The sequence below is a fragment of the Vigna unguiculata genome, chromosome 7, assembly GCF_004118075.2.
Source record: "Vigna unguiculata cultivar IT97K-499-35 chromosome 7, ASM411807v1, whole genome shotgun sequence".
NCBI lineage: Eukaryota > Viridiplantae > Streptophyta > Magnoliopsida > Fabales > Fabaceae > Vigna > Vigna unguiculata.
Window position 1 is genome coordinate 3306080 of NC_040285.1, and position 60394 is coordinate 3366473.

Below are 60394 nucleotides of genomic sequence, written 5' to 3' on the forward strand. Positions count from 1 at the left end.
CCGGGTACCTATTTGACACACTAGCCCCAAACTGGGTACTATACGATTAATTAAACCTAAAAAATATTTTATACCAAATATTTTACAAAATAATTGACAATAATTTCCTGCAATCTTTTTTCATAATAACAAATTGTACAAGTATTTCTTAAAAAAAAATTTAAAATAAAATTGGCATGAAATATTAATTTTTTAGTAGTGAATTTAGTTTGGCTTCCATATGTTTTTTTTTGTCTTTTTACAATAAATTTTTATATAATAATAAATAATAGATATCACTTATAATAAACATGTCATGTCAAAGTATATAATAATACTTAACATAAATTTTATAAAAGTAAAATAAATTAAAAGTTTAAACTTAGGTTTAAATAGAATAAACCTAATACGAATTAATAATAAAATAAAATGTAAGACTTTGGATTTGTTGATATCTGAACACAAAAAGCTAAGAATAAGGGAATATATCTACTGTAACCCTATTTCATATTTCATAGTGAAGCTGCATTCTCTTGTTGATGTCGACATGTTATAGTTGAACAATGCAAATTGTGTTGTTCTTGGTTATTTTGGTGTCTTGTCTCCTTGTATTTAGTTCCTGTTTTCTTCATTTGTTTTTGTTCAATTCAAGGTTGTTTTGGTTCAACCTTATTTTTCCTCTTCCCTCGTGATTCCGTCATTGTCAACTCTCAAAATTTGTGATTATCTTTGTTATATATTTCATTATACCTTTTATTTTGGTTCTTCACATTTATTTAGTTCACTGTGTTCTAAAGAAAATTTACGCTAATACAATTTAGACTAAGATAACATTCTTTTGATTTTAGCATTTTGTTTAAATTACTTGTATTTATTTAGTGAGCCAAGTCACCGGTTAAGGTGCCAATTTTGGATAGTTTTTAGCTGTTAAAATATTTAAAAACTTATACTTTTTTAATTTTAGAAAATGAGATTTTAGTTTAAGATGGTTTTTGTTTCAAAATAAATTATTTTAAAGATTTTTATCATGTTAAAATTAGTTCAAAGATAAACTTTTATGGTGGTGGGGCGTTGAAAATAATGACACGATTGAATGTGGTAATTGCAGCAATGATTATCTTTATATATAGTCATGATAGTGTTTCAATATATTTTCTTACATTGAGATCAAATATTTCAAACTAAGAAGAATATGATAACACGTGATAGAGGATCCAATAATTTTGACTTGGATTTATTCGGTCTACACTCACCGATATACTTATTAAGAATTTAACATTAAGTAAATATAACAATATTTAATATCTTATAAAAGTAGAATATCCATATATTTTGCTTTAAAATTTTAGATTTTGCTTTAAAATTTAATGTTAAAAATAATGTCAATATTTTATATAAATTAGACGAAGATATTGAAGTAGAAACACATGTTGTTTGGGACAATGTCTTATCTTGCGAAAAGCTAGTGAATCTTGTTATTAATAGCTTATGGTCATACCAAACTTCTAAAAATTAGGTCAGAGATTGGGTTTAAGTCTGTCTCTGGACCAAGTAAGATTTTACTAGCAAATATTATTATAATTTTTTTTGATATTTTAGTTATTATCTTTTTATTTTATTATTATTTTTATAATTGATATAATCTCTTATTTTTCATATAATAAACAAACTCGTAATTAATTTGTTTAAAAGTAAAATGTTAATTTTCATTATTACTAAGGAAAGAAAATATTTTGACCTTAGTAATATTTTAACTTTGAGTATAGAGTTCATCGTATTTTTGTTCTCGAGGCTTATAACTTTTTACCAGAATAACAACCGTATCAGATTAAAAAAGAAGAAGACTAAATTAATTAAAAAAATATAGAACCAAAATAAACGAAAAACGTAAATATAGAAACAAATTATTTAATTAAATTATAATTTTTCATCGAAAGGTTCATAAATATTTATTTTTACTTTTAATAAACTTTTCAAAAGATACAATAAAAATAATGAAGATACTAATATAATAATAATTGAAAAATATATATTCGTTCTAAACCAGAACCAAATTTATAAAAAGCTTTCTTAAAGTTTAAATTAAACCAAGAAATTGACTTCAAAACTAGCATATTTTCTTTTCAAAATTACATTTAAAAAAATTAAAATTTTCCAACCAATTGATTTTTAGATTAACGTTTAATGTGATTGAGTCTAATTTTTAACTGATTGGAGAAGTTTTATTAACTTTGCTTAATTTTTAACTATTTTTTTAAAGTTAAATTTGTAACTTTCTCCGAATAAAAAAATCACCGAATGATTATGATGGTATAAAGTTTTGATGCTCTTCCTTCTGCTTTGACAGACACCATTTTTCAGATTTTCTGCTGCCGAACTCAATTTTGTTTGTGTCCTGCCCTTGGATACCCCACTCTTCACATCTTCACTCAATTTTCCTTTTCTGTCAGGTTTTGTTTGTTTGAATTGAGTCATAGATGAACTTGACAGAGAGGATGAAATAAAAAGATAAAAGTTTAAATTGTTTAAATTAAGAGAAAAAGACAATAAAAATTGATATAATAAATTAATTGATGCGATGATTTAATTATGAAATTAATTGATGCGCAGGGTTTTGATGCGATGATTTAATTGATATAATAAATTTTATAAAATAATATTATTAATTAATATTTAATTAAATAATAAATTATAGTTTTATTATTATTATTATTGAAAATTATAATTTATTATTATTTGTTATTTTATATTTATAATTATCTTATTATTATCATTATTTTCTAAATTTATTATTAACCTTTTATTTTTTTAATATGTTATTATTATTTTTAAATTTTACCATTATTATTATTATAATAATAACTTCCAATTTTCTTTTACTATTTATCCATTCTAATAATATTTTCAAAAAATTACACAGGAAAAAAAATCCAAAATTAAAATAGGTTTAATTAATCGTAAGGTACCCAATTTGGTGCTAGTGTGTCAAATTGGTACCCGGTTTTAAAAAAGTATCAATTGCGTACCCAAATACGTTTATGTGCATCAATTGGGTCCAATAATTTGACGCCATTACAGTGGTTAACGTTGACTGATTTAAGTTGGTCTGAGAAGCAATTTTATAACACGTGGCTATCATAGAATTAGTGACGTGGATATTGTTGGTGTGAGAAGCAATTTTACGTTAATTAATTGTACAAGGCAAAAATTAAAAACAAAATTTGGTAAAGTTAATGCTGGAGTTCGAAGAACAAAGATAGAGGGGATAAGACGAGGGTCAGGCAAATCGACTCGTGCAGGCTTTCACTACCATTCAGTAGATTATCGGAAGCATCGTTGACAGCGACGTGGGTTGAGCGGTGGAAGAAAGGTATGTGTTCCTGCCATTCAGTAGACGAACCACTCACGCAGGCTTTCACTGCCATTTAGGGTTTTTTGTTTTATCTGAGATTGTGATAATTTTTGGGGTTCTGTTCAATGTATTTGTTGTTTTGTGTGCTTTGATTGTTTTGTTTTTGTTATTTGTAATGCGGTGTCGGTGTTGGTCCCCCACTTTCAGATTTCTTTATTCATTTGGTCCCCCACTACATGTGACGGTGACGGTGACGGTGTTGAGTATACTGTGTGGTCCCCCCTTTGTTCATTTTGTTGCTGTCTTTGTGTGTTGGTGGTATGGTTTGTAATTTGTGTTTGATTTTTTAGGCATTTTCATATGTGACAGAGATATATAGATAGGAATATAGTACTTCAGATGGACGAAAATTTCGAAGTTGTTTTTCACCACGGGGAAGGTTTGTTAATGATGGGTCACTGAAATACATTGGAGAGAGTAGTATTTTGTCATGTGACCCAGACAGATGGAGTTACTTTGAGATAATGTCAATTTTGAGGGAAATGGGTTACGTGAATGTCAAAGAATTGTGGTATTCAGTAGGTGGAGGTGTTGTATTGGATGGAAGGCTGGAATTACTGACCGATGATAGAGATGCATGTCACATGGTCAACATCACCACACTAAATGGTTAAGTGCACCTTTATGTGGTGCACTTCGTCTGTGAGCCTATAGTAGTACATATGATAGAGGGTGGGATTGAGGCAGAAGTTGCTGTGAATGGTACAGTTGAGGGTGAGGTTGATGTGGAGACTCAGACTGATGAAGAACATGTTGTGGTGGGTGGGGTTGAGGTGGAAGTTGGAGTGGATGTTGCAGGTCAAGGTGAGGGTGATGATCATATGGAGGCTGCAGTTGATGAAGAACATGTTAGGGTGGAAGTTGGTGTAGGTTGTGCAAATAAGGGCGAGGGTGATGTGGAGGTAGAGGTTCAGGCTAATGAAGAAGTTATAGTGATGAGTGGGGTTGAGGTGGAAGTTGAAATGGATGGTGCAGGTGAGGGTGAAATGGAGGGTGAGCCTGATGAAGAACCTGTTGAAGTGGGTGGTGCAGGTGAGAATGAGGGTGAAGTGGAGGTTGAAGCAACTGAACAACCCGATATGGATGTGGAGGTTGAGGATGATGAAGAAGATGCTGTGGAGGGTGAGGAAACAGACTATGAGGGTGATGATGACTATGAGGTGAGGAGTTGGACTGATTCTAAAGAGGAAGTAATAGGTAAGGATGAGTTGTATGATGTTAGAATTGAAACCGAGGAATTGGAGGATGATCTGTTTGATGTTACTATTGAAGGAGCAAGTGGTTCGTCTAGAACAAACCCAAAGGGTAAAAATGTGTTTGACAGGGGGTTGTCTGATAATGAATGAGAGTCTGAGACATTAGATAGTTGTGGAAATAGTGATGCAAGTGATGACGATAGAGATAGGTATGGTAACTTTGGGATATTCTCCATGCCCAAAAGTATGGAAGACTATAATTAGGAAGTTGGGACGTACTTTACTGAGAAGGAAGAATTCACTAAGGCTATTAGAACTTATGGTGTCCAAAGTGGCAGAAAGTTAAAAATTTTTAGAAATGACAAAAGGAGAATTTGTGTGAAGTGTTTGAGTGTGAAGGGTAATGTAAGTGGTATGCATATTGTGCTTATAAAGCAGCATAAAGTACATGGCAGTTAAGGAGAATTATCAACACTCACACATGTAGTAGGGAATTCAATGTGCGTTTAATGACTTCAAAGTGGTTAAATGAGAGGCTGGAAAAAACACTAAGAGAGAACCCAAATATCAAGTTGACTGATTTGAAAAACAAAATTGGGAGAAAATGGAACATTGGTGTTTCAAGATCAATGGCCTTTAGGGCTAGGACTATGGCATACAACAACATTGATGGGTCATTCCAAGAACAATATAAACGTGTTTATGACTATGCACATGGACATGGTTTCTTGATTTGATGATAGAAGACCTAGGAGGAGCTGAAATTTGTTCCAAAATCACTTTCATGTCAGACCAACAAAAAATAAGTAACTATATCCCTCTGCTATTTTATGTTTAATTGTGATTCCTAAATATTTGACAAATCACTTGTTATGCTCTCAAAATTGTAGGGACTGCTTCCAGCATTGCAAGAATTGTTGCCTGGTGTGGACCAAAGATTATGTGTACGTCATATATACTCCAACTTCCGCAAAAAATTCCCAGGAAAAAAAAAATCTGAAGAGACTACTCTAGAAAGCAGCATATGCTACACACCCGCAAGCATGGGAGGCTGTGATGAGGGACATTAAAGAGTTGAATGTTGATGCTTTTAAGCATCTGATACAAATTCCCCCAAGGCATGTTTTAATTATTGTTTTTAAAAAATTGTTTTTGTCTTGTAAACTGATTTGGATTTAAACTGATTTCAATTTAAAATGGTTTTTTGCCCTGCAATCAGATTCTGGTCCAGTCCATATTTACATCAAGGCCAGCATCTGACATTGTTGTCAACAACATGTCCGAGGGTTTCAATAGCACTATAGTGGATTCCAGGAGTAAACCCATCATAACCATGATGGAAGAAATTCGAATGTATCTGATGCGGAGATGGGCTTCCAATAGAAAGAAGGTAAATGCATTTCATGGTTCTATTTGCCCAAAAATTAAAGACAGACTAGAGAAGGAAGTAGAGAAGACCAAATATTGGTTACCAAGGTAAATGTATTTGATGGAACTAATTGCAATATTGTTTGATTAAATCTGATTCTCTTATGGCTGTTATTTAATTATATTTTGTATTCATTGCAGCTGGTCTGGACAACAACTATTTGAGGTCAGCCATACTTCTATGATTGGGGAGAAATTTGTGGTGGATTTAGACAAACAGGAGTGTAGCTGCAGGAAGTGGACCATAACAACAATTCCCTGCTGTCATGCAATCACTGCCATCCGATTTCTGAATTTGAATGCAGAGGATTATCTCCCACACTAGTTTTTGAAGTCAACATACGAGGAGATTTATTTGTCAATGATATATCCTGTGAATGGACTTCATCTGTGGGAAATGACATCTTATACTGATGTGTTACCTTCTGCTAAAAGAGTGATGCCTGGAAGAACAAAAAAGAAACGAAGGTTGGAGTCGTGGGAATTGAGGAAGGATGACACATAAGTCAGGCAAGGTGGAACACGTAAAAGATGTGCCATTTGCAGAGCACTTGGACACAAAAGAAATACTTGTCCCCAAGCATCTCCACCAAAGCAGCAACCAACTCCAATAGTTACACAAGAAGGAACAACAACTACTGAACAAACACAAGCAAATCAACCAACTCAGGCAACTGATATCAATGGTGCTCAGCAAAGTCAGATTACTGCAATTGAACCAGTTGTGCCAGCAGCAACAAATCAGCAGCAAAGTCACCCTACTCAGCCAACCCAAAATTCTTCATGCCAACAGACTCAAGTGCCTCAACCAAGTCAGATTATTTTAAGCAATCAAATTCAACCAACAACAACAACCACTTTTAGAGAAAAATTGTCATTTAGGAGGGGACCAATCACGAAGTCATGAAGAAATTATGGAACACTTGTTTTATTTTGGGAAATCAATATGTAATTGCTGTTATTTGACAAACTCAGTGCTGTTATTTTAGAATGTAGTAGTGTTATTTTGGAAGCACCTTACTAAGTGCTGTTATTTACAAACTCAGTACATGTATTTTGAAGAACAATATTATGTAGTGAAATGGCATTCTGAACCACTTTAATATTATCTGTTTTCTCATATGCCCAGTTTATCTTCATTATAAAATATTGTTAAATGCGAATAAATAAAAAACAGAGTCAGTTTACTCAAACTTCTCATTCATTCATCAACAATTCGTTACAACATTATATTGATACTTACTAAAACAGTCACTCTAACAACAGTTCAGCAACTCTTTTGTACTAACTTACAAACTCAAATTACATTAACGAAAAGCAAAAACATTATTATTACACTTAAAATTTTAACCCATCTATCAGAAATCACAACTGCTTTTTCCAGAGTATAAATCTTTCTCCTTTGTCTCCCAATGGTAGCATCTTTTTTATCTCCATTATCTTCATTCAACCATTTGAAGTAATTGCACCCTTTAAATATCTCATTCCCACCACTCCGCTGTTTGCAAGAACAAAGAATCGAACATTAATAAAAAACAGAAATTGCTAATTAAAGATTCAATCAAAATTAAATTAAAATCATACATCTACTCCGACCTTATAATTAGGACACCCCCAAAATTGTTTTCCAGCATTCCTAATTGTTTTAGCCACTCTCAACACAGTGCTCTCCCCACAAAACCAAAGAGGGGATTCACCCAACACCCTATACGAACCACCAGTGGAGGAGACACTTTGCTTCTGCGAACCCCACGAAGAACATGAACACCCTTCATTGCGAGACATTGCAGATTCACCAAAAATGACCTCTTCCAATCAAGAACGAAGTGCAAAATGATTGAAGAAAGAAGGCAAAAGAGATGAAGCAGAGGAAGAAATATACCACACTGATAGCAAAAACCCAATTCCTCAATTAGGGCACAACACACTCTGATTTTTAAATATACCACACCACGTCACTGTACAATTATTTTTTCAGCCACCACTGCTTTTTAAATTGACACGTATATGTTCATAATTGCCACATCATCTCATTTTTAACGTCGTTTGTCACAATTTAACGGGATGGACCTAATTGATGCACATAAACGTATTTGGGTACGCAATTGACACTTTTTTTACAATCGGATACCAATTTCACACACTAGCACCAAACTGGGTACCTTACGACTAATTAAACCATTAAAATACTACTTTCAGATACAATTTCTATCTCACCTAAAAATATTTTACCAACTTAAAATGAAATTTTAATATTTTTTCTAAAAGCAACTCAAGAAATAAAAATAGGTTTAATGAATAATTTAGTGTCTATATTTAAATCTATTGTTTATTTTAATCAATATTTTCTAAATAGAGTCAAATTATTTCATTTTTACTAATTAAGCGTTAACTATTTGAAAGATAAAAATCTAAACTAATTTTTGTTTTGAGATCTTATCTGAATGTGGACACTTTTAAAATTTTAACTTTCATAATTTTAAGATTCAATATCTTTCAAAATATATAAATGTCAGTCTAATGAAAATATTAAATTATATTTACTTAAAAACTATTGAAATTCAAATAAATAAAAGAATCAAATATAAAATTAAATTAATAATTAATCTTTATCAATAACTTGTCACAATTTAATTTATATGTTATAAGCCTAAAATATAATTTATATATTTAGATATATTTATTTTACCTAAAATATTATTGCTGGAAAACTAAGTGATTACATATCTAACTTATCATTGATGATAGAAGTATTGTGTTCCTTGTGTCTGTCCTTTAATACTGGGTTCTATAAATGTGTGGACATACAACCTTAGTAACACAAGGCACAGATACTTTGAAATACGTTGTTAAAGTTGAGTAACAGTTTCTCTAAGCTCTCGATCATGGCTTCCAATGGAGAAAATCTTGCTCAGAAAACCCAAGTGGTGGTGGTGCTGATTGCTTTCCCTGCACAAGGCCATCTGAATCAGCTTCTGCATCTCTCAAACCTTATCTCATCACACAACATACCAGTTCATTATGTTTCCACCGTCACTCACATTCGCCAAGCCACACTTCGTCACCACAAATCCATTTCTAACATCCATTTCCATGCCTTTGAAGTTCCACCCTTTGTTTCTCCTCCTCCCAACTCAAACACTTCAGAAACTGATTTCCCATCTCATCTAATTCCTTCCTTTGAAGCCTCTATGCATCTTCGAGACCCTGTGAGAAAACTTCTTCAATCCCTCTCTGCCCAAGGCAAAAGGGTCGTAGTCATCTATGACTCCCTCATGGGTTCAGTGGCACAAGATGCCACAAACATGCCAAATTCTGAGAATTACACTTTCCACAGCACATGTGCCTTTACCAACTTCCTTTATTTTTGGGAGGAAAAGGGGAAGCCTTCGGTTAATGGAGTCCGTCTCCCGGAATTTCCTTCTCTCGAAGGATGCTTTCCGACCGAGTTCATTGATTTCATTTCTGAAAAAATTGAATTCCTCAAATTCAGCGATGGAAACATCTACAACACAAGCAGGGCCATTGAAGATCCTTATATTAAGTTGGTGGAGAATATCGAGGGCGGCAAGAAGGTCTGGGCACTGGGGCCGTTGAACCCTTTGGCCGTTGAGAAGAAAGAATCAAAAGTATGGCACCCATGCTTGGAGTGGCTTGATAAACAAGAGCCAGATTCAGTGATATATGTGTCCTTTGGGACCACAACAGCTTTGAGAGAGGAACAGATCCAAGAGGTTGCAACTGGGTTGGAACAAAGCAAGCAGAAGTTCATCTGGGTGCTGAGAGATGCTGATAAAGGGAACATCTTTGATGAAAAAGAAGCAAAAAGACACGATCTTCCAAATGGGTTTGAGGAGAGAGTGAAAGGAATGGGGGTGGTTGTGAGGGATTGGGCACCCCAATTGGAAATTCTGAGCCACCCTTCGACAGGGGGGTTTATGAGTCATTGTGGATGGAACTCGTGCTTGGAGAGCTTATCCATGGGGGTGCCAATGGCAACATGGCCCATGCACTCTGACCAGCCGAGAAACGCAGTTTTGGTTACAGAGGTTCTGAAGGTTGGTTTGGTTGTGAAGGAATGGTCACAGAGGAAGTCCTTGGTGAGTGCTTCAGTTGTTGAGAGTGGTGTGAGAAGGTTGATGGGCACAAGGGAAGGTGATGAGATGAGAGAGAGAGCATTGAGGCTTAAAAATGCCATCCAGAGATCAAAGGATGAAGGTGGAGATTCTCGCATGGAGATGGAATCTTTCATTGCCCATATCACTAAATAGTCTCTAGTTGTTGTAGTTCCCAGTTTTCTGTTTGTTGAGACATTGTCTGGAAACTTATATGGGATGAATTTGATTGTAAGATACAACTTTACAACACTTGTACTTTGATGTCAAAATGAAAATGAAAATGATGAATTTATGTATATAGTCCAGGACTTCAGACAAAATAATATGAAAATATAATATAATATAATATAAAACAAAATAATATGATGGTTTCCTCCATCATTGCGTTTTCCATTTGACGTTGTTCCTCAACCATGTTTTGTTGTCGCGTCTCGTGAGTGGTCCAGTCTATTCCGTGCTTTTCTCGGTGTTGGGCTTTGAAGAGTGACCACCGTTAGTCTTTGCTGCTGGTGGGCATTGGAGGGTCGCCGCCACAGCTCCTTTTCGTCGTGGCTGCTCAGAAGCTCTCTGCTCCGACGACAACATGAAGTTCCCCTTTACTGCCGCAGAGTCCCCTACGGCTGTCTCCTACGACTCCTTCCACGACATTGGTCCTTGTTCTCTCCAACGAGAAGCCCTACCGTGAGCCATCGTGCTGCCACAACATCGTCCTAACCACACCACAAGTTAGTACTTTTTTTTGTCCGGTTGTTATATAGTTTTACATCTTGTAAATTTAATATTAAAATTAAGATTAGATTTTAAAATACAAATTATTTTTTTAATAAAATTTCATATTAATATTAGAAATAAAATTTGTAATTTATTATGAAAATTAATGCTTAACTTTTTTATATCATGGAAATTGTATATTGTCCACGAATTCAATAAATTCGTGATAGCAAATATTTGTCACTAAGTCGAATTTATTCAAGTTTATTGATAGACTATAAAAAAAACAAAAATCCATCAATTAAGTGGTTGTTAATAAACTTCACCAATGGATGATGGAAGATGATAAATTCGTGAATAAATATCTATATATAATTATCTATAGATTCTAATGGATGTTGATATCCATTGTTAAAATATTCGATTGAGTGTTTTTTTTTTTTCATCCAGGTTGTGTTTTTTGTGTGGATGGATAGGAGAGATTTGAGTGGATGAATATGTTTGTTATTTTGAATGAATTAGAAGATAAAGTAAGTGGATTTAGATATAAGTTTTATGGAAGTTAGTGAAAAATTTGATTAATATGATTAATAAAATAAATTATGAAAATAGATAATATTTAAAAGTTACCAAAATACCCTTGATGAAAAAAGAGAATGATTTTATAATTTAACGTTATAAAAATAATTAATATGAATTAAAAAATTAAAAATTATAAGAAATTTAAAAAAATATATATATATTAAAATAAAAAAAAAAATCAACACATACAACACCAGTTACGGTTACTCTTCCAGTGCGCATCCCCTCACTCAACACCCAACTATCTTCCGGCACTCACACACCAACATTGGTTCATTCACTCACATTGGTGCAAAAAGCCATTAAATAACACCACTACACCACTGCTTGACTTTACTCACACACCACTGTTGTTCTTCCGAAATAAGACCACCACTCACCTTCGAATAGGGTTAATTTGATAATGTTACCTATAATACACTCAAATCAGGGTTATATATGCGAGAATGAAATATGAATTGCATCTCGCATATTCGCTCTTGCAAATCACTGTAAATTCGTTGAAAAGAACACACGATTGCCACAAATTTGTCCGTATAAATACACACAAATAGTGTCATCTAGTCAAGAACACTGTGTTGAGTATCGAGGTGTATATTAAGATCGGTCAAAAACTGAATTTTTTTGAAGTTTTAAAGCTCCTTTTCGCTTCTTTTTTTTTTCGCTTTGTTACTTTGAGTAACAATATAATCTAAATCGAGTTCTAAAAAAAGAAACATAATATTTAAGAGTAGTAATGTACATAGTTGGTGTTAGTTTTGGTGACTTTATTGTTGGTTATTTTGTTGCAAACATAATGTTTCCCGTTTGCTCCTCCTTTTGTTTATTGAATTATATCTGTTTGACAGGAAGTGTTGGAGAAATTAACAATGCTACTTTCAAATTTGTTGTGGGATGATATGGTAAGTGGCTCTGACACAGCAGAGAATACCTATTCCTTACGTTTAGTGGACCTACAACAACTTTCTTAATTTTATGCAGGATGTTCTAGTTGCAGAGATCTACCAAGAGGTTTCTATTTGTATTGCTTTATGTATTATAAGTATGAAAACTGAAGTGAAGCTGCAGCTATTTCCTGCTACACAAAAGATTTACGTAGCAGATAAATAGTTCTTGAACTGTTTCACACTTTTGTATTGTACTGATACAATAAAAATTAAAATAGGAATAATAATAAAAGTACTAAAAAGACTCTGCACTACTTTGTGGCATAATCACTTGACTTTGATTTTTCCCACATCTTCCACATACTTCTGTTGTGTTCATGCATTTCTTTTCTCCATTGTTTAATCTTATTTCAAATGCCTTCAGATATGAATCAAACGCAAAATGTGTAAGATTTGAATTAAACAAGGTCAAAAGAAAAAGAGCTAGACAAATAGTAGTCCACTTTTAAATTAATTAGTTAATTGATGGAATTTGTTTGCATGATTTTTTTAGACCTGTGAAAACGGATAACTCGATCCGATCCGGCTCGATTCATCACCGGTTGATCATTTAGTAAACCAATCTAACTCGGCTCACTTATTAGTAAACTAACAAAATTTGAACTCGACCTGCTCCACCAAGGGTTGGTGGGTTAAACAGGTTGACTCACGAGTTTACTTAATTAAAACAAATAAAATTTTATAATTTTCTTTTCAGTCAAAACTAAATTATAATTCTAATTAAAATCTAAATAAACTTTAATACAATCCAAATACAAACCAAAATCACAAAAATACAAATTATTTATATGTTGACTAAAAAAATAACCTAACATGATCCAAATGCAAAGCTCAACTTAATAAAAAATACTTGTGTAATTCTTTATTTGCAGGTTGGCTCATCAACTCGACTCACCACGGATTCAACCCAGTTGAGCCGGATAAAAATCAATTCATATTAAAATTTATAAAAAATTTTAACTCAACCCAGTTCGAACCCGTAGTGAGCCAAATAGACCTATTTTGACAGCTCTAAGATTATTTTTAATAAATGTTATTGTTTGATAGCTGATTGTTAAAATTCCTATGGTACTAGTGCTCTTGGCACATATTTATATTGAAATCATTTACTGATACAGACAAAAGTAAAATAAAAATGGTGTTTGACTCCATTATCAAGAGTGACGCAAAGGTTTTATTTGACAAATGGGAAACTGTAGACAAGGAGGACATGTCTACTCTTCCATTTACCCGAGTCAAAATAAGCAACTTGTTCTTTCTTTGGACCGAGTATCTCTAAATTACTTTGTTTATAGAAAAAGTTAACTAATCATTATTTTTAAATAAAAGTTATATGTTTTTGGTTTTTCTTGTTTCGTAACAGGTTTATCTTTTTCATGTTTTATTTATTTATTTTCTTTGTTTTATAATTTTTGGAGGTTATGCTAGTTTGTAGTCATCCATAACTACTCATAACTTTTCTCTTGATGATCCATCATAGTAAATTCTGGTTCTAGTTCCCTCCCAATGCCCTACCACATTTTTCTAACTAGAAATTGGTTAATTCCAACTATCTCCACCGAAAGCAACAAAATGAACTTGTCATTAAGGTCCACAAATCTAACTTGTCTGGTTCTTTTTTTAAGGGTGTCTTTTTTTTTTTTTTGTTATTGGTGTCATTCACTCTTATCAGATCTCAGAGCATATTGATGAATATTTCTATACCCAAACTAAAGCCAGTGTCTTCAACTTTGTACTGATCTTCGCAATCTGTCCCTTGACAACTACATCATGCATGACTACTTAAATAGCATCAAGTCCATTGTCGATGAATTGGCTGACATTGATTGCAATTCGTCTTGCTGAATACGTTGATGCTATATTTCAGTGTCTTTCTTTTGATTATGTTACTATCATTTCTGTGATTGAAAATAAATTTGAAACACCTTCTTTTACTTAAGTGAGGCTTTTTTTAACTAGATTTTAGAAAGAAATTAACATGTCCCGTCATGATAGAATTTGCTAAATTTACTGTTTAGTACCGTTCTAATTTGCTCGACACTAGTATTTAGAAGCTAAATGATCTTTTCTTTAAGTATTATATTTCACCTTTATAATTATTTTGATAATTTTCTAATATTTTAATTAATGATTTTAGTTTACTTGTTCCGATATTCAATAAATCTCATTTAGGAGTCGAGGTTCAATAAATTTAAATATTTTTTTTTTCTTTATTCTTTTATGTGTTTTTTAAAAACAAAACCATGATAGAGTTCTACGTTTTAAAATGGACAATATATCAAAAAACACAGTGATTGTTTCTAACAATACTGTCAGACGGATTTGGATCAGATCAAAACATTGATGTTGTTTGTCAGGATGACAACTCCCTTTATCCTCGATTGAAGGATTTGTTCTGTTATATCCACTAAATATCACATCACTTAGAATTGAGTTAAATATATCTAGTTGATCATATCAATGTTGCATAATTTAAATACTCCTTGAATCGAGTCAGAATCGAGTCAGAACAATTATGATAATACGTAAATAAAAATTTAAATGTTTTGAAAAAGGTATTTAGTGTAATAACATTAAAAATGAATTTTACTATTTTGCAAGAATAATTAACTACAAAAAATGATTTTTTACTAATTCTCCAATAATTTGCAAAAAAATGACAAAAAAAAGATAAATTTATGATTTTTTCATAACAAAAGAGTTACATATTTACTAAATTATACGTTTGTTGATTGAATATATAATAAATAAATAAATAGAATTACTGTTTATTTAAATATTTTAAAATTATTTTTTATTTAACCTCAACAATTTAGTATTAAGTCATTTAATATTAATTTTTTTCTTGAATAAATTTTCAAATTTGAATCTATGTAAAAGATATTACTGACGGCAAAGAAAAATTACTCGAAGAAAATACCTTTAAATTTCTAGATATTTATCTAAAATATATAATTAAAATTAAAAGTTTTTTATATTTAACAGCGATATATATATATATATATATATATATATATAATGAATTATAACTTTATTAATTTCAATTTTATTAATTTTAATATTAATTTATATTTAACTAGTTCTCTTTCTAAAAATTACACAATAAAAAATTATTAAATACTAATTAAACTTAAAAATAAAAAATAATTTATCATTATATTAACTATATTATATATCATTTTAAAAATTAAAAATTATTATTTAAAATAATCTATATTATTAATAAAAATATTGATTAATTCATAAATTAAAGTCTAATTTAATCTCTAACAAGAACACAAAAATTTTAACTATTTATTATTATTAATTTTAAATTAGTCCCTCAAATTCGTTATTTTTTTTATATTTTGTTACCGATATATGTTTTGTTGTAAATGTTGAAAGGAAAAAAATATAGTAATTTTAGAGATTATATTCAGTGAAACGGTTTCTCATCATTCTTCACTGTTATAATCTATTACTCATATTTTTTACTATCCACCAACCCATTCCTAATATGATTTTAAAATTGTAGAATTCAACAAAACAATTCAAACACGAAACTACATTTTATAATTTTTAAATACTATTAAAAAGACTAAAAGCTATCTTTTGTTCAAACCTATCTAAATAACTGTTTTATGTTAAAATCTAAATGGTCAGAAGTGACAAACCAAAACAAATTTAGAAGACAAAATAAATAGATTGAATTATTAAAAAAAGAAAAGAAAAACTAAACCGAGTTTAAAAAATGAGATAAATGACAAAAATTACTGCCAGCTCAGGTTCATAAATACATAAAAAAGTTAGTTCCAGTCAACAGAGTTCCTCTAAATACTTCACATGTGATGTAACCCAACCACCCAATCTTTTCTTGCTGAATCCGTTGCCAAAGTTGAATAACAGTTTCTCTAAGTTCCTGATCATGGCGTCCAATGGAGAAAATCTTGCTCAGAAAAACCAAGTGGTGGTGGTTCTGATACCTTTCCCTGCACAAGGCCATCTGAATCAGCTTATGCACCTCTCAAACCTTATCTCATCACACAACATACCAGTTCATTATGTTTCCACCGTCACTCACATCCGCCAAGCCACACTTCGACATCACCAATCCTTTTCTAACATTCATTTCCATGCCTTTGATGTTCCACCCTTCGATTCCCCTTCTCCCGACCCAGAAAGCGGTTTCCCATCTCATCTAATTCCCTCCCTTGAGGCCTCTATGCATCTTCGAGACCCTGTGAGGAACCTCCTTCAATCCCTCTCCGCTGAAGCCAAAAGGATTATAGTCATCCGTGACTCTGCCATGGCTTCAGTGGCACAAGATGCCACAAACATGCCTAATGTTGAGAATTACTCTTTTCAATGCACATGCGCCTTTAGCGTCTACGTTTACCATTGGGACAGAATGGGAAGGCCTCCGGTTGAAGCCATGCACGCCCTTAAAATTCCTTCTCTGGAAGGATGCTTCCCAACCCAATTCTTGGATTTCCTTATTGCACAAAGAGATCTCCTCAAATTCAGTGACGGAACCATCTACAACACAAGCAGAGAGATTGATGGTGATTACATTGAGTTGATGGAGGGTATCACTGGTAAGAAGATTTGGGCACTGGGACCGTTCAACCCTTTAGCCGTTGAGAAGAAAGATTCAAAAGGAAGGCACTTATGCATGGAGTGGCTTGATAAACAAGAGCCAAATTCAGTGATATATGTGTCTTTTGGGACAACAACAACTTTCAAAGTGGAACAGATCCAAGAGGTTGCAACTGGGTTGGAACAAAGCAAGCAGAAGTTCATCTGGGTGTTGAGAGATGCTGATAAAGGGGACATCTTTGATGAAAAAGAAGCAAAAAGACATGATCTTCCAAATGGGTTCGAGGAGAGAGTGAAAGGAATGGGGGTGGTTGTGAGGGATTGGGCACCCCAATTGGAAATTCTGAGCCACCCTTCAACAGGGGGGTTTATGAGTCACTGTGGATGGAACTCGTGCTTGGAGAGCATAACCATGGGAGTGCCAATAGCAACATGGCCCATGCACTCTGACCAACCAAGAAACGCAGCTTTGATAACAGAGGTTCTGAAGGTTGGTTTGGTTGTGAAGGATTGGTCACAGAGGAATTCGGTGGTGAGTGCTTCAGATGTTGAGAATGGTGTGAGAAGGTTGATGCAAACAAAGGAAGGTGATGAAATGAGAGAGAGAGCAGCGAGGCTTAAAAATGGCATCCGTAACTCCACTGAAGAAGGTGGAGTTTCTCGCATGGAAATGGAATCTTTCATTGCTCACATCACCAAATAATCTTATCAGTTTCTATTTGTGTGATTCGTACTTCAATGTATCAGAATTTTACAAACAGTCGATGAAGATAACCCAAACTAAGTTTGGCATGAATATTTCTCTTTCTCAAGACATTACCTAGCAATGTTTTAGGATGAATATGCATACTTGTTGTAGAGTAATTCCAGTTTTATAGAAACAATACTGTTTTTGTTCATGAGTTTGCAAGTTCTGTTTCTTAATTATTGATTGAAAGGGTCATTTCTTAGTTATTGATTGAAAAGAAGGATGCAATAAGTATTAATTTAAAATGAAGAAATATCTAAAATACCTATTGAATTTCTCGAGGGAAGATCTAGAAAGTTTTTATCATTGATGGGTGGAAAAAATTATATAGTGGAGTTTTAATTAAAGAAATTAGACAAGTTCCTAGATCTTTCTTTTACTTCTCACCTTATTGTACTTGATTTTAACTCGAGAGTTTTTGTCTAAAAATGATAGAGTTCAGAGATAAAAAGCAATGAATATATTATCTTCTAATTTTTCTTTCTTGCACAAAAAAAATAGTGCCTTTGTATGAAAGCATTGTTTGGCTTTGAAGGTGTTTAGGAGATTGTTCAAAAAGGTTGTGAAGAGCCTCGAGATGAACATAAACTATGGATGAGATGGAGACTTTGTTAAAAACATGAAAAATGGATCAATAAGTCCTTATTCTCATTCATTAATGTTTGGATAACTACATGTTTGAGAAGATTGTTTCTACTACTTGAAAGGAAGCTTGAGAGATTGTCAAAAACTCATCAAGAAGATAAGGTTTGAATCATTAAAAAGTGACTTTTAAGCTTTGAAGATGACGAAATCTGAATCAATTTCAGATTATTGCTTAATAGTAAAGGCGATTGTTAATCAATTGATCAAGAATGGTGATGAAATAGAAGATATTCGAGTGATAGAGAATATCCTTTGTTCCTTGACTCCAAAGTTCAATTATGTGGTATGTGCGATTGAAGAATCAAAAAGATATTGACTTCATGATTCTTGAAGAATTGGAAGGTTCTTGAATGGCTCATGAAGAAAGAATGAAAAGGAGACAAGAATATCAATTTGAGCAAGCCCTAACCTTGTGTTTAGATGAAGCATTTCAACAATGCTTAGAAATTGAAATGCTTTACATTTGAATTGCTTGTAATTAAATTCCATTCATTTTTTAAATAATTTGTTTGGATAAGGAAATTAAAATACCTTACATTTCAATTTCTTGCTTGGAAGAAAAAATTGAATTTATTGTGAGATAAAATTTAATTTTAACAATAATTATTTTAGACTTGATTATGTTTTGAGTTCATGATAAATTTGGAAACTCGACGATCAAGAAGGGCCCGACGACACGGACGAGTCCGACGACCTAGACGGGCTGACGACCTGGACGGGTTTGACGACTTGGATGGGCCTTCCAAACCGTCGGGCTCGTTTGGGTCGTCGGGCTCGTCCGGATAGTTTGACCTGTCCGAGTCGTCAGGCCCGTCTATGTCGTTGGGACCGTCCATGTCGTTGGGTTCGTCTGGATCGTCGTGGTTGACGGTTTGGAAGGGTACATCCGGGTCGTCGGGCCCGAAGGTTTGGAAGGGCCTGTCCGGGTCGTCAAGCTTATTTGGGTCGTCGGACCCATTTGGATCGTCGGGCCCGTTCTGGTCGTCGGACTTGTTTGGATTGTCGGGCCCGTTAGATCATTGGTCTTGTCCGGATAGTTTGTCCTGTTCGAGTCATCGGGCCATTCTGGTAATAAGGCTCGTTCAGGTCATCGGGTCCGTCCGGGTCGACGGACAGGCCGTCTGGATCACGAGCCCATTCAGGTCGTCAAACCCATCTGGGTCTTCCGGCCCGTTTGACCCGTCTGGATTGTCGAGCTCATTCGGGTCGTCAGACCCTTCTGAATCGTCAGCCCCGTTTGTGTCATCGGGCCTACCAAAGAGTTTAGAATGTGAGGTTGAGTGAGAAGAATTTCAAATTCCACCTATTTTGAGGGTATTTGAATTTCTACTAATTTAACTAATTGAAATCCCTCAAAAAAAATGCTTGCATTTGAAATGCTTTTTAATTTGTGTATCCAAACAAAGCTTTTCATTACAAAGCAATCTAATTTCTTCAAGAAAAATGAATTACTTCATTAAAATACTCTATCCAAACACACTCTAAGTGTCTTTGAAGAATAATGGAGGATTTAGAAGTCAATGAGGACATGGACGAGGAAGAGGATGGTCGTGGAAAATGGTGAAAAAAAAATGCTCATGCACATGGAGAAAGAAGAAATGCAAACAATGATTCAAATAATGAAGAAAAAAGTTATTCATCATCAAGAGTTTGTGGAAGAGTAAGAGGAAGAAGTTATGGTTATTTTCAAGATGAAATAATGTATGTGAGCAGTCAAGTCTATCTAATTTGTACATGCCAATATATATGGACTAATCTACCCACTTTCGTTCAATTAAAATTTTTTTACTATCCATTGATGATTTCAGTAGAAAAACAATGGTATACTTTCTTGGACAAAAGTAAGATTTTTTTTCTTTCAAGAATTTTTAGGCTCTAGTTGAAAAAGAGAGTGACTCTGAAATCAAAGCTTTGAAAATTGATCGAGAAGGAGAATTCATTTTAAGGGATTTCAATATTTTTGTACAACTCATGAAATTTGTCATTCATTGATTGTTCACAACAAAATGAAGTAGTCGAGAGAAAAAATAGAATCATTCTCAACAAAGCTAGAAACATGTTAAAATATAAAAATATGCAGAAAGATTTTTAGGCTGAAGTTGTTTCCCGTGTGGTCTATTTTTCTAATCATTCCCCAACATTTAATCTCAAAAGACAAACTCATCAAGAAGCATGGAGTGGAAGGAAGTCTAGTGTTAATTATTTATGCATCTTTGAGAGCATAGCATATCCCATGTACCGATACAAGAAAGATCTAAGCTTGATTACCGAAGTGTCAAGCATGTCTTCATTAATGTTACAAATAATACACTTCGAGCAATGGTAAAGTAGTGGTAAGTCGTGATGTTGAGTTTGATGAAGAAGCTACGTGGAATTGGGAGGGTCAAGAGGAAAAGGCTTACAAATTTCTTCCATATCTTGGAGAAGGACTTGATCGAGAAACTACAATTCAAGATGTCACTCCTTCTCGTTCACCCCTCCATCACCTACATCTCATGCATAAGAAGAAAATATGGGTGAAAGACCAAGAAGGACACGAGATATATGTGAAATCTATGAAAGGTATGATGAAGTCATTGTAATCTTGAAGAATTATATTTTCTTCAAATGGATTGTAAGGAATTGGATTTTGAGGAAGATGTGAAAGATAAAAGGTGGGCATGGAAGAAGAGATCAATTCAATCAAGAAAAATGATAATTGAGAATTGACAACTCTTCCAAAAAGAAATGAAGAAATTAGAGTAAAATGGATGTACAAGGCAAAGAAGAAGAATATCGATAGAGAGGTGGAAAGACACAAAGCACAACTTTATTGTAAAAGGCTACAAGCAAAAGCATGGAGTAGACTATGATAAAGTTTATGCACTTATCAATCACATACTTAATAAGTCCATAAAACACTAGCAAAAAATTCTATATTTTATTATCGAAGCAAACATATAAGCATGAAATATAATTTTATAAGTGAATCAATTACTACAAAGGAAATAGAGATTAAGTATGTCAAGAATCAATTTTATATATTTCCATAAAATCACTAAAGTTTGAGGAGATTCAAATATTAAGAACAAATATTTATGTAAAAAAAGAAAAATTTAAATTAAGCGGGAAAAATGTTATTAAAATTTAAAATAAAGAAATATTTTTAAATTTTTTCATGTTTAAATTTGAATCTTTTAATTAATTTTTTCTATGATTCTTGTTTAAACGATGAAGAGATACAAATTGTAAAACTAAAAAAATATAAAAAATATTGTATCAGTATAGATTAAATAGACATTAACTTAAATAAATGTTAAAAATAAATTACACCAGTATCTATTATTGAAAATAAATAAAATTAAAATTAACTTATAAATGTTAACTCTAATTTGCATAAATATAAATATTAGAATTAAACAATGAACACTAACGCAAGCTTTGATAAATATTATTATAAACTAAAATTCAAATAAATATTAAAATAAATTACATTAACATGAACTAAATCAAAATTAACTAGAAATATTAAAATTAAATTAGATTGACATGAGTCTAAAAGATTCTAACTTCATCATAATTATTTTGATTAAAAACATTATTTCGATTTAAAATTAGAATTAGGTAATTGGTGGAATTTGTTTGCGTGGTTGTTGTAATCGATGTTATTGTTTGATAGCTGATTGTTAATATTCCTGTGATGTCAGTGGTGGAACATATTTAAATTGAAATAATTTCAGTGAGAAAGACAAAAATAAAATAAAAAAGGTGTTAGTCTCCATTATCAACAGTGACGCAAATGTTTTATTTGGAAAGTGGGAAGCAGTAGCCAAGAAGGATAAGGGTTGAAAGTGATGCCAAACATTTGAGATTTTTTTTTACATTTCATTTGATACAAAATTTTGATTAATTTCAAAGTAATTCCAAGATGATTTTTTCGTTTAATAAGATTTTTTAATTTTTCATTTATTGAAAGGAATTTATTTTTCTTAACTGAAATCCAAACACATTATAAGTCTTTTCTCTCATTGACCCGAGTAAAAAATTCAATTTATTTGGCTGAGACAAAATTTTAATAAAAGTAGTATTAATTAAAATTCAAAACCAATTAATGGTAAAGTAATTAATTTATAAAATTGAAAATAATATTTAAATTTTTTATTGATAACATTTCCAACAAAATACATTAAATCTGAATATAATTTTATTTATTTACTTATTATTCATTTTACAAAAAAGAAAAGACAAAACATCGTTGATATCAAATTAAGCAGAATGATTAAACAAAATAAATAACATTAATATTAAATTAAAAAGTGTGATTGAAAATATTATAAAATAACTTTAAATCAGAAAGGACACAATACTTTTAATACTTTTGATGTAACGTGATTACTAAGTATGAATTCCTCGAGTAATTAACAAATATTTCAACATTAACTATCATGTTTTATAAGTAATCAACTATATTGACACTACTTTTGTAGATTAAGCAAAGCTTTTATCCGCCAATTGTTCAAAATTCATGGTTTAAAATAAGAGTAAGTTACGATTTTTTATTATTGATTATATACCGAATTTTATTTGCTTTTAACTAATAGTATAAAAAGAATGTGTCTTTATTTTAAACAATATCTTATAAATGTAGATATTTATAGGTAACATTATCAAACCTGCATAGTTTTGACTACATTTTTCAAATTACGAGCGGTTTAGATCACGTGTTTAAAAATGTGGATAATTTAAATTACATATTTAACCTTGTAGATAATTTAACTTTAAATATTTTATATTATCATCCATAATATTAAGTGTTACATCAATTAACTATAAATTTTATACTAGTGATAAACAATTTATCCAACGATTAGAAAGAGTCAAAACCACCAAATTGTTACATGACAATGAAATAATTATAGTCTAAAAGTGTGACTTTTGTTTTTATTTAAGACAACGCTTTTTTTACCTAGTAACAATTTTTAAATGTGTAATCTAAGATTCATGTCTGAAAAAAATTGTTAGTTTTAGATAGGAGAAATTTGAACAGAACTTAATTTGATATCAGAATTCTTGCAAAAGTTGTTTTTATAAACCAAATCCTCGCTAGAAAGGATAGAAAAAACAATAATACTTTAAATATTAATTGAATAAAGATGAATCAATATCTCTTAAAAAGTCTTATAATACTCCACGTTCACAAACAGTAGAAAGTTAATAACAGCATATATAAAACATCTTAAAAAATTGTTTCATATTTTTGTAATCATCTAAATTTTCTCCATTAAAAGGGTTTAGTAGTTCTGATATACATACATGAGATGCTGAAAACAAATTTTAATATCAAAATTTACAACTTAAATTTTAATGAAATTATCAAACTACAACTCTGATATATATCAACAAATTAGTACCTGCCACATGTGACGTGAATAGATAAGATCAAGAGGAAATCATAATTAAATAAAAAGAAAGTTTGTTTGAAACCAATTTGTGTGAAAGTAAAATAGTTTTAACAAAAATTAATTTTTATAATAAAAAAAAATAATATCAAAATACCAGTGTCCTAATTAAATTATGCTATTAACTAAATAATTATTAAACCAACTAAATAAATACCATAGATGCGACAACTTCCATCAGCAATAGCCCACACTTGCTCATAAAATAGAACTGAAAAACATAGGGCCGGCCGGTTGGGGGGACATAGATGGCGAAGGTGAACAAAAGTTATAGGAATTTAATATGATAATTCTTTTTCTTCTTTTAATCATCATTCAACTTCTTCTTTTCTTATTTCTCCAAAACTATTAAAGTTGCATTTAACATATGTAAACATTATAAAATAAAATTTAATTTTAACAAAAAGAATTGAGCTTTTGTCATTCCTATGAATGATCATATCATTTTCCTATTATTTATTGTAGTTTTTGAGACCTCTAACCTAACCATACCACATGTGTCTGCTCTTACAGGCCCCCTCATAGTTCTTGTCTCTTGTAAATCATAAGTCTAACATTCTCTTACACGTGCATTATGTTGTAAATGTCTTATTTTTTTAATTTATTTCTGTCACGATGATGGTAAGGTTGTCTGATTTAAAGAATCATGTAATAAAAAAATTTATCTACAAAACAAATACATTTGTTTAAATTTACCTAACACCCGGTTGCCCGTGAATAATTAACTGACACTGACACATTACCCTAAATATAAGCATCTTTCCTCGTTATGTAAATGTCCAGTTGAACCATAACATCTAGCCATCCAAATTTTCTCAATGGCTTCCAATGGAAAAATTCTTCCTCTTCAAACCCAAGTCTTGGTGGTTCTGATACCTTTCCCTGCACAAGGCCATCTCAATCAGCTTCTGCATCTCTCACACCTTATCTCATCACACGACATACCAGTTCATTATGTTGGCACTGTCACACACATTCGCCAAGCAACACTTCGACACCAAAACTCAACTTCAAACATCCATTTCCATGCCTTTCAAGTTCCACCCTTTGTGTCACCTCCTCCCAACCCTAACAATCAAGAAACTGATTTCCCATCTCATCTCATTCCTTCCTTTGAGGCCTCCACGCACCTTCGAGAGACTGTGGGAAAACTTCTTCAATCTCTTTCATCTAAAGCCAAAAGGGTCATAGTCATCCATGATTCCCTCATGGCATCAGTGGCACAAGATGCCACAAACATGCCTAATGTTGAAAACTACACTTTCCACAGCACATGTGCCTTTACCGTCTTTGTTTTCTTCTGGGAGAGAATGGGAAGGCCTCCGCTTGAAGGTTTCCGTGTCCCAGAAATTCCTGTTTTTGAAGGATGCTTCGCGACCCAATTCATTGGTTTCATCATTGCACAATATGAATTACACAAATTCAACGATGGAAACGTGTACAACACAAGTAGGGTGATCGAAGATCCTTTTCTTGAGTTGCTGGAGCGTATCGGTGGCGACAAGAAGGTTTGGGCGCTTGGTCCATTCAACCCTTTATCCATTGAGAAGAAAGATTCAATAGGATTCAGGCACTCATGCATGGAGTGGCTTGATAAACAAGAGCAAAGTTCAGTCATATACATATCCTTTGGGACCACAACAACTTTGACGGATGAACAAATCCAAGAGATTGCAATTGGGTTGGAACAAAGCGAGCAGAAGTTCATCTGGGTGCTGAGAGATGCTGATAAAGGAGACATCTTTGATGAAAAAGAAGCAAAAATACATGATCTTCTAAATGGGTTTGAGGAGAGAGTGAAAGGCATGGGGGTGGTTGTGAGGGATTGGGCACCCCAATTGGAAATTCTGAGGCACCCTTCAACAGGGGGGTTTATGAGTCACTGCGGATGGAACTCGTGCTTGGAGAGCATAACCATGGGAGTGCCAATAGCAGCATGGCCTATGCACTCTGACCAGCCAAAAAACGCAGTTCTCATCACAGAAGTGCTGAAGGTTGGTTTGGTTGTGAAGGATTGGGCACGAAGGAAGGCATTGGTGAGTGCATCAGATGTTGAGAATGGTGTGAGAAGGTTGATGGAAACAAAGGAAGGTGATGAGATGCGAGAGAGAGCAGCGAGACTTAAAAATGACATACATAGGTCCATGGAAGAAGGTGGAGTTTCTCGCATAGAAATGGATTCTTTCATTGCTCATATCACTAAATAGTCTTGTATATCATTCGATGTTGTGTTTCCTTCATTTATATTTTATAGATATTAGATTGATTTCAGTTAATAAAGGTTGAAGTTTTTAAATATTCATTTATTTTAAGTGATAGAAATGATTTTAACCATTATCTCAACAAATGCTAACGGTTAGTTTTTGTAATTAATTGAACCTACAATCTTTCTTATCTCTTTCATCTGACCACTAATTCATTTTGTTACCCAAAAATCATTTTAACCATTTCATCTCAATAGTTTACAGATAAATATACTTTGTCTTTTTTCTTTTACTTCTTACATTTTATTTACTTTAATAATTTACTTAAAACACTTTATATTTTTTTTATCCCTTTTATAGTTTATTTATCTAATCATTTTATTATTCATCATTTATTTCAATTACTTTACTTATTTCTATTATAACTTTTTTTTACAAGATTACTATATTGATCACTATTTTATTATGCATGACGAAGATTTTTATTTATTTGTAGACATCATAAATAATACCATTGTGATGATTTGCTTACAAATCTTTTGTTCTCATGCACAAAACTTACAAATTTGTGTAAATTAAGTAAACTACAATATTTGCACATATTTGCATAAACAGTTTGGAACGTAAACCTCCAATGTTGTGGTCTAGACTTTATTCCATGTTTCTTTCATTTCATTCATAATTTTGGAATGTATTCTCTTTTATTTTCGATTTGGAACGTGCTTTTCCATTCCTTTTTTATAGACAACAAGAAACTACCATAATTTAAGGGCATGCAAGGGACAAACATGCTTTGTCATCCATAAAATTGGAACTCATCAATAATTAACAAAAGTCAAAACTTAATTGAAACGAAGAGAGGACATATCAACTCTTAGAGTTGGTTAATAAGATACAATTCATATCTAGAAGTAATAGAAAATAATTGAGAAGTGTTTCATGTGGATACCTTTTACAAGTACATTTCGACTTTATAAGAACATTTATATTGTTATATACAAATAATACTACTATGAATGAAGAAAAACTGAAAAAAAAAATACTTATTATGTCAGGTTTACGAATACCTGTCATGTTTAAGAATATTTGTCGTAATCAATTGAACTTATTATGATAAGTATTTGTAGACCTATCATAGTAACTTGAATATACTATGTCAAGTCTATGAACACATGTCAAATTAAGTAATTTATTATGATACGTCTTCAAATAGATATTATAGTAAGTTGAATTTGTTATGACAAGTCTAGGAATATATGTGTCATAATAATTTAGATTTATTATGTGAGGTTTATCATGTTTGTCATAATATGTTGAACTTCCTATGTCAAGTATTCTTAATTGACATAAAAAGTATAAAATTTCTATATCATCCACATTCATAACAATAAAATAATCATCATAAAAAATTGTGTAATGGTCATAAAAAATCTCATCTCTAGTAGTGTTTCTATAGTAATAAGAAAAAATATTTTCATATTCTTATTATTTCTTTCGGTATGTTTTTATTTCACATTTAAATGTTTTGGTTATTACAAATAGAGATCATGAAAATGTAATTGGCGTGATTCATATCAATAAAAAATAATTTATTTTCTTACATAGTTCTAGCCATTACAATAAAGAGTGATGGATGATACTCAAATGTGCCTCTAATTACATGTAAAGGAGAGAGTTACAGAATCTACTCATACTTAGCCAAAAGTTCGAAAAAGAAAAGGATAGAAAATTTAAATTAATTTTTTTTTTAAATAACAATGAAAGAAATTCTCTCATTGGTAAAAAATTTATTCATGCTCTCCTTGTCCTTAGGTGGACTCTTATTGGCCAAGAATTCCTTGTGTATATGCCTCCAATTTAGATTTTGACTTGTTTTTCTACTTGCACTTCTTATTTTAATCTTTGTCACTCTTCTTTTTCTTCCACGTTACCTATATCCCCTTATTCTTCACCTTCTTCTAAAAATATATTTCAAAGTGTACAATATAAAATACATTTATTTTTTTATTCTGAAAGATACAATTCAAAATACAAAATATGTATTCTAGATTGTGGATTCTAAAATACAAAATAAAACCTATATTTTAAATTACAAAATTCAAAATACAAATTTATATTTTAAAATATGAGTTTTGTATTTTAGTTTATGTGTCTCGAAACATCTTCACATTGTTTACTCTAGAACTTAAAATAAAAATATTAAATTAGAGGATAAAATTGAAACTTAAAATATATAGAGTGGGGAATGAAATTTATGGAGGTGTAAGAAGAATCAGCCTAGAAAAGAAAATCAAATGATGGTGCCATTTCAAAATTCTATTTGGTGTCATTAAAGATTTTTTTTTTTTACATTAATAACCATAATGAATTTTTTATATCTAAACAATAAATGTATGTATTATTTAATTATCAAATCACGATAATGTGTGATTCCCTTTTTCATCTTCCACAAAATTCCTATTATAAACAGAGTATGTTTGAATACAGGACAAATTGTTTTGTCCCATTAAAAAAAATACTTAATAATAAATTAGGTTATTATTTTAATTTATATATATATATATATATATATATATATATATATATATATATGAGATTGTAAAATAGTTCTTTAAAAAGTATAAATATATTGTAAACTTTCCTTCACTTGAAAGTGTGGTGTTCATAAATAATATTTAGCGGTCATGACATTTATAGAAGTTGCAGTAAAACTTGTGGAAGATAAATATAAATTAAGTGGGAAATAAATGTGCATGCCTATTTTATGTTTTGTATTAATACTTTATATTTCAAAATACATATTTATACTTTATATTTTTGTTTTTTACACCTTATATTTAATACTCTGAGACTTTTGCTTTACATTATACATCTGAACATTCCGCATTAATTACTGATATTAAATAAAGAATTATGATATGTTAACAATGTATTTTTAACAAAATTTTGATAAACTTTTTTATTTACGTAAAAAATATTATTTTATTATTTTATTTTAATTAAAAAATAAAAAATTAATCAACTTTAATTCTATTTTTAAAAACTTTGTTAAGTTTGTCAAAATGTAATTTTCCTTAAATAAAACACTCTTCTATACATCATGAGTTGTATATATAAAAGCTTACCTACTCATATTTCTAACATCCAAAGCAGAGCAAAACATAAGCTACCATTCCATCTTGGTACCCAAATTCCCCAATGGCTTTGAATGACCAAAACATTCCTCATCAAGATGAAACCAAAGTGGTGGTGCTCATGATACCTTTCCCTGCACAAGCTCACCTCAACCAGCTTCTGCACCTCTCGCGCCTAATCGTCGCACAAAACATACCAGTCCATTATGTTGGCACTGTCACACACATTCGCCAAGCAACACTTCGACACCAAAACTCAACTTCAAACATCCATTTCCATGCCTTTCAAGTTCCACCCTTCGTTTCTCCTCCTCCCAACCCTAACGATCAAGAAACTGATTTCCCATCTCATCTCATTCCTTCCTTTGAGGCCTCCACACACCTTCGAGAGCCTGTGGGGAAACTTCTTCAATCCCTCTCATCTCAAGCCAAAAGGGTCATAGTCATCCATGACTCCCTCATGGCATCAGTGGCACAAGATGCCATAAACATGCCCAATGTTGAAAACTACACTTTTCACATCTTCTCTGCCTTTAATAACGCCGTTTATCTCTGGCAGGAAAAAGGAAGGCCTCGTGTTGGAGACATCCATTTCCCAGAAATTCCTTCTGATGAAGGATGCATCGCAACCCAATTCATGGGTTTTCTTTCTGCACAATACGAGTTCCTCAACTTCAGCCATGGTGACATTTACAACACGAGCAGGGCAATTGACGGTCCTTACGTTGAGTTTCTGGAGCGTCTCAGTGGCGGCAAGAAGGTTTGGGCACCGGGGCCACTCCACCTTTTAGACGCTGAGAAGAATGATTCAACTGGATTTAGGCACCCATGCATGGAGTGGCTTGATAAACAAGAGCCAAATTCAGTGATATATGTGTCTTTTGGGACCACAACAACTTTAAAAGAGGAACAAATCAAACAGATTGCAACTGGGTTGGAGCAAAGCAAACAGAAGTTCATCTGGGTGCTGAGAGATGCAGATAAAGGGAACATCTTTGATGAAAAAGAAGCAAAAAGACATGATCTTCCAAATGGGTTCGAGGAGAGAGTGAAAGGAATGGGGGTGGTTGTGAGGGATTGGGCACCCCAATGGGAAATTCTGAGGCACCCTTCAACAGGGGGGTTTATGAGTCACTGTGGATGGAACTCGTGCTTGGAGAGCTTATCCATGGGGGTTCCAATGGCGACATGGCCCATGCACTCTGACCAACCAAGAAATGCAACTTTGATCACGGAAGTTCTGAAGGTTGGTTTGGTTGTGAAGGATTGGTCGCAGAGGAATGCGTTGGTGAGTGCATCAGATATTGAGAATGGCGTGAGAAGGTTGATGCAAACAAAGGAAGGTGAGGAGATGCGAGAGAGAGCAATGGAGCTTAAAAATGGGATCCGTAGGTCCATGGAAGAAGGTGGAGTTTCTCGCATGGAAATGGAATCTTTCATTTCTCACATCACTCAATAGTGATATATACCATTAGTATGGTTCTTATGGCAGAATAGGGCAGAAGTTAGTTGTCATGAGGCTAATGCAAAATATTTTCCTGCAACATTATCAGAAATAAAGCTTCTCTTTAGTTATATCTCTTCTAATCCATTTTGCAGAATTACTATTTACATATTTCATGAGAGAGTTCACTATTTTCACATCTAACAAAATTTGTATACTCACTTTACATGTTTTTTTTTTTAAATGTATTTTTTGTCCTAATTTTCGATAAATCCGGTCATATCAGTTCTAGTTTTATTTTTGTACTTAAATAGGTTTTAATTTTTGTCAATTTTTGTTCAATTCGGTCCATTTTTTGTTAACACCGTAAATCATTGACGGTAACCATCACATGTCACTTTGTGGATTTCTTTTACTTTTTTCAATATCTTTTTTGATTTTTTAAATTTTTATTTAATTTTTTTAAATGTCTATGTGTCAACCCAGTAACATGTGAGAGTTAATGTTTTATATTCAATTCAGTCCCTATATTTTTTATTTTTGTTCAATTTAGTCCTAATTTTGTTTAAAATTGAACAATTTTATCCTTTTGAAATTAGTACCAGATTTAATTTGTATATAAAATTTATAATGATGTAAATTTTATTATATTTCATAAAAAATATGAATTTTAATATAAAATTAAATTTGGTCTCAATTTGGAAAGAGACATGTAAAAAAAATAGAATTAAATTGAACAAAAATAATAAGTATATTTTAAAATGTAAAACATTTCAAGTTTAAAAAATTACAAAGTAAAAATGTAAAAAATAAAATAATTTGAGTATTTAAAGGTGGAGTGGTTGGATATATATATATATATATATATATATATATATATATATATATATATATATATATATTCAAAAAAATTATTCTAACATGTATATATAAGTTATAATTAAACTTATTTACTAATTTGGTATAAGTTAGAAAGGACAAGATTATATCGTTTTAAAGAATAGGATACTAAATTGAACAAAATATTTAAATTGAGAATTAAATTGAAAACAACTATTACTACTGTCACGTGTTAATACTGTAAACTGTCACGTGTCAATACTCTAAACTGCCACATGGTAACCTGACATATGATAGTTTATAAATTTTTAGAAAAAAAATTAAAAAAAATTAAAAATTTCAAGCTTGACACTTGTTCTGTACAGACACAATGTTAACTCTAACTTAATATAGAGGACCAAATTGAACCTTTGTACATAATTTGGGGACTAAATTGAACCAACCAATAATAAGGAAACCAAATTGAACTAAACCAAAAAATTAATATACTAAATTAGTAATTATATCTTAAAAATATTATGTTTTTTTATCATAATTTTTTATTATTTTATAAAAATTAATTAATTGATATTGAAACAGTAATAAAAATACTAATATATACATATTATCCTGTGAGAAGGAAATGAGACAAAAATTTGATACAATTGAGATTAAATATGAAATGAGAATGATTTTTTTAAAAATAGATTAAGATAACAAAACTCGTTTGCCTCTAAGTATGCCTTATTTGATTTTGCCATAATTGTATACCTAAAAGATATATTTTTGTAAACGTTTTCAGTCAATTAATATGGAAAATTTAAAACTATTTAAACGTTTTCAATCAATTAATTGTAGCAATTAATTTGACATTGCTTATTTAATATATTATCTCTAACATTTATGTCTTGATATGCTTTTAATTAATATTAGTTAATATGAATTTATATTTTTCTTTCATGTTGAAATGTTTACAATAAATATTTATTAAATTTATTAGTAATTTAATATTAATTATTGGATATTACTTTGTTCACATGTTGACTTTATTTCATGTTGTCAACAGTAATTAATTCTATCAATTATTTATTACCTATCATTTGTAAGTTTTGGAAATTAAATGTATCAATATTTTTTGATGTTCTAATTTTGCTTTCAGATAACATATTTAACTCTTTTAATAATTATTAATCTATTATTTTTCTTCTTTTATAAATTTTTTGGTAATAAAAAAGTTTAACATTGATGTAAAATATTAGTTATGTTTATTTGAAGATATATCAAATATGTAATAATTTTGACAATTATTAGTTAATATATTGAGTTTCAAATTTTTTTAATAATTAAAATTTTATTTACATAATTATATTAAAAAAATATTATTACATTAGATTTGTTTAAAAATTGATTTTTTTCTGTAATAATATTGAAAAGTATTAATTATTATGCTACGTTTTGAATTTTTTATAATAAACAATAATTCATAATAGTCTCAAAAATAATATAAACATACCACTAATTTCGATTAATTTCATTAAATCTGATAATCGCGATATATATATATATAGATATATATATATAATAAATTAAACGGAGTACAATTTTTTAATTAATGATAAGTTAAAATTTACAATTAAATATATTATTAATTAATTACTTTAGATATGACGCATTATGATGGTGAGTACTCTAAATATAGTATTCTCGTAACATCTATGTACATATATAATAAATGAAATGTAATGTATGATCAATGGTATTACTAAAGCATAAATTAAAAATATTATCGATTAATTACCTTAAATACGATCCATTTTCAAGATAAATACTCACTTTCAATCTAATATACTCTTCTATTATCATATTTTAATATATTCTTAGTGTCTTGATGGTTTTACAAGTGGATTTTCCTCCGACTTTAGTCACATACCAACGATGTAATCTCTTGATGTCACTTATGTTCTTGTATGTAGGAACAAGGATATCCAAACACAGTTCTTCTAGTTCAGTCGATCATTTCTTCCTTGTGTATCAATGACTTCAATCTTTTAAAGTTTCGTTTGGTCTTTGACGTCCTGTGTTACTTGTCAAAAGCAGTCCCACACTCAAGTTAGTATTGGATTAATTAAGAGTTCAATAAATGTTGTGGATGCAAAAAGTAGTAAATGTCTTTCCAACACATTATATTTATTAGCCTTCTAGTGGGCCTCTTACCTTAATGATGTTCCAATAACAATCTACAATTAGTTATTGGATTTAACATTTACAACATGTCAATAAGTTCGTCACCATCACCAATCGGTCCATTCCACTCAAGGCCACTTGGCACGATATGTACAACCTACGTTTTCCTATTCTATAAATCGTAGAGATATCAAAACAGGTCACCCATCCTAGTCTGGTCCGGCCCATCACGGACTGGCCACTTAGTGAGCCAATCCAACTCGGCTCACTTATTAATGAGCCAAAAAAATCAAACCCGACCTGACCCAACACAGGTTGGTGGGTTAAACAGGTTGACTCACTTAATTAAAAAAAATACAATTTTTTTTCAGTCCCAAAAAAACTAAATTATAACTGTGATTAAAATATAAATAAACTTCAATATAATCCAAATACAATCCAAAGTAATGTACAACCCCAAATACAAAATAAAATCATAAAAATACTAGGTTTGCATTTGTCAACCCAATATGTTGGCTAAAAAAACTCAATCCAACCTAAATACTAAAAAAATTGTGTGACCCTTTATCTGCGGGTGGATTGGTGAGCCAACCTAACTCACCATGAGTTCAAACTAAGCGAGCCGAGTTATGGTGAGTCTGGTCAAAAATTAATCTGTACTAAAATTTGTAAGAAAGTTTTAACCCAACTTGACCCAAACCCATGATGGGTTTGGTTGGCCCACACGACCAATGAGTTCTAACCCACTTTGAGAGTTCTAATTATGTTTATTCCTCTTATACTAGTCTTAGTTATATATTTTACAAAAATATTTATGGATTATTTGTTATGAAAAAAAGATAAAGATATTAAAATATATATATATATATATATATATATATATATATATATATATATATATATATATATTGATCAAGTCAGACGATTTTTATAACAAAAATAACAAGTTAAGTTGAGACACAAAGAACGTTGCACTAATAATTTAAAAGATAATATGAAATAAAATACCAGACACTTTTATATGAACCAGAGTGTTTATTATGTATTTTTCTCATGTAAATAGATGATATTTATAAATGAGTTAGGAGTTAATTAATCTAATTTAAAAAAAAAATAGTAATTTGTAGTCAATGTTGTTGCCAAAATATCTAATTAATGTCTTCTTGCCAAAATATTTATAAAATCTATGCAATTTTCATTCTGAAACTAGCATACTATTTCAGAATAACTTGTTACTACACAAGTTATACAGTGACAATTGTTGTTTAGATTTCTCTGAAGGTATAATAAAATGTCTTGTTATTATATTAAAATTATATAATTGACAATTGTTTTCATATTTCTCTGAGAAAGTGTCAATGATTATTTGTAAACTCGTCCCATGATATTAGTGGATAACAATTCTAAAACAACCATCATCTTAGTCTAATTTTCATCATCTTAGTCTAATTTTCAAAAATGCTACCAACACTACTTTCCACGACACTCTTTAATCGTGGTCAAAATTGTAGTCTAAAGGTGGTTTTTTTTTTTTAGCAGCGTCTGTCTCAGATTTATGTCATTTTTTCACATTACTAGAAAACATAAGTATTTGCAACTCGTTAATCATGCACCAACCAATGTAAACAGCAAAATAATTTATCAACAAAAAATCTTCTTTTAACTAAAATACACCAAACTCATTCAAAATTAGCAATTACATAATTTATAAATATATTTGAACCTGATCGGGCTAGTTACAAGTTGGTAGGTTAAACAGGTTGACTTACTAATATATAATTTTTTTTCTTCAATTCCAAAAAAATTAAATTATAATTATGATTAAAATCTAAATAAACTTCAATATAATATAAAATAATGTTTAATCCTAAATATAAATCAAAATCACAAAAATATTATATTTGCATTTATATGTTGACTAAAAAAACAGTCCAATTAAACCCAAATACAATAAAATTATGTGACTCTTTATCTCTAAGTGAATTGGTAAATCAACTCGGCTCATCACGAATTCAATCCGGATCGGTGAACTGGTAAAAAAATAACGCTTAGTAACCAATTCATTCCGAAGCCATGGTGCGCGACTCTAACGGCTATAATAAATCGTGAGTAGTATAAATGCTTACCCATATGTTCATGCTTGATCTACTACCAACCTAAGCATAAGCTACCATAGCATCTTGGTACCCAAATTCGGCAATGGCTTTGAATGACGAAAACATTCCTCATGAAACCAAAGTGGTGGTGCTTGTTATACCCTCTCCTGCACAAAGTCACCTCAACCAGCTTCTGCGCCTCTCACGCCGAATCGTGGCACACAACATACCAGTCCATTATGTCAGCACTGTCACACACATTCGCATGGTAACACTTCGACACCAAAACTCTACTTCAGACATCCATTTCCATGCCTTTCAAGTTCCACCCTTTGTTTCTCCTCCACCCAACCCCAACGATCAAGAAAGTGCTTTTCCATCTCATCTAATCCCTTCCTTTGAGGCCTCTACACACCTTCGGGAGCCTGTGGGAAAACTTCTTCAATCCCTTTCTTCTCAAGCCAAAAGGGTCATAATCATCCACGACGCCCTCATGGCACCAGTGACACAAGATGCCATAAACATGCCTAATGTTGAAAACTACACTTTTCACATCTTCCCTGCCTTTATTGCCTCTGTTTTTTTTTGGGAGGGACAAGGAAAGCCACCGGTCGAAGATATCCATTTCCCAGAAGTTCCTTCTGATGAAGGATGCCTCCCAGCTCACTTCAACGATTTTCTTTCTTCACATAGTTATAATGAATTCCAAAACTCCTATGGTGATATTTACAACACGAGTAGGGTAATTGATGGTCCTTACGTTGACTATATGCAGCGTCACAGTGGCGGCAAGAAGGTTTGGGCACTGGGGCCACTCAACCTTTTAGCCATTGACAAGAATGATTCAACAGGATTTAGGCACCCATGCCTGGAGTGGCTTGATAAGCAAGAGCCAGATTCAGTGATATATGTTTCTTTTGGCACCACAACAACTTTGACAGATGAACAAATCAAACAGATTGCAACTGGGTTGGAGCAAAGCAAACAAAAGTTCATCTGGGTGCTGAGAGATGCTGATAAAGGGGACATCTTTGATGAAAAAGAAGCAAAAAGGCATGATCTTCCAAATGGGTTCGAGGAGAGAGTGAATGGAATGGGGGTGGTTGTGAGGGATTGGGCACCCCAATGGGAAATTCTGAGGCACCCTTCAACAGGGGGGTTTATGAGTCATTGTGGATGGAACTCATGCTTGGAGAGCTTATCCATGGGGATTCCAATAGCGACATGGCCCATGCACTCTGACCAACCAAGAAACGCAGCTCTGATCACAGAAGTTCTGAAGGTTGGTTTGGGTGTGAAGGATTGGTCGCAGAGGAACGCGTTGGTGAGTGCATCAGATATTGAGAATGGCGTGAGAAGGTTGATGCAAACAAAGGAAGGTGAGGAGATGCGAGAGAGAGCAATGGAGCTTAAAAATGGGATCCATAGGTCCATGGAAGAAGGTGGAGTTTCTCGCATGGAAATGGAATCTTTCATTTCTCACATCACTCAATAGTCATATATACCATTAGCTTTGTTCTTACAGCAGAATATGGAGAAGTTAGCTTTTGATAGAATCAGAATTATTCAGTTTTCATGATCAGGTTAATGCAAAATAGTTTCCTATGACATTATCAGGTAGTAAAGCTTATGTTTAATTATGTCTCTTCTAATGCATTTTGCAAAAGCACTATCTACTATTTTAAAAAGAACAATCCTTCGTGACACTAGGGATGGCAGGATTTGGTGGACGTGACTCTGATTATTTTATTTCGTATTTAGATTCAACTCAAAACTACCAACTAATTTTGTCAATAAAAAGAATTTTATTTTTATTTTTGAATTAAAAATTCATTCACATACCTATTTATATATTCAACAAAGTACAAAATTTTCGAAAATGAATGGGAGATGTAGATACTCCTCCCTCGGAGATATACTTTCCATAAGTATATTCATATTCAATCAATAGTAGATACGAGAATTCTCTTTCAAAATTATTACAAATTTCAACAAGGATACTAAAAAAATTTAAGTGGATGTTATTTTATTCTATCTTAATTTTAATAAAGTATATTCGTATTGATTAAGTATGGATATTCTATTTTTATTTTAATTTTGATAGGGAATTTTTGTATCGGTCGAGTATGAGTATATAGTATAGATCAATGACAAATTTTAGCGAAAATATAAGGGAGTCTTGGCTCTCCCCAATTTTTTTATATGTATATAAATTGATATATGATTCAATATTATTCTTTTTTAATTTTAATATATTTTATATATTTGACATTCTCAAAATTTTTTATACATTTTGTTCTTACAAAGCCAATTATATCATGTTAAAATCTTCACAAACAACTCTTCAAGCATACTCTAACTTCACACTTTCAAGTTGAGATGTCATAAGTTCACCTCTTTTCAAGACCGAGATAGGGTGGGCTGTCAAAAGATACAATGACACTCAAGTCAATCAAATGTGTCATATAATAATAAATGTGGTAACAACAGAACATAATTAATTTATCTCGTATACTATAATACTTATACTGTATTTGTATTTATGGAACATAACTAATTCATTTTACTATATCGATCATTTAATAAATTCATTTTACCATTTCATCTTATCAATATAAATGGAATCTTCAACATTTTTTTTTGTTATCAATATGATCAACTTAGATTGTTTGATCGTTGAGATTATTTGAACTTGTATCATCTTGTTAGTGTAAGTAGTGATTTGTCTCATGAGATCTCGCCCATATGGTCTCTAATGATTTTAACTTATATAATTTATTATATTGTTATTGTTTATTTATTTATATTTTATATTTATATTATTCATTACTATTTATATTTATTATTATCATTTATTACTATTTATTACTAATCATTTTATTGGCATTAATTATATTGATTTTATTGTTTATTGTTATTTATATTCATTATGATTTATTATTATTATTATTATTATTATTTATATTTATATATTTATTATAATTTATTTTATTATTATTTATTAATTAGGATTAAATATGTTTTTGGTGTCCACAACTTTAATACATCTTAGTTCTTAAGTTTAAAAAATATATCGATATAATCATCTTAACCTAATTACACTATTTTTTTTATATGTCAAAAACATTTGATATTATCATTTAAGTTATTCGTATTGTTTGACATGATCATGCTTCAAAAGACAGTTAAAAAATGTGTTTGACAAATAACATAAAGTTAATATAAGTGAGTTAAAGTGATTATACTCCTTTATACTTTTGTAATTTAAAAGACAAAATGTATTAAAAATTCGATAAAAGACAAATTTTAATTTTAAATCAGATATTAAAAGTATATTTAATACTATTATTTATTATCATTTATATTTGTTATTAATTATTAATCATTTTAATTTATTACTAATTATTTTATTATTAATTATTACATCTATTTATTATTGTTTATGTTTGTTATTATCAGTTACTATTGGTTATAATATATTGTCATTTACTGTTATTTATAATTATGGAAACTAGGTTTCTCACCTTCATGACTCTTCAGAACAATTATTATTTCAACAAATCTTGAAAAAGTATTACTCATAGTATAGATAACAAACCTAATTATGGAATCATTTCATTTACAATTCCAAGAAACTTTTCATCCTCTAATAATAATATAAATAATATAATGTAATAATTGAAAAAAAAACATAAACATAATATAATTCTGTCAATAATAATAACATAATTAAACAATTTAAGAATTACATGATTAATAGGTGAAACAAACAATTTAAGTCACCATCAATAATTTATGCAAACAGTCATTTAAACTATCGAAAGTATTATATGGAAGTTCGACAAGTTTCTCATCTTCATAACTATTCAGAATAACTATTACTTCAATAAATATTGAGAAAGTGAAATACAAAAATACTCAAATTAGGTCAACAAATGTAACTCCATGAAAACATTTATCATTTAAATTTCAATGAAATTTTCACTCTCTAATAACAGTAACAATAATATAAATAATATAATAATTAAAAAACATAAACATAATGTAATTCTATCAATAATAATAACATAAATAAATAATTAAATAATTACATGATTAATAAATAAAATAAAAGAATATTGATATTTATTACGAATATTACTAAATCCTAAAATAAATATTTATTAATATTATTTATATTGTTTATTACCATTTATAATATAATTAGTTTTTATTTATAATGATTCATTACAAATCATTTTATTATTATATGTATTTATATTATTTACTGTTATTTATATTTGTTATTAGCAATTATTTTTTATTATGATATATTATCATTTATTATTAATTGTATGAATTATTTAACTATTATTTACTAATTGAATAATTTGTACACTCAATTAAATTTATTAAAAGAAACACATATTTCAACTATTGGAAGTATGTTATGAAACTCAAGAGGTTTCTTCTCGCCTTTATAACTCTTCAGAACATTTCTTATTTCAACAAATCTCGATAAAGAAATGCAAAACTCCTCTCGGTGCATGGAAAAGAATTCAACCCCTCTTCATAATTTATGGAAACACGCAACAATGAAATTTTCAAAAACAATCATTGCTTAATATTAACAGTAATACAGTACTAAAAATTTTTATATTATATAGAAATTTTCTTACAAATTTCTTAAAAAAAAATTAAAAAAATTTGTAAAAGAAAAAAATCATGCTATTTTTTCTATAAATATTAATTGACAGATAATTCTTTTGTGACTAATTATTTTTTCTATAAATATTAATTAACAGATAATTCTTTTGTGAGTAATTATTTTCTACAAAATTATAAAATTCGTAAGTTTTTTTTTAAATTTTTTGCGAATAGTATTTTATATAATATATTTTATAATTGACAATAATTTCCTTTAATTTTTTTTTTTCATAATAAATTTTGTAAACATTTTCTGAAAAAAAAATTCAAAACAAAATTAATAAAAAATATGAGTTTTTTAGAATTGATAATAATATAAATAATAATAATAATAATGTAATTCTCTCCATAATAATAATAATAGCACAATTAAAAAATTTAATAATTACATGATTAATAAATGAAACAAAAGAATATTGTAAATAATAGTTTATTTAAACATTTGACAATAGGAAAGAAATTGTGAACTTTTCAATGGAAAATTTGAAGTGAGATTACGACATGAATATTAAATTAGATCTCCATTTGAAATATAAATATTATTTCTAAACAAATTATTAATGTTTCAAAAAAACATTGACGCAATTGTATTATTAAATAGTGTAAACCTTTAAAAATAAGTAATGAATTTCTTAAATATAACCATTGCGTGTATATATTTACATCATCATTTAATTTGAAAATTTTAGTTTCAAATTTGTAGATATAAATGATAGAAATAAGGAGTAATTGATTAATAATTTTTCATTCGGTAGTATTTAAAACTAAAAATTGAAAAATTGATTAATGCCTTTTTTATTCAATTTATAAAATTTGAAATTATAATCATTCTTACGGGTCTCAATAATACCTTTATAAGGATTTCAAGACTTCTAAAAGAATTTCTTCTCTATATGTAATAGTCGTCCTTCGAATTCTCATTCTTCTTTAATAGTCAAATCTTTAAATTTAACAATTCATGAAAAGTGAGTTAATTATCTAGGTCCACGTGTATTTATACTAATATTCTAAAGATCATTACCCAGCAACCTACATTGACCTGATTATAGGCTTGGACTAAATTTATGGGGTTAGTGGGCTTAGTTTTGGAGGACCAACTATTAGGTGGGTTGATTTGGTTTTGAGTTAATTTCGACTACGTTCTTTTGTTTATGATGTGAAGTTGTACATATTAGTCTGCTACCAAGTATCCTGTTATAGGCCGCCTAATCTATATAACCGACCAGACTTTGGTATTCGTCTTACTAGGGCGGGTAGGTATTCGGCCTAACTTCTTGCCAAGCTTAAGTAGTAATAGGCCCTAGGTGGTACATTAGCCCCTAGTCTTTTGCATAGTTGGTTTGCTAAAGGCTTAAGGTTGATTTTTCATGAAAGTTGTTTGATGAGTAATCTAGCAGAAAATCAGGGACTAACATGTCATTTATGGGACACCTGCCTATTAGTCTTTTGAAAAATTATTGTCAAATATCTGAAGACGAGTTCCGGTATGTGCTCGTTATCAGATTGGGTGGTTCACGATTCTCGATTATCTACTTTTCTCTTATGCAAAGAAATTTTCGTATTTCTTTGGTTAGTTACCCTATAGTCATAGTAGCCCCCCATCCTCGAGGAGTGTATATGACGAAGAGGTTGCAAGAGGAAAAGATTAATATGATAGGACTCTAGGTGTGTTCCGAAGAGGCTTGGCTTGGCTAAGATTTAGAGAAGTGTGTCAGTCAAGGAGGTGCAGTTGGTGTTTGGCACAGAAAATAAGGAAAATTGAGAAGGTATAGAGTCGCTCCTTTAGCTGGGCATTACTTGTTGTAGAAATGTAATGATTATATTGATTATGGTGGGAAGATGAAAGGTTGCTAAGCTTTCACTATAAAAAGGAGTTCATTTGTGTTATTTTATGATCAAGTGGTTGTACTTTTGCCTTTTCTATCGAGGTCTTTCTTAGATGAATTTTAAGTGCCAACATCATCCACCTAGAAGGTATGCCTCAATGTACTTGGAGTATGGGTTATGTGGAAGTGTAGGGTAATTTTCGCTATATAGGTGGTCTAGGATTTTGAACTCGTGGTCTTAGACTGTGTTCGGTTGAAGAGATTGATTTGAGGGAGAGTGTGAAGATGAATTTGTGTAGATTTAAGAGAATGTATATGTGTGTTTTTTTGAGTAGTTTTAGAGGATAAAGTGAGTGAATTTGAAGATAAATTTTATGAAAGTTAGTAATTGATTTAATTGATATGATAGATTAAAATTTTTTTATAATAGATACAATTTTAAATTTACCAAAATACCCTTCATAATAAAAAATTTAATAAAATTACAACTGATTAAATTAAAAAAATTAAAACTTAAGAATATTTTTATATATTAATTATTGTATATATATATATATATATAAATTAATAATAATTACATATATTATTAGTTTTTAACAATATTATAATAATTATTAATTACTATATATTTTTATTAATTAATAATAATAATTATTTTATATATATTACTAGTTATTATACATTAATATATTAATCATTATATTTTTAATAATATTTTAATTATTAATAATTATTATATATTATTAATAATTATTATTAATGAAATATATATTTATATAAATATATATACATTTATATTAATTATTTATTATTATAATTTATTATATATATATATATATATATTACATAACATATATATTATACAAATGTAACCGGTTATATATATAATAATATTATTATTATAATTATTATTAATTATTATAAACCTATCATATTCTGTTAATAATGATAATTATTATTATTTTATATATTATTAATAATTAATATATATATATATATATATATATATATATATATATATATATTTATAAGATGTGTTGCGGGATCAGTTATTCTATTATTATGAATTACTAATTTTTTTTTCTTAAATTTTGTCTCGGTGTGCCAGTTTTTGTTGTTATATAACTAAGGATATAAAGGTAAAGTGTATAATCATCTATGTAAATGTCGCAGTTTTGAGAATATGAAATTTTTGTATTATCTCGCAAATCCATCTTTGCATTTATATTCAAATTGTTTTATTGGAACACGAGATCAAGTTAATATTTGTCATTCCAAATAAACAGATTTGATAAATCTTTTCAAACGAACACATTGTTAAAATATTTATATTTTTTAAAGGGGAACACCGTGTCTGATACAATGTTAATAAAGAAGAGGAGAAAGCAGCCTAATATAACATATTAAAGTAATCTATAACTATATATAAAGGAAATTCCCTCTTTTGTGTCCACATTTTATTAAATTATTTAATTATTTATTAAATTTTTAAAATTAACGGTTACTTTTATAAGTTTTTATAAAATTATTTACTTATCTCCTTCTTTTTTCTTACTATTTATCAACAGTTATTTTTCTCATATTTTCTCCATATATTTCACTTTATTTTTTACAAATATAATTTTATTTTGCTTATTAACTTAGTAACATTACAATATCATCAATTATTAATATAATTCAAAAAATACGTATACACAAGCACGATAGCGCATGTGTTTATGCTAGTATATATAAATGTGATTATTAATAATTTTAAATTCATTATTATAAAAAGGCATTAATACCCTTTGTCTAGTGCATTTGCAATTAATAGAAAGATAAAGTCTTAGTTATTAATTGTGTATCATTTGAAAAGACATTAAAACATTTACATTTTACAAAACTTTTTATACCTTTATCAAGTAATGACTTCTTTTGTTAATATTTTTTCTAGTGTGACATAGATATGGTTATTTGTTTCCTTTTTCATATGTATACATGTTTTTTTGGTTAATCTTACATGATTACTTTTATTTAAACAATCAATATTTTAATAAATTGATGTATTAATTCTTTTACTTTCCAAAATATTAACATTTATAGGAATCAATATTTTAATAAATTGATGTATTAATTTTTTGGATTTCACTTTTATAAAGAATATAAACATAGTATGAGAAATACACTAAACACTTACCAAATATGCACCATTATTTACTATTTACTATTAAGAAGTGTACTTTAAGCCTAATTTGACTCGACAAATTCAATTTGTAAGGTGAGGTTTAAATCCACTTATATATTAGAATTAATTTTATTTTTAGTCGATGTGAGACTTCTAATACATTTCTCAGGTTGATATATACACCTCGTGCGAAACTAAACATTAATGTATGGTTCAATAATGACCTGATAACGAATGAAACAATTGACCGAACAAAATAAAAATTTTGCTACTCTAAATCTATCCGAAAAAGTCATTGCACCACTAGAAAAAGATATGCAGTTACAAAAAGAAAAAAGGAAAACAAAAAAAAAATTATACAAAGAAAAAATATATCTTGCAGAAAATAGGATTCTTTAACAAAATCATCACTACAACACTTGTCTCCTGCTATTGCTTGACTACGTGAGATCAAGAGAAGGTGTAGAACCAAGCCACAAAAGAGTTGTTGTAATCCAAGTACAAAGTTCACCGGACGTTCTTCATTGTTCTTAGCCTCGGAGAGAAGTTTTAGAGCATTTTTCAACCTCTCCAACTCTGATTAATTCACTAAACATGAAAATACAGTAAACACAAATGTCAACAAATGATGTGAGTAAGCACATATAAACAGTGGAACCAATATATGTTTTATCAAATTTTGAATTTGAAATTCGAAAAGGCGTAATACTGTAAAATACACATTTGAACAAGTATTGTTTGCATGAATGAAGACAATGCAAAGTGCGCATAGACATAAAAGTACTTAGAAACCCTTTATCACCAAAAAGGTAATAATAATTCACTTTATATTTTTTTTTTCAATGTTAAAAGTCTGATTCAACCCTAAAACACCAATTTGTAAAATAAAGTTTGCACTTCACTTATATATTATAAATTGATCTTATTTCTAGTCGATATAGAAATTTCTAAACAGAAAATTTGTTGGCCAATAAGGACCTAAGCAAAAGAAATGAGAGTTTTTTACCATTTCCATTTTAAAATATATAGCAAACCATGCGTGTGTCAAATGGCTTAGTGTCATGACTATTCGGGGCTCAAAGAGGAAGACACAACATATAACGTGGTAATGAACAAGAGGGAGTGTTTCTTGTGATAGTAAAACATAAGAAAACTACCAAAATGGTAATCTAAAAATGCTAATGTGTGCAAAGTTTAATTTGTTTCCCGACACAAATAAACGTTAATGCGTAACATAATGGAACATCAGTGTTTATCCAAAAGCATTAGGTAAAAAAAAAAAATCAAATCAAGTGTCAATGATATTTTAAAATTCAAATTTTGATTTGAAATTCTAAGGTTGAATTACTTGGATGATATTTACTTTGTAGGAGTGTGTCAATTTGATATCTGTGGAAGAAAAGAAGTGTCAATTGCGTCCCCACTTCTTCAAAAGTGTTTCCATCACGTCCCTTTCAGACAAAAAAAAAATTAACACCATTAATGGCATGTCACGTGTCACTCTCTGATTTTTTATCTTATTTTTATTTTTTTGAAATCAGTACAATAACATTTACCACACGTGACATTATTATGTCACGTGACATTGACATTGCCACGTGTCACAACAGGGACTTGACTCATGGCAACAAAAAAAAATTAAAAAAATCAGAGAGTGACACATGGTGTGTCGTTAAGTGCGTTAATTTTTTTTTTCTTAAAGGGACCTGATTGATGCATTTTTTCAAAAGTGGGGACGCAATTGACATTTTTTTTTTGCGGGTACCAAATTAACAACTTCTACCAAAATGAGTATCATCTAAGTAATTAAACCAAATTGAAGGAAAATCTTATTAATTTAACTTGTCAACTTATCCGATCGAGTCGAGTGGAATTCATATAGTTAAAAAAAAAAAAACCATTAACAAAAGTGAGAATTGATTAGGATAATGTTTAATCTTTTTCGCAAAATAATAATAACATAAGGGATGAACTCATTGACTTTTTCCTATAAGAAGTCACTGACTTCTCTTAATTTTTATGTGTTAAATGACAATTTCAATTTTTATCAAAAACAATAAAAGAAACCAGTTAAAATTCACCAAAATTTCGTTATTTTTTTTCAAGAAAAAGTTACTAAATTCTTCCCCTAAAGCACTAATTAAGCAAAATTAGGAATTATGAACCGAATAAAGTTTAATCTTTTTCTTAAAAGAAATAGTGCAAAAAAATGACAAAACAAATCTCTATAAATTAGGTTCAAAACCTAAAAGAAGAAAATAGGTGGCACAGTTAACCATTGATTGTTTGAAATTCAAAATTTGAACTAAAAAAGGTATAGGTTATATTATATGTTTCACCGATTTCAACCTATTGGAGGAAGATCTTAACGATTTTTCACCTATGAACTTACCTAATGGGATGAACTAGCTTTCATATAGCTATAGAAAAACATAAAAAAAAAGTCATAGATCATCAATATGCAAAAGTTTAATCTTTTTTCCAAAATAGAGAAAGAAAATGCCCAACTCGGTAGTTAAACAGAATCTCGAATTATAAATTGGAAAAAAAAAATAGAGAAAGAGTAGCATAAGGTTAAAAGCATGAGAAAAGATAATGATATTTTGTCTCATTTTATATTATTTTTAATATATATTTCAATTACTTTTTAATTATCTATTTTGATTTTTTTAGTAGTGTGATGTGATGATCTAAGAATAATTGAAGTGACAGATTAAAAATGAGTTAGATAAAATGAATCAAAATATCATTATAAAAAAATGTCATAAATTAGATAGAAGAGAGAAGAGTAGATGAGCTGGTAAATGAGAAACTTCAAAGAAGAAGATGAGCATAAAAAATGAATTTGAATTCTTTGTTGGTTTTTTTGTGTTGTTCCTCTAATGTGTCTTCATAATACAATGATTACCACTCATTTTGACGTTTTAAAATATATTAAAAAGATATTTAAAATATTAGTACAATGTATTTTTAATGGTCAGAGGACAATACCAAAAAAACCAGTAAAAAATCTGGACTCATAAAAAATACACTCAACATAGAAGAGTAAGAGAGGGTTTAGGTTACATATTTTATTGATTTCAACCCAATGGAGCACGTGTTAGTGTATTAAGTCAAGTTGTTATGTTGATTGATTGTTTTCTATTATTACAAACAGAACATTAGACATGTATAAATATTTTGTTTCCATTCAATAATCAGAAGGGTGTTTCACAATATTCATAAGTTGCTTTTCTCTGAAGGTTCTAATAGCAAGATCTTACTATCTTTCATATAGTCGTAGAAAAACAACAAACAATGTCAAAGATCGTCAATTACAAGATTTTAATTTTTTTTTCCAAAATAAAGAAAGAAAAGACCCAAATCAGAGGTTAAACAAAATTAAGAAACTGAAAAAGAGTAATATGTTGCGGGCGGCAACAATTTTTCCGCAACGGTAGACCTAATCATAATCATAATCGAATCATAACATTTGGATAACATTTGGACTCGTACGCTTTTAAATATAAAGAATTACACCCGAACTAATAATTATAAATTTTGGCAATTCAAATAGTAAGCGCTCGGTGCAACGAAATATTTTTCCGATAACAGAGAAAGAGTAGCGCATAAGGTTGAAACCCTAAAAAATGCCACAGCTTAAGTTGAAGAAAGAAGAGAAAAGAGAGGATTAGAGAAGAGAAAGGAGTAGAGAAGAGACATGCGAAGCTAGTAAATGAGAAACGCCAAAGATGAAGATGAGCATAAGAATACAGTCAGAACAGAGAAGAGACACATTGATTTAACAAGGATTCTTTGACAAAGAGGAAGAGCTCCATTGATAGCCATTGAAGGCCTTTATGAGTGTAAAGCATAAGAGATAAAAGCTTCTTCGAGACAAAAGCTTGTTACAGAGAAAAACAACTTTGAGACCTCCACGCATCAATGTTCCAGACAACCACGTTCTGCCATATAAAAGAGCCACTTATGCAATTTTAGATAGCGACGTTCTTTTCCTTTTTGAGTGTGTTTGTAATTATTTTTTGTTTTAGATTTTTCTCATTGGTCCATGTTTCCCATGATTTTTTTCCTCATTTTGTATAATTCATATATGTCACCTTTATCACATTGTTATTTGATATTTTGATTTTTTATTTATATAATTATTTATATTTATAATTTTTTTATATTGATATTGGAGTAAAAAATGTACATTTGTTTCTGTATGACCGGTCGTCCGCAAATTTTTTTAGAATAGTTTATTTGGTACTGTTCTTTTCTCTTATTTGTTTGGTTTGCAAGATTTTTGTTTGTCCAAAATCATTCGAATGATACTTATAAAAAGTATAACTTTGATGTTAAAGTTAATAGGTGACCCATCGGAAGAGTATTAATGCATTGATACATGTGTGTACAGTCATACCTTATACTTTTAGTAATAATAGTTGTTATAGGTTTTTACTTTTTTTATTGGTCTAATCATGACACACTTATAACTTAATAATCATTGTTTGGTTGATTCATGATTATCATCGACAAAATGTTAATCTTATCTTTATTATGCCATCAATCGATTTTGCAAGGGTGATCGATCCAAGGGTGATCAATCATGATAATTAGACAAAGTGATTGATTCAAGGATGATCCGTTAGAATGATTGATCCAAGGATGTGTCGGTCTAAGGATGATTAGTCTAAGGATGATCAAAGAGAATAATTGACCGAGATAGTCGATCCCAAGAGAAATCAACCCAAACTAGTTGATATGATTTATTAACCCAAAGAGTATGTACCCTATAACAAATATATATTTTAATATTTGATATTTGATAATATTTGCGGGAGCACATGATCGTGACAATTGGAAATTAAAGAGAAATAACACAGAAAGATTTACTTGGAAAACCTCTTTTGAATGTAAGAGGAAAAACCATAATGAACAAAGTCCTACTATGAAAAGAAGAGTGTATATTACAAAGCTCTTGAATGGGAACAAGAATCCTCACCAAAATACACTCAGGTGTATATTACAAAGTGTGTCTCTCTAAATGTTTTTCTATAAGTCATGAAGATGTTATTTATAGGCTTCAAAACTAAATCAGTAAATAGGCCATATGAAGAGTTTTCAAAACTTAAGTAGTAAATAAATCATATGAAGAGTCTTAAAAACTAAACCGAAATACTAAATAGATTATATGAAAAATCTTCAAAACTAAGCAGAATAATGATTAATAATTAGTACCTAAATAATGTATGGTATTAAGTATTGAATGAGAACCACATATTCTAACAATTTATTTATTATGATATTAACACAAATATGAATATATTATTTCTCATGGAGATTGAGATAAAACAATATTATTTTACAATAATGAAAATAAAACAAAAATCACTTAACCATGGAGATGAATTTTTACTTCAAAAATATAAATAAGATAATCCAACTCACATATACCATACCATTATCATCCTTAATTCTAACAATACCTACCAAAATAAATTAATTTGTCATCTCTTCTCTTAAATATTATTGCGATGAATGCATATAAAAATCTGAACTCATTCTTTCCTAATTCCTCGTTATAGTTTTCTTACCGTTTTTTCCTGTGTGTCTCGTCTCCGGAAACATTTGATTGATATAGTGATATTGTTCGCAAATAATAATGTTTCACGCAATATTGTTTTTTGTTCATGATTAAGATCATGAAAAACAGTTATCGTTGTTGCTTGCTTTCTTCGTTGCAAAGATATTTGTATTATTTGTTCATATATAAAATATGCAAAGTATTCTTTTTTTCTTTTCTATTCAAACTTTATAATGAATAACTAGACTATAGGTACTAACAAAATTGGTACCAATTTTCTTAAATTGTTGACAAAAATGTGAGAAAATCTGCGTGGAACCCACTATGTTGCTATTCTTGTAATCTAAGCTTTCCATTTTAATATTTTTTTTTTATCACCAAATTGAATCTGGTAAAATGTGGTATTCTCATTTACGCGGTGTTGGAGAGTCAGAGCAGTACAATTACTACACACAACAAATAAAATATCCCGTTCGCACATATCCTCAGAACCGACCATTGCTTTGGATAATAAATGCAGAGTGTGATTCCTTCAGAGAAACAGAAGCGCCATGGAGAATCTCATGAATCTCAAGGATTTTGAATTGAGTCCCAACGATCGCTCCATCGAAGCCCTTGCCAAATGGAGATCCGCCGTGTGGCTCGTCAAAAACCCTCGCAGGCGCTTCCGTTGGGTTGCCGATCTCGCCAAACGCAAAAACGCCGAGGAGAAGCGCCGCAAATTACAGGTTCTATCTCGCTCTTTCTCTTTTTTCCGCACTTCCACGCATGTGCTTTTACCTCAACGGTAGCTGGTAAAAAACAAAAGGCCAGACTCCAAAAGACGAAACCGATTGAACACTGTAGAGTAGTGTAGAATAGAGAAAACGTGAAACGAAACTGAGTCACAGGCAAATCTGGCGGTGCGGATTGGAACTTACAACAGTGTCTGAAATTGAAACCAGATAGCGATTGTTTAGGAGCGGAATTTGATACCGCTATAATCTAAGAAAATGATTTATGAAATAGTGGTAAATCTTAGAACTGTGATTGTAGGGATTTTGTTTGTTTTGTTTGGGAAAAATATTCATATTCATAATAATACATCTGAAAGGATTTGTAGAAATTGAAAAAATGAAAAAAAAAATAGAAGAGCTTTAACGAAATTAATTTCGAGAATGATTTTTGTGTAGATTTTTGTAAAACATATTTCCGAAAATCTTCTGTTTCTCAAAACATTGTATGGATCATACTTTTTCAATTTCTTATTTTTGAAAATTTTTAAAAATCATCTGATGCTTGAAAATATTCTGCAACCGTGATTTTGTTGCTAGGTCACATTTTGTTTGCGATGACCAAAATCGCAATGTGAAATCTTCATTTGATCTCAGTTTTAAATTTGAATCGTAATCGTTACGGTTTCATAGGGGATTTTTTATGTTGTGAAACTTGACAGTGCTAGTGTGGCTGTCCGTTAATTTGGTCGATTGAAAATCTGAAATCTTTGACGATTCAGCGATAAATGCGGATTTTGACCGGTTTTTAAAATCTTGAGTTTACTTGGGAATAAATGACTTTTCACATGTATGTATGATGCATTGCGGTAGTTTTGTCGAAAAAGAAATGGATGATTGACTTCATGCTGTCTAGGGTTTTTTTTATTATTATTATTATGAATCTATTGGCTGCTTTTGATTTAAAATCAGAATATAGTTTGAGCTAATTGGATCTAGCTTCAATTGTACTCTTTAAAAATGTTAGTTTTTAATTTGTCAAACTTCACTGCAAACAATTTTATAAGACATAAAAAATCGAATATTAAATATAACTCTAACCGATTATCCATTGCGTATACTCAGAATGGAAAGAAGAAATTCAGTTTAAGTTAGGGCATGCTAAAAATTCTGACCGTAACTGTATTTAATTTGGAAATAAAAAATTAATAAAGTTTGGTTTTCTATTGTTTCGAATATTTAAATTCTTTAATTGGATTATTTGTAATATAAAAATATATATCTAATGCACTGTTGCAACTTTTTCAAGTACAAATAGTAGACGTTATATATTTACAGGTAATAATGATAAATAGATTATGTTTGTGTGGTCAATTTCCGGAATGGCCCGCTCTTATCTTTCTTGCGGATATTCAGTCATTTTCCGTGAAAATTATACTTAAGAAAATTGTGCAGAGTTTTTTTGTACAATATTACCTATGAATTATGGAAGTGGGTTTTTATAATTAAATATGGAAGAAAGTATATAATTAAGTATAAAACACCAATGTGATTATTGCGAAATTTGCGCTTTACTTCCGCGTTTGAATTCTTTTTTGAGTAATTTGTAGTATTCTTTCTATGATTTTGTATTTTTTTCTTCATAAATTTGCACTTTTTCTATGACTTTATGTTTTCATACTAAAAGTTATACATAGAAGTCAGGAATATAAAAAGCTTAAAAGTCAAAGATGTCTCTCTCGAACATTAACATGATCTTTCTTTTTTAAGAGAAAATACAAAAGTAGAATCACAAAAAGAAACGATATTATCTAAAGGTCAATCAAATGAGGAATTTACCTTTGTACTAACTTAGGCGAACTTTCTACTTTTTTTTTTAACTCCAGATTTTTATTTTGTTTTATATTATACCTCCAGAATTTACCTTAAACGATAACATTTTTTTTTTTAAAATAACAATGACATATTCTTAAATTAAAGATCGTTTAAATAATGCACATTATTTGATTATTCAATACTAAAATACGCAGCAGTAATAGATTGTTTTTTTTATGTGACGAATGTTTTTTAGTCACATATTAAAAACAATTTCTATTTTTTAGTGAGATATTGAAAACCAATTCTATCTATGATAATATATAAATATAAATGTTACTGACCCAACGAATACTTTCCGTAGTCACTAGCGATCTTTATTTTGTCTGCAGATTAAACTATTGGAAAAAGTAGCCATGATATGTGGTTAAAGAAAAATAATATCCACTGTCTTCTAAATACTTGAGAATCATTGTATATATCAATGGACTTGGTCATTGCAGTGGCTAACGTGTCGTTATCACGTTCGTTGGTGCGTTATCCCCAAAAATAGTTGTTGGGTTTTAGTATATTTTAATTGGACTAAGTTGGGAATGGACGGCAACAAACGTGATTGTCTTGTCGACGTTGAGGCGCACTGAAGAATGTGAAATGTGAAATTGTGTTTGTCCTGTTTATTGCGTTGCTCATTGGGAGCTTTTTCTACGACCTTTTATATTTATTTTTTTCTTTTTTAGTTCAGCTTGTTGATAACTTTCAGCAAGGAAGTTTCCTGGAAATTTCCGCGACCAACAAGCATTTTACTTTGGTGATGTCGCTGATGCGATCGACCTTTTTTCGGTATAGTTAATTGATACGATGAAAATAAAATAAAAGAGAAAAGGTTTAGAATTTAAATTTAAAAAGAAAGATATTTTGGTATTTTATTTTATTTTTTAGTTAATAAAAAAGAAAGTAGTTTTTTTATGTTCTTTTTCTTTCTCTACTTTGTATGCATCCCAACATAAACATCTTCTGTGTTGAGTGTTTCAACTAAATTTTGAATCAGAGAAAAAAAGTATTTTGACATTCTCGTTTAGAAAAATACAAATATTTTTAATAGTAGAATATAATAAAATAAGATATTTAATTAAAGTATACATTATAGTATTTAATTAAAAGTAAAAAATAGGTGTGAGATGAATGCAAATATTTTAATGGTTGTTTATGACAGTTTAACCGTTCAGTTTAATAATATAATAATGTTAATTATATCTATGATGACTTCAAGTAAAAAAATAAAAAAAATAATTAAAGCATTAAAATATTTTAAATTTTGAAGTGAGTGTTTATTAAGCAACAAGTACGCCCAAGATGTTTATGGCTCATCCCATTGATCTATCACTCTCATTGGTGCACGTGAACCTGATTTTTTTTTTTACATAAAGTTTGGAGTTTGAGTTTTTGTGGATAAGAATCTATCTACCTGAACTAGGATTAGCTGGAATCTAACGAAGGCTTCCGGTTAGGAAGGGTTTAAGATCAAAAGATGCTGATAGGATGTAGTTTAGCAATTCTAAAATGAATGGATCACATTATTTGAGAATAAAGGAAGATACGTCGATATTTCATCAGAAAATAGAACACTTGGAATTTTAGTAAATTAATGATGTATCATGTAGAAGGAACACTAACAATATTTTCTTTAACACTCTTCTAATATTTTCTCTGTTCTTTATTTGTTAGAAACAGACTGTTGTTAAGATTCCATGTTTACCTTCTATTGTATGTGAGGACTTATCTTAGGAAAGTAAAATGACTTAAATATTGCATTTCATAACTATATTTGAAAACGAAACATAAAAGGGAAAAGAAGTAAATAATATCATACTTATAACGGACTGTGAATGCAAAAATTGAGGTTTAATTTTGATATTCATGAATCAGTATCATTCGTCAGCATTAGACTGGGCTAAGCAGCTTAAATTGATGTACTGTAGAAGAAGCAGGACAAGCAAGCCTTGGCCTAGAATAATTCCAACTTTAATTTACTTGATCATAAGATTCACTCCATTTTTTCTGGAAAGAATTCGCATAAACATTCACAAAGTTCAATTTTAGCCATGATTATATGGAATACATTGTCTATAGAAATGATAAAGGATTTTGCATTTTTCTTTGAAGGGAGATGTCATTCTAAGTGCTAAATGCTAACGCATAGCCATGACCTCTATCAGATGCAACGACCCCTGTTCTCCTATTAAATCTTCTTTTAGATTTTGTTAATTTGTTATCTAGTTTGACAATATTATGTTCATCTACTCCATCAGGGAAAGATTCGGGCCATTATCTATGCTGAAAGGGCAGCAATGCAATTTATGGAAGGTAAGATGCTCCAATTTTATAATTAAAATTCATATGATTTTTTTGAACTAATTATTTTTTCTTAACTTGTGTGGTCTCTCTCTTATAAGTTCATCTGATTTTCTTCTCCAGCTATTGCTCCAGCTGAATACAAGGTGTCAGAAAAGACGAGAGAAGCTGGTTTTGGCATTGAACCGGATGATATTGCCTCACTGGTTCGAGGCCATGATTACAAGAGCTATAAAAGAATTGGTCAAGTTGAAGCAATTATAGAGAAACTCAGTGCCTCAGTTGATGATGGTGTTGGTAGCGACAGTATAGATACCAGGCAGGAAGTTTATGGAGTCAACCGTTATACTGAGAAACCTTCTAAAAGCTTCCTGATGTTTGTTTGGGAAGCACTGCATGACTTGACCCTAATCATTCTCATGGTCTGTGCGCTAGTTTCTATAGCCATTGGGCTCCCCACCGAAGGATGGCCAAAAGGTGTTTATGATGGTCTGGGAATCATACTTAGTATCTTCTTGGTAGTCACTGTTACTGCTATCAGTGACTATCAGCAATCCCTGCAGTTCAGGGATTTGGACAAGGAAAAGAAAAAGATCTTTGTCCAGGTCACAAGGGACAAAAAACGACAGAAGGTCTCAATTTATGATTTGGTTGTGGGAGATATTGTTCATTTGTCAACTGGTGATCAAGTTCCGGCTGATGGCATTTATATATCAGGATATTCTTTGGTAATAGATGAGTCAAGTTTGACAGGTGAGAGCGAACCAGTAAATATAGATGAAAAAAGACCTTTTCTTCTTTCGGGAACCAAAGTTCAAGATGGTCAGGGGAAGATGATAGTTACGACTGTCGGCATGAGGACTGAATGGGGAAAGTTGATGGAAACTCTAAGTGAGGGTGGAGAGGACGAGACTCCACTACAGGTGAAATTAAATGGAGTTGCTACAGTTATTGGTAAAATTGGTTTGACTTTTTCTGTGCTGACATTTCTGGTGTTGACAATAAGGTTTGTGGTTGAAAAAGCAGTAACTGGTGATTTTTCCAGTTGGTCTTCAGATGATGCATTGAAGCTGCTGGACTACTTTGCTATTGCGGTAACCATAATAGTTGTTGCAATTCCTGAAGGATTGCCATTAGCTGTAACACTCAGTCTTGCTTTTGCAATGAAGAAGTTGATGAAGGATATGGCACTCGTGAGACATCTTTCTGCTTGTGAAACTATGGGTTCGGCAACTTGCATCTGCACAGATAAAACAGGAACATTGACCACTAACCACATGGTGGTTAGTAAAATTTGGATATGTGGAAGGAGCGCGGAGATTAAAGGTTACGAGAGCGTTGACAAACTGAAGACAGAGATACCTGAAGAAGTTTTAAGCATCCTTTTGCGAGCTATATTTCAAAATACTTCTTCTGAAGTAGTTAAGGACAAAGATGGAAATACAACAACATTGGGAACACCAACAGAATCAGCATTATTGGAATTTGGCTTGCTTTCAGGTGGCGATTTTGATGCGCAGCGTGCAACATATAAGATACTTAAGGTTGAGCCTTTCAATTCAGTCCGGAAGAAGATGTCTGTGCTGGTAGGTCTTCCTGATGGAGGTATCCAAGCTTTCTGCAAAGGTGCTTCAGAAATAGTATTAAAATTGTGCAACAAAGTTATTGATCCTAGTGGAATAGTCGTTGATCTTTCTGATGAGCAGGCAAAGAACGTCTCTGACATTATAAATGGCTTTGCCTCGGAAGCTTTGAGAACTCTTTGTTTAGCTGTCAAAGATGTAAATGAATCCTCAGGAGAAACTAGCATCCCTGAAGATGGCTATACTCTGATAGCCATTGTGGGAATCAAGGATCCTGTGCGCCCTGGGGTTAAGGAAGCTGTTCAAAGTTGCTTAGCTGCTGGAATAACTGTCCGCATGGTTACCGGTGATAACATAAATACAGCGAAAGCTATAGCCAGAGAATGTGGCATACTTACGGAGGATGGTGTAGCTATAGAAGGACCCCAATTTCGTGACTTGTCTCCTGAGCAAATGGAGAGTATTATACCACGAATTCAGGTCGTGATCCCATTGTAAATTCTTTGATTTTCATCACTCATTTGTGAAGCCTATCTTTCTAAGTTTCTTAACATGGTTTCAGGTTATGGCGCGATCCCTACCTCTTGACAAGCATACCTTAGTAACCCGTTTGAGGAATATGTTTCGTGAGGTTGTAGCTGTTACTGGCGATGGAACCAATGATGCTCCTGCACTGCATGAGTCGGACATTGGGCTTGCTATGGGCATAGCTGGAACTGAGGTTTGTGTCCATGATATATTTACTATGGTGAATCTGACAGTACTACGTGTAGCAGTCTATTATACTATTTTTGAGTCGTTGCCTGCACTTGTTTAATACAAAATTGTCTTCAGTTTTAGCTACATCTTTCCTTTCACTCTTTTGTTTAGAGTGGTGGAGCCTCACTACATCCTTAAACAAGTCTGCTATTATTTAAATTCAGGAAGGATTATAGTCTATACAGTGGAGAAAAGAAAACTTCAATTAGAAAACCTGGCGATAGTTTCTCCCTTAAATTCGTGAACATTGATACCTTTCAAGGACATAATCTCCTATTTTACGTGTTGTACCTTTTTATTTTCAAGGTTTAATTACTCATGTGATTCTTATAGCTAAAAGCTCTTATCCTTTTAAATGCCTAAAGATACCTTTTTTAATCATTTTAGTCTCTGCATATACCATTTTCAGTTCTTTTATTCCTTACACAGAAGATTTAAAGGGACTAAAAATGGTATCTGCAAGGCTAAATGACGATTTTTCAAGTATATACAAGGACATTAAGGAAACATTTTTGTAATTATAGTGACAAACTAGTAATTAAATCTGTTGTAATTATAGTGCCTAGTTGCTGTTATCAAAATTTAATAATGTTTTCTTTTTTGAATTATCCTATTACAGGTTGCCAAAGAAAATGCCGATGTCATTATAATGGATGATAACTTCACTACTATTGTCAATGTGGCCAGATGGGGACGGGCCATATACATAAACATTCAAAAATTTGTGCAGTTTCAGTTAACAGTCAATATTGTTGCTCTGATTATTAACTTTGTTTCTGCATGTATCACAGGTTTGTCATGAATTTCTGTTTCCACTGGTGTTGTTGAAAATGTTTCAATCAACAGAAGACTTAGTCTTTTTCTTATTTTCAGGATCTGCTCCCCTCACAGCTGTTCAGTTGCTTTGGGTGAACTTGATTATGGACACTTTGGGTGCATTGGCTTTGGCCACTGAACCTCCCAACGATGGACTTATGCTAAGACCCCCTGTTGGAAGGACAACAAATTTTATTACCAAATCCATGTGGAGAAATATTTTTGGTCAAAGTATATATCAACTAATTGTTCTCGCGGTTCTCACTTTTGACGGGAAGAGACTACTGAGAATTAGCGGCCCAGATTCAACTATAGTGCTCAACACTTTGATATTCAACTCCTTTGTATTTTGCCAGGTAAAGTACCATATGCACCCTCACTAATATCAATTGTGATTGATAAATATATGATTAAACGTTTTAAAGATGAAAAGTGGAAGAAAAATTTAACATGATTAAACGATTTAGTGAAGTTTGACAGAATTGGTGTTAGAAAATTAACAAATGCATGAAATAAATACTCAATTTGGTTCTAAAACAGATTGAAACGTCAAAAATGGTTCATGAATGGATTTTTTATAACTATTTGCTTATTTTGTTTGCTGTTTTGTTCCTTTGATAGGTTTTCAATGAGATAAACAGCCGAGATATCGAAAAGATAAACATATTCAAGGGAATTTTTGAGAGCTGGATATTTTTTTCGGTTATTTTGTCGACAGTGGTATTTCAGGTAGTGATAGTTGAGTTCCTGGGAACACTTGCGAGCACAGTGCCTCTAAGCTGGGAATTCTGGGTACTGAGCGTGGTAATTGGAGCAATTAGCTTACCCATAGCTGCTATTCTTAAGTGCATCCCAGTTGACAAACGAGATGCTACAACAAATCACCATGATGGTTATGAGGCACTGCCTTCTGGTCCCGACCTCGCATAAAGTACGTCAACACTATTATTACTATATCTTTACCCTTCTTTCATTCTCTTTTCTGTAAATCTGGCTGAAATTTTGGCCTTTCTGCCATACTGCTAATCTTGTTAATCTTGTCTTTGAGTTTTACTTTTTAAGACACTTTCTAAAAAAGAAAAAATAAAAAAGTGGAGGTAGGAATATTACACAGCGTTCTTCATTGATATCTTCATTGATATCGATCAATATGCGAATCCAAAATGAACCAATTTATCTGATTCGGAGTTTTAGTCTTAATGGGACTCTACTCAAATTCGGTCAATAGATTTGGTTTGGTAATTGGATTTATGATTTAGAAATCCCATGAACTTATGCCAAATCTATTATGTACATTTTTTTCAATTGTTAAACATTATGCTTGAAGTTTTATGGTTTGATAATTTTGTTAAATTTTTATTATTTCTTTTTTGTAAATTAATTACATTAAATTATGATGTCTATATCTTTTTAGTGGTAAGTGATTTGATTTGTTAACAAACCATACAACCTTAACAAATCTAATTACGCCTTTCATTTTGTAGTGTTTTGCATTGAAGGTGGGGTGAGGGTTTGTTGGGGTGAAAAATGTTATTTTGCATTGTACAGATGTCCAGTTGAATGTGATGTTAAAGGACACCTTGGTGGATTATTTTGTTTCTTCTAAAATGATAAATCTGAAACATATTTCCAGATTCATAAATACATTTCGGACTCAAAAATATATTTCGAAATATAAAAAAAGAGAAATTTTTTTGAAACAAGTGTTCTAGGAGTCATTCCTGGATCTAAAAATACATTATGAAACATTAGTAGTAAGATTTTTTTTTTGTATTATAGAATGATTGTTTTGAAAGGTATTTTTGAATCTGAAAATACATCTCAGACTCGGAAATAAATTTCAGAATACAGAAAAAGGATTTCCAGAACAGATGTTATAGAAGTTATTTCTAAATTTGAAAATACATTCTGAAACATATATTCTGGAATATTTTTTTTTCTTTTATCTCAGATTGAATATTATGGAAGGTATTTAAAAATATTTTTCAGAACAGTTATTCTGGAATAAAAGAAAAATCTGAAACAGAATGTATTTTCGGATCTGAACCACTTTGTCCCAGAATGTATTTCTGAGATCAGAAATAACTTTCAAACATCTATTCCGCAAAAAAAAAAAATTATATTCCAGATTTGATGTTTCAGAACAAAAAAAAAAACAGAAAAATTCGGAAACACTTATTTCGATTTTTTTTTTCCTATATTTTGGATTGGGTATTTCGGAAGACATTTTCTGGGTTTGGAAATACCTTCTTAAACACCCAATTCCAAAAATATTAAAATAAGGTGTAGAGATTTTTATTATATTTTTAAAGAGGGATAGTTTGAGAAATTCAACTTTAATGGGTGTGCAGAAAGAAAAACAGGGGGTTGCAGGAAGATGCATCCAGTTTTTGTCATCAAATCACTGAATCGTCAAACCCATTTTGATTCGACAAAATAATATTATTATTCGGA

General features: G+C 30.7%; 8 protein-coding genes across 8 annotated transcripts; all 8 read left to right on the plus strand.

Moving 5' to 3' along the window:
- Positions 1-4053: 4053 nt before the first annotated feature.
- On the plus strand, positions 4054-4737 carry LOC114190110 (sodium/potassium/calcium exchanger 1-like). The gene has a single exon (XM_028078879.1). The coding sequence runs from the start codon at positions 4054-4056 to the stop codon at positions 4735-4737; it is 684 nt and encodes a 227-aa protein (XP_027934680.1).
- A 3962-nt stretch (positions 4738-8699) lies between these two features.
- Positions 8700-10429, plus strand: LOC114190083 (zeatin O-glucosyltransferase-like). The gene has a single exon (XM_028078847.1). The coding sequence runs from the start codon at positions 8901-8903 to the stop codon at positions 10284-10286; it is 1386 nt and encodes a 461-aa protein (XP_027934648.1). The 5' UTR covers positions 8700-8900; the 3' UTR covers positions 10287-10429.
- Positions 10430-16166: 5737 nt separating this feature from the next.
- On the plus strand, positions 16167-17847 carry LOC114189896 (zeatin O-glucosyltransferase-like). Its single transcript, XM_028078620.1, has one exon. It carries the CDS (start codon positions 16278-16280, stop codon positions 17649-17651), a length of 1374 nt encoding a protein of 457 aa, XP_027934421.1. The 5' UTR covers positions 16167-16277; the 3' UTR covers positions 17652-17847.
- A 1310-nt stretch (positions 17848-19157) lies between these two features.
- On the plus strand, positions 19158-19625 carry LOC114190115 (sericin-1-like). Its single transcript, XM_028078885.1, has one exon. It carries the CDS (start codon positions 19158-19160, stop codon positions 19623-19625), a length of 468 nt encoding a protein of 155 aa, XP_027934686.1.
- A 4909-nt stretch (positions 19626-24534) lies between these two features.
- LOC114190574 (zeatin O-glucosyltransferase-like) lies at positions 24535-26075 on the plus strand. Its single transcript, XM_028079519.1, has one exon. It carries the CDS (start codon positions 24598-24600, stop codon positions 25984-25986), a length of 1389 nt encoding a protein of 462 aa, XP_027935320.1. The 5' UTR covers positions 24535-24597; the 3' UTR covers positions 25987-26075.
- A 3067-nt stretch (positions 26076-29142) lies between these two features.
- LOC114192658 (zeatin O-glucosyltransferase-like) lies at positions 29143-30677 on the plus strand. Its single transcript, XM_028082432.1, has one exon. The coding sequence runs from the start codon at positions 29182-29184 to the stop codon at positions 30574-30576; it is 1395 nt and encodes a 464-aa protein (XP_027938233.1). The 5' UTR covers positions 29143-29181; the 3' UTR covers positions 30577-30677.
- Positions 30678-35736: 5059 nt separating this feature from the next.
- LOC114189618 (zeatin O-glucosyltransferase-like) lies at positions 35737-37155 on the plus strand. The gene has a single exon (XM_028078236.1). The coding sequence runs from the start codon at positions 35764-35766 to the stop codon at positions 37153-37155; it is 1392 nt and encodes a 463-aa protein (XP_027934037.1). The 5' UTR covers positions 35737-35763.
- Positions 37156-50322: 13167 nt separating this feature from the next.
- LOC114189489 (calcium-transporting ATPase 4, plasma membrane-type-like) lies at positions 50323-59293 on the plus strand. Its single transcript, XM_028078062.1, has 7 exons — positions 50323-50630; positions 54740-54794; positions 54906-56845; positions 56928-57086; positions 57744-57915; positions 57998-58296; positions 58562-59293. Exons 1-7 carry the CDS (start codon positions 50454-50456, stop codon positions 58868-58870), a joined length of 3111 nt encoding a protein of 1036 aa, XP_027933863.1. The 5' UTR covers positions 50323-50453; the 3' UTR covers positions 58871-59293.
- The last annotated feature ends 1101 nt before the right edge of the window (positions 59294-60394 follow it).

Excerpts from the sequence above, each read along its gene's own strand:
- LOC114190110 (XM_028078879.1), top strand. The coding sequence starts at position 4,054 with ATGATAGAGGGTGGGATTGAGGCAGAAGTTGCTGTGAATGGTACAGTT.
- LOC114190083 (XM_028078847.1), top strand. The coding sequence starts at position 8,901 with ATGGCTTCCAATGGAGAAAATCTTGCTCAGAAAACCCAAGTGGTGGTG.
- LOC114189896 (XM_028078620.1), top strand. The coding sequence starts at position 16,278 with ATGGCGTCCAATGGAGAAAATCTTGCTCAGAAAAACCAAGTGGTGGTG.
- LOC114190115 (XM_028078885.1), top strand. The coding sequence starts at position 19,158 with ATGTCGTTGGGACCGTCCATGTCGTTGGGTTCGTCTGGATCGTCGTGG.
- LOC114190574 (XM_028079519.1), top strand. The coding sequence starts at position 24,598 with ATGGCTTCCAATGGAAAAATTCTTCCTCTTCAAACCCAAGTCTTGGTG.
- LOC114192658 (XM_028082432.1), top strand. The coding sequence starts at position 29,182 with ATGGCTTTGAATGACCAAAACATTCCTCATCAAGATGAAACCAAAGTG.
- LOC114189618 (XM_028078236.1), top strand. The coding sequence starts at position 35,764 with ATGGCTTTGAATGACGAAAACATTCCTCATGAAACCAAAGTGGTGGTG.
- LOC114189489 (XM_028078062.1), top strand. The coding sequence starts at position 50,454 with ATGGAGAATCTCATGAATCTCAAGGATTTTGAATTGAGTCCCAACGAT. Across the intron at positions 50,631-54,739 it reads AGAAGCGCCGCAAATTACAG|GGAAAGATTCGGGCCATTAT; the intron begins GTTCTATCTCGC and ends CTACTCCATCAG. Across the intron at positions 56,846-56,927 it reads GTATTATACCACGAATTCAG|GTTATGGCGCGATCCCTACC; the intron begins GTCGTGATCCCA and ends ACATGGTTTCAG.